Here is a 71,751-nt window from a genome sequence, read left to right as displayed (position 1 = left end):
TCAGCTAGACAGGCCTGGGGAGTTCACAAGGACCCATGGCAAGTCCCCTTTTGGAATCAATGTTGTCCGGACCAGCCTTTGTGGTTCTTTTTATGATTACAAGATGCCCCCAGCAATAACCATCAGGAAACTTTAAAAAAAAAAAAAAAGGTTTATTAGTTTAAGTCCTGGCATGCCTGGGGCCACACATTGAGGTCAGGGGAAGAGACAAAGAGACGCTGTATAAGCCTGGGGTTCTGCTTTTATTGGGGGTGAGGGTGGGGAGGTTTTAGGGTTTTGTGAGTTAATCTCTTTACTGATGAATTTAAAACTGTAGAGTGGTATTTGAAGTGTAGAAGGGGAAAAACAAGCAGCCAAATGGTCAGTTATCTAAGTCAACCAAAGGTCTCTAAAGCAAAGGAAACGTGGTGGTGGTTGGTGGGGGGGGGGGCTTGCAATATTGGAGGAGGTCATCAAGATGTGACCACTGATTGCCCTGGGAACTGGACCCAGGCAATTGGAAATCCTCAGTCCCTCTCCTGTCCTCGGAGTGTATGTTCTGCCTCTTATTCTGCATTTGGGGTCATTTTAAGGATGTAGTTCGGAGTGAGTAATGTGTTTTTGAGACCATCTGGACTGAATCCGTGATTGAACCCTGCTAAGGACTCTATACAAACTTTCAAAATCTGGGGGGCAGATGTGGTGATTTACTAGTAGCCAGCCTAGACAAGCCTCATTTGTAAGTTCTCTGGCTTCTTAAAACCACCCCCTACCAGTCTGGAGTGGTCTGCTTCTTTCTTCAGTCTCTCCTTGCCCTCTGTGTATGAGGGTCAATCTCAGATTTCATCCAGGGAACTCCTGAGATTGTGGCCAAAAGAAGGCCTGCTTCTTTAGTTACGTGGTTGGCAATGTGTTTGAGATAGCCATCTTGGAGGTGGATGGTTTTCAGTGAAAAGCTTAAGTCGGCCATTTGCATTACCATAAAAATAAAACCCAAACTGTCAGGTGCTTACACTATACCCTCTCGTCTATTATCAAATCCTATTTCTTAGAACTTTAAGATGATTATTAGTGACACCCCTCTACTCTCTGGGTTTTAGGGAAATTATGAAATAGGCAAAGGAATCAGGAAGGGATCTGAATACCAGCTTTATCTCTGGTAAAGCTGTACTGGAAAATGTGGATCGAATTTGCAGCTAAAAAGTGTTTCCTATTGGGGCGCCTGGGTGGCTCAGTCGGTTAAGCGTCCGACTTCGGCTCAGGTCACGATCTCACGGTCCGTGAGTTCGAGCCCCGCGTGGGCCTCTGGGCTGATGGCTCAGAGCCTGGAGCCTGCTTCCGATTCTGTGTCTCCCTCTCTCTCTGCCCCTCCCCCGTTCATGTTCTGTCTCTCTCTGTCTCAAAAATAAATAAAAACGTTAAAAAAAAAAATAAAAAAAAAGTGTTTCCTATTACAGTCTCAGCGTCAGGTCTGAAATGGAAATCTGTTTTGGGAGAGGGGTGTAGGCGGGATGCAGAAAAAGTCCTCTTTTTCACCTTCCTGTAGAGAGCCCAGAGAGAAAAGGGACACTTGAATCCTGGTTTTTAATTAATTCTTCACAACGGAAATAATGAAAGCATCAAACCCCATCTCAAGAGTCTGGGATACTGTGAGAAATGAGGAGACCCAGAAATGTATTGGAAGTATCGGTGGAAATTCTTCTTTAGGGATTGAGGACAAAAACAGAGAAGAGAGAATGGTTTTTACCATGCTGTCTTCCTTGTTTTGTTTTGTTGTTGTTGTTTTTTTTTAAATAATGTTTTAAAATGTTTATTTATATTTGAGAAAGAGACAGAGCATGAGTGGTGGAGGGGCAGAGAGAGAGGGAGACGCAGAATCTAAAGCAGGCTCCGGGCTCTGTGCTGACAGCTCAGAGCTTGATGAGGGGCTCAAACTCATGAACCATGAGATCATGACCTGAGCTGAAGTTGGCAACTTAACTAACTGAACCACCCAGGCACGTCTGCCTTCCTTGTTTTAATCAACTTTATTGAGGCATAACTTATATAATAAGATACACCTTAGTTCAGGCTGCTAAAACAAAGAACCAGGGACTGGTGGATTATAAACAACAGAACATATTTCCCCACAATTCTGAAAGCTGGAAGTCTGAGATCAGGGTCCCAATGGTGCAGGCTGACTGCGTCTGAGGACCCCAACAGGGTCCCACAGGATCAGTCAAGAGGGTCCTTGGCTTTGTGTGGAATAGAAATCAAATGTGAGCTGAGAGAAAGTGAGAGCAGAGTTTATTGAAGACATAGAGTATAGACACAGAACATCCAGGACCTTGGAAAAGAAAAAAGTGAGTCTTGCCTTAGTTTGGGGTCTGGGGTTTTTATGGAGGCTTGTGTTATGTGGCATGTGTCTTCTCAGGCATCCAGGAACAAAGACGAGTGTTTAGGTGTCCTTCAAAAGTCACTTATGCCCCAGACCCAGGGTGTTGGAGAACTTCATGGCGACCCACCCAGTAACTTTTTAGATGTTACTTGTGCCAGAAGACTCCAAAGAAATCATTAACTCCTTGATCTTTACAAGGAGGACATACATTATCTGTTTCATAAAGCTGTGGAAGATCAAAGTGTAGATTCTAGCAAGAATAGAAGCTGGAAAAGGAGCAGCAAAAACCATTTTTCATGGTGTCCCTTTAGTTGTCCTGTCTCGCCAACATGGTCTGGTTCTGGTGAGAGCCCTCTTTCAGATGGCAGACTGCTGTCTTCTCACTGTATCCACTCCTGGGGTCTCTTATGAGGCCACTAATCCCATTCAAGAGGGCTCCTCTCTTATGGCCTAATCAACTCCCAAAAGTTCTGCCTCCTAATACCATCACATTGGTGTTAAGATTTCAACATATGGATGGGGGGGGGAGGGGAGGGACACCAATTTTAAATGTACATTTCAATGACTTTTGACAAATTTTTACACCCTTATAAATTCTAACACAGTCATGATAAAACATTTGCATTACACCAAAATTCTCTTAAGCTGCTTCTTAGCCAATTCTACTCTCAACCCCAGCCTCAAGAGACCATTGATCTGTTGTGAGTATAAATTAGATTTTTCTTTCCTGGATTGTCATGTAAACAAAATTATACAGTGTGTATTCTTTTGTCTATGGCTTCTTTCACTTAGCATACTGTTTTTGAGATTCATCCATATTATTGTGCCTATCAGTGTTTAATTCCTTTTTATTTATTTTATTTTTTTTCAATTTTATTTTTTTAATTTACATCCAAATTAGTTAGCATATAGTGCAGTAATGATTTCAGGAGTAGATTCCTCAATGCCCCTTACCCATTTAGCCTATCCCCCCTCCCACAACCCCTCCCGTAACCCTCAGTTTGTTCTTCATATTTAAGAGTCTCTTATATTTTGTCCCCCTCCCTGTTTTTATATTATTTTTGCTTCTCTTCCCTTATGGTCATCTGTTCTGTGTCTTAAAGTCCTCATATGAGTGAAGTCATATGATTTTTGTCTTTCTCTGACTAATTTTGCTTAGCATAATACCCTCTAGTTCCATCCACATAGTTGCGAATGGCAAGATTTCATCCTTTTTGATTGCCGAGTAATACTCCATTGTGTGTGTATATATATATATATATATATATATATATATATATATATATACCACATCTTCTTTATCCATTCATCCATCGATGGACACTTGGATTCTTTCCATACTTTGGCTATTGTTGATAGTGCTGCTATAAACATTGGGGTGCCTGTGCCCCTTCGAAGCAGCACACCTGTATCCCTTGGATAAATGCCTAGTAGTGCAATTGCTGGGTCATAGGGTAGTTCTATTTTTAGTTTTTTGAGGAACCTCCATACTGTTTTCCAGAGTGGCTGCACTAGCTTGCATTCCCAACAGCAAGTTTAATTCCTTTTTATTGATGACTACTATTCCACCGTACAAATGTAACACAAATTGTTTATCCATTTTCCCGTTGATGAACATTTTGGTTGTTTCAAGAATTTAGCTATTATGAATATATTTGCTATGAATATTTATGTGCAAGTCTTTTTGTGAGCACATGTTTTCATTTATCTTGAGTAAATTCTTAGAAGTGAAATTGAAGATGTCTATGTAAATCTTTTGAAACCTGCCAAATTTCTGATGAGAAGTCTGTGGTCTTTCTTTACTTTGTTCCTTTGTACATAATGTATTTTCTTTCTTTCTCTGCTTTTAAGATTTTCTTACTATTGCTTTTTTTTTTTTTTTTAAGTAATTTGGTTACACTGTACCTTGAATTTGTGTGTGTGTGTGTGTGTGTGTGTGGTGTGTCCTGCTTGGGGTTCATTAAGCTTTTTGCATCTATGTGTTTATAGTTTTCAGCTACTTTGGAAAATTTTTAATTATATTTTCACTCAAATAGTTTTCTTGATCCCTTTTGTGGGACTCCAAATATATGTATCAAACTACTTGATATTATGCCACAGGTCTCTGACGTGTTCATTTTCTCAGTCTTTTTTTTCTCTGAAAAAAATTGGATAAGTTCTATTGCTGTGTCTTCAAATTCGCTTAACTATTCTTCTTCAGTGTCTAATTTGGTATTAATTCCATCCAATGAAAATTTTATTTCAGATATTTCATTTTTTTAATCTTTAGAATTTCCATGTTTTTAAAAAATGTCTTCCAATTCTCTCAGAATGATCATGTTTTCCTTAGGACACTTTTATCTGATATCTGTTAAATGTTTTCTACTTCATCCTTTCTCCTCTACTTAAGATTTATGTGTAGAAAATAAACACATTATTAGTCTGATAGAGTTTCCTTTGGATAACAACGGTATACCTTCCCTTTAATGAAAATGGGATTCCACCAGGTAGGTTTTTTTTCCCATGAGTCATGAGTCCTCCCTTCCTCTCAGGGCTGACACACCCAATGTTGTCTCTCCTGGTGCCCCATTAGCATAAATTATCCTTTTGTACATTTTTTTCCTTGGAGTTGTGGGTCTCAAACTTACCTTGCCCTTTGGAATCTCAGGAGATTTAAACAATTCTGAGGTCCAATACTCATTCCAGGCCAATTAAATCAGAATCTATGGGAGTGGCACCCAAACACTGATATTGTTTTAAAACTGCTCACTTATTTCCAATATGAAACCCATACTTATTCCCTCAGGACACGTGCAATGTCTCCATACCCTTGAAATATATATAGCCTTTGAAATTTCCCCTTGTAATTTTAGAAACATTCTATGCTTCTCTTTTCAACTTTGGTAGGGCATTTCCATATCTATCCATTCACATTTTTTATATGTATTTGCATTGATTTTAACATCTTTATTTGCCTAAGATTTTTTTTTCTATTTCATCTATTTAAAAAATATGTTAGCAAATAGTTACTCCAAAGAGATTTTGTTGTTTTGAAATCTCTATCTATAGTTATTTCTTCCTGTTTATTGTATTTTTAAAAAATGTTTGTTTATTGAGAGAGAGAAAGAGAGAGAGAGAACGTGTTAGCAGGGGAGGGCCAGAGAGAAGGAGAAAGAGAATCCCAAGCAGTCTTTGCACTGTTAGTGAAGAGCCTGACAGGGGGCTAAATCTCATGAACCATGAGATCATGACCTGAGCTGAAGTCAAGAGTCATTGTTTAACTGACTCAGCCACCCAGCTGCCCCATGTTTAACCTATTTTTTATTTATTTAAAAATTAGTTTTATTTTATTTATTTTAGAGAGAGAGAGAGGGCACAAGCAGGAGCGAGGGGCAGAGGGAGAAAGAGAGAGAATCTTAAGCAGGCTCCAGACTCAGCATAGAGCCTGACTCGGGGCTCAATCCCCCAACCCTGGGATTGTGACACGAGCCCAAATCAAGAGGCAGACGCTCAACCAACTGAGCCACCCAGGTGCTCCTATTCTATTTTTTAAATTTAATTTTTTATTTTCTTGATGAGTCTTGCTGAAATTTGGATATCTTTTTAGTCTTTTGGATAAGTAACCTTTTAGTTTTGTTAATTTCTCCATTTTTTATTTTCCATTTTATGGGCTTCTACCTTTATCTTTAGTATTTTTCTTTCCTCTTCCCTCCCTCCCCCTTATTTCCTTCCTTATTTCATTTTTTTCTCTCTTTCCCTCCTTCCTTCCTTTTTTCCAATTGATAAAGAGAATATTTTACTCCTTTGAGTTTCTTGATGAATATATTTAAAGCAAATTATCCAGTGTAAAGCTAATTAGAATCAATGCTGTCCAATTAGTGGCTGTTTAGTGCCAGATTTTTTCTTTACTTCATCTTAGCCAAAAGGCCGAGAAGTGATAGTGCCAGATTGCTTTCTTAATCATTATGTTTTTTTTAAGTTTATTTACCTATTTTGAGAGAGAGAGAGAGAGAGAGAGAGAGAATTCTAAGCAAGCTCCACACCATCAGCCTCAAAGCCTGATGTGGGACCCATACTCACAAACCACGAGATCATGACCTGAGCCAAAATTAAGAATTGGATGCTTACCCAACTGAGCCACCCAGACACCCAATCATTATGTTATGAATTTCTCTTAATGAGCACTTTAAGTACTTTAACAATTTTCCTGTACGTGCATTTTGGCTTTCTCTGATAAATTTTGAGATGTAATTTAGGTGTGGTTTTTTTTTCCAAAAAAAAAAAAAAAAAAAAACCCACCAAATTTTAATTGTGGCAAAATATATATATAGAATTTAGTCACCTTAACAATTTTCAAGTGTACCATTCAGTCGTATTTAGTACATTCATATTGTTTTGTTTTGTTTTACACTACCACTCTCAATCTTCAGAACTCCTTTTATCATCCAAAATTATAAGTTTATACTCATCAAACCACAACTCCCCATTCCTCCCATTTCTCAACCTTTGGCAACCACTATTCTACTTTTTGTCTCTATAAATTTCACTACTCTAGGTCCCTCACATAAGTTGAATCAGACAGTATTTGTCCCTTGGTGACTGGTTTATTTCGCTTAGGATAATGGTCTCAAACTTCATCCGTGTTGTAGCATGCGTCAGCATTTTCTTTTTTAAGGCTCAATAATATTCCATTGTATGCATATCCTACAATTTATCCATTCATCCACTGATGAACATTTGGGTTGTTTTTACTTTTTGATTATTATGAACAGGGGTTCATATGAATATGGGTATGCAAATGTCTCTTAGAGACCTAGTGTCAATTCTTTTGAGTATATGCTCACAAGGCATAATAGGTGCATAATATGGTAATTCAATTTTTGATTTTTTTGAGGAACTGCCATATTTTCCATAGCAGCTGCAACAATCTACATTCCCACCAATAGTGCCCAAAGTTTCCAATTTTTCTGCATCCTTGACAACACTTATTATTTTCCATTTTTTTTGGGTGTGTGTATGTATGTGTGTGTGTTTTGGTTCGTTTTGTTTGTAGTAGCTGTCCTAATGGGTGTAAAGTGTCTCATTGTGGTATTCTCCTAATGGTTAGTGATGCTGAGTATCTTTCCATGTGCTTGTTGGCCATTTGTATATCCTTTTTGGGAGAAATGTCTTCAAGTCCATTGCCATTAAAACAATTTTTTTTAATGTTTATTTTTTAGAGAGAGAGAGAGAGAGAGAGCGAGCAGGGGGAGGGGCAGAGAGAGAGGGAGACACAGAATCTGAATCAGGCTCCAGGCTCTGAGCTGTCAGCACAGAGCCTGACGCGGGGCTTAAACTCACAAACCGCGAGATCACGTCCTGAGCTGAAGCTGGATGCTTGACTGACTGAGCCACCCAGGCACCCCAGCCATTGCCCATTTTTAAATTGGGTTGCTTGTTTTTGTTATTCAGTTGTCGGAGTTATTTATATACGAATATATTAATCCATTTATCAGGTAAGTGATTTGCAAATATTTTCTCTCATTACATAGGTTGTCTTTTCACTGTGTTGATTATGTCCTTTGATGTACAATAGTCTTAAATGTATGTATTTTTACTTCTGTCGTTTGTGCTTTCAGTGTCATAAGCCCAAAATTGTTGTCAAATACAAGTCCTAAAGCTTTTCCCCTTTTATTCTGAGTTTGATGGTTTTAGCTCTAATGTTTAGGTCTTTCACTCATTTTGAGTAACTTTTGTGTATAGTGCAAGGGTCCAGCCTCATTCTTTTTTTAATTTTTAAATTTTTTATTGTTTAGTTATTTTAGAGAGAGAGAGAGCAGGAGAGGGGCAGAGAGAGAGAGGGAGACAGAGGATCCAAAGCAGGCTCCTTTCTGAGCCAAAATCAGACACTTAATTGACTGGGCCACCCAGTTGCCCCAACCTCATTCTTTTGCATGTGGATATCCAGTTTTCCAACATCAGTAGTTGAAAAAAAATTTTTTTTCCATTGGATGCTTTTGGCACCATTGTTGAAAATCATCTGACTATATATACAAGGACTTATTACTGGGTACTTTCAAAAATGGTTTGAAATTCTCTTACAAAGTTACACAGAATCCAGTAACTATATACTCCAAGCTATATGCTCAAATAAGTTGAAAACTTATGTGAAGAGAAACACCTGCACATAACTGTCCATAGTAGTTTTGTTCATACTCACCCAGAACTAAAAGCAGCCAAGACAACCCCTCAGTATGCAATTGGATAAATGAACTATGGTACAGCCAGACAATGGAATATTATTTAGAACTAAAAAGAAATGAGCTATCAAGTTATTAGAGGGTGTGGAGAAAGCTTAAAGTCATATTACTAAGTCAAAGAAGCCAATCATAAAAGACAGTGTACCTAAAAGACAATGCACTGACTTTGCATAGTGATTCCAACTATATTACATTCTGCAAAGAGCAAAACTTTGAAGGGAGTAAATAGATCAGTGGTTGTCATGGTTTCAGAGGGGCGGGAGGGATGAGTAAATGGAGCATTGAAGGGCAGTGAAACTATTATGTCTCTTCTTGGTTGATACACATCATTATGCCTTTGTCAAAACATTATAGTGTAACACAAAGCGTGAACCCTAATATCAACTATGGGCATTGATTGATAATAGTATGTCAATGTTGATTCATTGATTTTAATAAATGTACCACACTAGTGCGAAATGTTCATGGTGGGGAAGACTGTGTGTATGTTTCCAGAGGGAATATGTGGTAACTCTGTATTTTCACTCAATGTAGCTGTGAAACTAAGACTATTTAAAAAATAATGTCTATTGAGTTATAAAAAAAAAAAGATTAGAGAAGTAAAAAAAAGAAGAGAATTCTTTGCGTGTGTGAATAAGAATGGCTTAACTGATTAATTGGATTGTTGAGATATTTGATCTCTCTGCTTACTTTTAGTGTGCTTAATGTGCCAGTTCAGAAAAATGTGCTAATATCTCCAGCTATAAATTTTGATTTACCCATTTCCCCCTCTACATCGGTCAGTTGTTCTTTCATATATTTTTAATCTCTCTCCACTATTATGATTAAATCTTCTTTTATCGTTCCTTTTAACAATATGTAATATTCTTCTTCTTCACTTATATTATTTTGCATTGAATTCTATTTTATTAGAACTTCAAATTGATACTCAAGCTTTCTTTTAGCTCATATTGCTTGAATCTTTTTTTTCTTTTATCTTTTTTTCTTTGTTTCGTTTTTGATTTCATTTCATTGTTTCAAATTTTTTGATTTTTCTGCTTGTTTTCTGTATGTCTCTTGTAGACAACAGCTTTTGATCCAACTAGGTTTCTTTTTTTGTTTTGTTTTGTTTTGTTTTTTGGTCTCTCTCTTTTTTTTTTTTAAGTAGTAAGTTTAACCCATTCCTATTTATTGTGATTATTTTACACACATCATTGTCATCTTATTTCACATTTTCAGCGTACTCTGTTTCCATTTTATTTCTTTTTAATAATTGCTTCCTGCTTTTCATTAGATTAATCAAACTGTTTTCTTATTTTAAAAAGTTACGTTGTATTTTTGTCTTATGGTGGTGGGTACTCTTAATCTCAGATTCATACTTGTGATTATTGTGTTTACTAATTTGTTTTTATTTTTTATTTATTTATTTTTAACGTTTATTTTTGAGACAGAGAGAGACAGAGCATGAATGGGGGAGGGGCAGAGAGAGAGGGAGACACAGAATCGGAGGCAGGCTCCAGGCTCCGAGCCGTCAGCCCAGAGCCCCACGCGGGGCTCGAACTCACGGACCGCGAGATCGTGACCTGAGCGAAGTCGGAGGCTTAACCGACTGAGCCACCCAGGCGCCCCTGTGTTTACTAATTTCTTAGACATTGTATTGGGATAGACTGTATTATACTGAGAAAAACAGTGATACCAAAACAAAACAAACATGTTTCTTTCTCAAGCTGCATATCAATTTCTAGTTGGCTAGGCTCTACCTGACGCATGGAGCAGCCACAACGTGGAAAAATGGCAATGACCCTGGAGGAAAGAGCGCTCTGGAGGGTCTCTCATCAGTAGTACATACCTTGACCCAAAAGTGACACATGTCACGTAATCCTGGCCAAATGAGCCACAAAGCTCTACTTCTCTTCAGTGACTAAAAAGGAAAATCGTCCCGTATGATCAGAAGACAGTAAACCTAGAATATTTGACAAGCATAAGTAATAACTAACACGCTTCTCAGTGTCTATCTCTCCTTCTCCTAAAAGAGACAAGCAATGTTAGCACATTCTTTTTTTTCTTTTTTTATGTTTATTTTTAAGAGAGAGACGGAGTGTGAGCGGGGCAGGAGCAGAGAAAGAGGGACGCATAGAATCCAAAGCAGGCTCCAGGCTCCTACCTGTCAGCACAGAGCGGTAGGAAACAGGGCTCCAACCAAACCCAGAGATCCTGATGCTTAACTGTCCACTCAGGTGCCCTTTGGTTAGCATGTTCTTAGTTGCTTTTTTGTTTTTTTTTTTTTTTTTTTTTTTTGCTTTTTACCTCTCTGTGCTCCATGTTGCTATGGTCTGGAATTAACTTTTAGACTGTTACAGAAATTCTTTGAAGAATTTCTTTGGTCTTAGGTTTTTCAAGACAACAATGAACTTCACTAAAGGCCTTGGGTCATTTTGTAGAACAATAAATTTTATTAAAATGTTTGATTCTCCTCTCTCCGGCAGCACTTGGCTGTATTTGTTCATATGTTTAAGGACCTCTTTGTATTTTCAGTGATAGATTTCTTGGGGTAGAATATTCTTTTTTTTTTTTTTTTTAATTTTTTTTTTTCAACGTTTATTTATTTTTGGGACAGAGAGAGACAGAGCATGAACGGGGGAGGGGCAGAGAGAGAGGGAGACACAGAATCGGAAACAGGCTCCAGGCTCTGAGCCATCAGCCCAGAGCCTGACGCGGGGCTCGAACTCACGGACCGCGAGATTGTGACCTGGCTGAAGTCGGACGCTTAACCGACTGCGCCACCCAGGCGTCCCGGGGTAGAATATTCTTATAATGTTCTTATATGTAAAAGACCATTTGGCTGGATATAAATGTTAGATTCCAAACACTTTTTTAATAGGTAAAAAAAATATATTATTCCACTGTCTTCTTTCACCCAGTGTTACTATTGAGAAAGATAAGGTAAATCAGATTTTTCTTTCTTTGTAGGAGATTTGTTCTTTTTCTCTGGACTCTTTTTTTTTTTTAAATCTTTTTTTAATATTTATTTATTTTTGAGAGACAGAGTGAGACAAAGTAAGACTGGGGGAGGGGCAGAGAGAGAGGGAGACACAGGATTGGAAACAGGCTCCAGGCTCTGAGCTGTTAGCACAGAGCCTGACGCGGGGCTCGAACCCACAGACTGTGAGATCATGACCTGAGCTGAAGTCGGACGCTCAACCGACTGAGCCACCCAGGCACCCCTCTCTGGACTCTTTTAAGATACTCCTTCTACCTTTGGTATTCTTAAGTTATGGTAATTTGTCTTAATATGTAATTTCATCTCTAGCTTTTGTTATGCTCTGAATCCTTTCAACAGCCAAAATTCTGTTCAAAACGATTCATCTTGTGACTTATTTTTCTTTTCATTAGTAAGAACTTCATTACCCAGAAGCTACATAACTCCATTACAGTTTTTCTCTTTTTGTGATGCTGGTGGCCACTGGTGGGGTATTTGATGACTAGATTCATTAATTCACTGGGTCCCAAAATGCTGATATTGTGATTGTATAATTTCCTTGTCATTTACCTGCTGGGATACTTTTAATAAGAGATTCTTCCTCTCAACTATTGTACCAGTAACATTTCATCTAAGAAACACAGGTTATATACTTGATTCTTTCAATTTACTTACTGATTATCAAACATTAGTGCATTTGTTCTCTGTAACTCTGGTAAGGTCGTTCAATTAATTCTTTTTTTTTTTTTAATTTGTTTAAATGTTTATTTATTTCTGAGACAGAGAGAGACAGAGCATGAGAGGGGGAGGGGCAGAGAGAGAGAGAGGGAGACACAGAATCCGAAGCAGGCTCCAGGCTCTGAGCTGTCAGCACAGAGCCTGACGCGGGGCTCAAACTCGCAAACTGTGAGATCATGACCTGAGCCAAAGTTGGTCGCTTAACTGACTGAGCCACTCAGGCGCCCCTCTATTAATTCTTATAATGCCATTATAAACTCATGGATTTAAATATTGGATGGGTGGCAATACATTGGAATTCTTCTTTTTTATTATTTTTTGATTTATTAAAGATCAAACAATATTATTTTTGACCAGAGAAAGACTCTTCAAGTTGACTTCTGAGTATTTCAGACACAATCTTGGAAGTATTTGATAACTTCCTTGCTATTTGGAGTGATTTGAGGTTCATTCCAAATTCCTTCCCCCAGACATGAAGTCATCTGTTTTTATGAGAAACTTGGCTTTCTCTTAGTGGAAAATAGCATTTCAAGACTACAGTCACCATGTTAAGGATGGTCGTTGCTCAGCTGGAAGAAGCTGATTTAAAATTTTTTAATTTTTAAAAATTAATATGTTATGGCTATATACTTAAAAAAATTTAAATAGTAAGTATTTTTTATTACATGTCATTGCTAATAAATAATATGTGCTTACTAAATACAGACACAAGCCAAATCCCTACTGGATACAAGAAACACTTTCTTTCCCTTTGTTGAGAGACACCTTCACTGACGTCATGAAACCTCGATAATATTACTATTTTCTGTTGTCATCATTAGGCAGTTCTCTCCATTACCTGAAGGCTTCTAAAAGTAATTCTTGTAGTAATTCTAAAAGTAATTCTAGGAGAAAGAAAAGTAATTTGAAGAGAAAACAGAATCTGCTTAGGGAGTGATAAAAACAAACAGAAAACTTTCAGTGAGGATCAATACTTTATTTATTTATTACTTGTTTATTTATTTGGGGAGTGATAAAAACAGAAAACTGTCAGTGAGGATCAATGCTACATTTGACTTTCTTAAAAACAATCTTACCCTACAGCTAAGATATGAGGTCATACTGTTTGGCTTAATAAAATATTACAACTTAAAAATAATTATCCTAAGAAACTGAATCCTTAATCGCTGAAGAAGGTCAAGGAAGAAACCCTGTGTCGGTCTCAGAGCATGGCAGGAGGAAATGAGCAAATGTGGATACCCACCCCCAACGCAGCGCCGAGGACTTCGACTTCACTCTTGCCCTACTTCTCTCGCCTGGCTTTCTCGACTCTCTTACGCTTGTTCAAGTTCAACAACCAGTTGCCACTATTTGAGATACAGCCACGTGAGTCTCCCATCCTGGTTTGTTGGTGTTCTGGGCATCGCCATAATATGTGTGGTGCTTCAGTATGTCGGGTGGGCCAGCAGGTCGGCACTAATGGGGTCAGCGGAGGCTCCGACCAGGAAGTCATCTATTTCCAGCCACCTGCCACCAGACGGGAGCAGGCTGCGGTACACGCCCTGTTTTTCCCTAGGAGCGTCAGACTCTTTGGGATGCCTGGGTGGCTTAGTGGTTAAATGTGTGACTTTGACTCAGATCCATGATCTCAGTTCGTGGGTTCGAGCCCCACATCAGGCTCTGTGCTGACAGCTCAGAGCCTGGAGTCTGTGTCTCTCCCTCTCTCTGCCCCTCCCCCATTTGTGCTCTGTCTCTCTCTCTCTCTCTCTCTCTGCCAGACTCTTTCGGCACAAACCTAGCCCTCTTTTGCCAGTTGCTTTCCCTTTCCAGGAAGCTCAGGTAGCACTGCTCAAGGGCTGTAACTATCTCTTTTCTTGCACAATCTGAACCAGTTCCTCTTTCAGAAGCTTTTCTTCTTCTACTAGCTTGCCCCCCCCCCCACCCCATCCCAAGGATGCAGGCTTCTTATTAACTTGTTGTTCTCCTTCTGCTCCTCTTCAAGTTCCACAGACCAGTGAGTGACTGCATGCCTGCTTTCTGAGATCACGGCGTGGTACTTGGCTTCAAGATCCCGATGGAAAGCGGTCATTCACTGACGGTACCCTTCTCTCTCTTTTTCTCTTTCTGGGATTGCTTGGACCAAATCCAATGAAAAGCAACCAATCACAGCATTGGAACCAACAGGGCGTGATTTCATCTGCTTCCATTACCTCCATCAGCCCTGAAATTAGGCCAGATATTCCAGTCCGGGGGGTCATTTAAGTTATTCATCGAGATGAACCCTTGGGCTGGAGCGCCGGCCCTGGGTCCCTTTGCGCCACTGTCCACGGGGTCCTGGATACATACTTTTAACTCAAATTCAGGACTGACCCTGCACTTTAAAATTGTGATGCAAATGTATTTTATTAGCATAACCATATTAATCCTTTCTTCACGCCTTTGTCGCTTACACTAAACTTATCCAACAATAGTTGTGCTTAAGTTGTTTTCGGAAAGCGATTTGTTATTCATCCGTGTGACTGATTTTCTGGGACTCTGTGCAAAGAGGCTATCGGCAAATGTAGGACCAAATACTTTTTTTTCTGGAGCATTTAAAAATACTTTATTTTTATTTCCATAGTCTCTTTCCTCAAAAAATTAGTTTGTTAATTAATTAATTATTTAGAGAGAGCACAAGCAGGGGAGGGGCAGAGAGGGAGAGGAAGAGAGAGAATCCCAAGCAGACTCCGCACTATCAGTGCAGAACCCGATGTGGGGCTCGAAACCACCAACGGTGAGATCACGACCTGAGCTGAAATCAAGAGTCAGACGCCCAACTGACTGAGCCACCCAAACACCCCCCAAAATTACTTAATACTGTAAAATTAAGCTTATTAAGTAATTTAATTAAATTGGGATGTTCCTAGCGTTCTATATAGTCCTTTGTTCTTGTTGCCATATGCAGCCATTCAACTTGGGGCCAGTAAAAACCAAATCGGAGGCGTGGTCTCCAGGTGACCCATAGCTAGTGAAGTCTCCTTTATTCCCTGGGGAATGAATCGGTTCCGGTTCCGTTCCTATCTCCCATCTCTGTGCTGAAATTCACAGAGACTGTGTCAAGTTGAAGAGAGTTGATACAGTTGATACAGTAAACTGTGGCAAAGACGCTGGTGGTGCTTGGTGTTAAGTTTTTTGGGTCTTATTTCTGTGAAAAGCTGTGAAAATGGGATCTTTCTTGCCTCCGGAGTCAATATAATAGATATTAGATACCCGAGTGAGTGTGAAACTGAACCCTTAATGAGTGTTTTCTAAAATGCTAAGATCTTCACATGCATTATTCCATCTCAAAGTCACTTCTGTATGAAATACGTATCGTCGTAAGTACATTTTACTATTAAGAAAAAAATAATGCCAAAGTGTTGATGTCTTGCCCAACAGGTCCAGCAGATTCCTGTCCATCTTCAGGCCTTAGCTTGAACACCAGTCTCCATAATTTTATGATGACTGCTATCTTAGACAGGTGCTCATCTGCTATCCTCTTTTATAGGAGGTAATGGAAGAGAAATGGTGTGAACTATGGAGTTAGCATATAAAAGTCCTGGAAACACTCCCTGGGGATGCTGAACTATCACATCTAGAAAATTGTTTTCATAATTATTACAGTAAAAGAAAGGAGAGGTTTAGACTTCAATCTGTTATTTGGATGGGGGCTGAGGGTTTTAAATAAATCAAGATGATGAGAACTCATCAAGATGATTAGATGATTACGCGATTCTTTTAAGGCAGTGTGGTTTCTCTGAGTCATGCGTTTTCTTACTGCAAGTGACGTTCAGAGTTGTGGAGAGTCTCTTGTTAATATCATTTGTTTTCTGAGAATACAGAAGATGGCCAAAAGTAGAATACGGCTTCAGTTCCCCACATGGTCAATCTGGAATATAATGAACAGTGATACATTTCACTTCAAAGAAATCAGATCACGTGTGGGTGGGAGGAAGTGAACACATTTTCAAGATAGCTTTTTGCCTGCCTATCTGCAATACAAATTATCTAGTTGTCATGTTCCCCCTGCAATTTTAACTTAATTACTAAGATGATTGCTTGACTCTTCTTTGTGAATTTCCTGACCAATTCAGAAGGGGCTAGGTTGGTTCTTTTTTTTTTTTTTTTTTTTTTTAGGTTGGTTCTTGAAACACTGCAACCATCAGTGGAGTTCAGAGCTGAGCTCACCAGGGTATCAGTGAGTTCTCACTGCTTGGGAAACTGATGGCCTCACCTGGGCCTTATAACCAAAACTTTGGTCGTTTGTTGAAGGCAGCTCTAAAGGATGCAGTTATCACCAGGTGTACCAAGAAAAAAGTGTTCACCATTCAAATTAATTTCAGAATGGTGTCTTATTCAACTTTAAGAGGAATGTATGGAAGAATCTCAGGACTCTTCTTTATGGGACCACCTGCATCGTGAATCTTCAGAGTGGGGTAATTGTAGGATATGCAGGGTTTTTCCAGCTAATTTTTGGTGGTACTTCTTTTTATTCATTTATTTATTTTATTTTTTAACTTGCATCCAAGTTCCTTAGCATATAGTGCAATAATGATTTCAGGAATAGAATCCAATGATTCATCCCCTACGTATAACACCCAGTGTTCATCCCAACAAGTGTCTTCCTTAATGCCCTTGTCCATTTAGACCATCCCCCCCCCACAACCCCTCCAGCAACCCTCACTTTGTTCTCTATATTTAGGAGTCTCTTATGTCTTGCCCACCTCCCTGTTTTTCTTTTTGCTTCCTTTCCCTTATGTTCATCTGTTTTGTATCTTAAATTCCACATATGAGTGAAGTGATATGATATTTGTGTTTCTCTGACTAATTTCACTTAGCATAATACCCTCCAGTTCCATCCACGTAGTTGCAAATGGCAAGACTTCATTCTTTTTGATTACTGAGTAATACTCCGTTGTATATATATATATACCACACTTCCTTATCCACTCACCTGTCAATGGACTTTTGGGCTTTTTCCATACTTTGGCAATTGTCCGTAGTGCTGTTATAAACATTGGGGTGCATGTGCCCCTTCGAAACAGCACACCTGTTTATCCTTTGGATAAATTAATTTTTGGTGGTACTTCTAAGTAACTGCCACAATAGTATTTTGTGATCTGTTCAGCAAATACTCACATAGGCTGCAGCGCTTGGACGCTCAAGCTTGTATGGCAATACGGCATTTAATGTGTAATTCAGAAAACAAACAAGTGTTGTTGATACAAACTATGTCTAGCCCGTGCCTCATCTAATACTCATTCAGAAAACCTATGTTGCATGTTATGTGAACGTTTTCTCCTAGGGGGGTATAAAGTAGCCAAAAATCAGAGTTCCTGTTCTGGTACATATTATATTTGAATGGGATGAAACAGTAGTTAAACAAATAAATACATCATGTATCATATGATAAGTGCTTTGGAGAAACATAAAAACGGGATGAAGATATAGAGGGTAATGGAGGGATACTGATTTACATAGGTGTTTACTTAGGAAGCCTCTCTGTTAAAGTGACATTTGAGCGGCACCTTCGAGGAAGAAAAAAACTGAGCCAGGCAGATATCCGAGGGGAGGGTCCAGGCTAAGTCATGTTGAAAACAAAGACTCTAAATCTTGAGGATTGCTTCAAATAAAAGGCCACTGTGAGTGGATGTGTTTGCAGGGAGAAGGTCCCTGAGGTAGAGGGGCCAGATCATGTGATACTTTGTAGGCCATGATGAGGAGTTTTAAATGTTATTCTCGGTGAGATAGAAAGCCATTGAAGGCTTTTGAGTTGACGAATGACAAGATTTCAATTTACCGTTAATTTTTTTTTTTTTTTTAATTTTCCGGATATGAAGAAACCTGCAGCATAAGACTATTTCAGACAGGACACCAAGAGCTCATTTTTGGACATTGTAAGTACGAATTCCCTATGAAGCTTTCAAGTACAGGTATCAGGACTTAATTCTATAACATTAAGGCAATGCTCTGCCCTGCAAAAATAAGAACTCAATCTGTATTTCTGGAATGGATAAATAAATAGATGAGTATTATTTCTGTCTTTAAAATACTAAAACTTATTTAAAATCATCAGTGCGCATGGCACTCCACTCAGGAGGAGACAAGGTTTAGATATACAAATTTTAGAATAAAATGTATAATAGTTTTTTTTTAAATTTTTTTAACATTTATTTATTTTTGAGACAGAGCATGAACGGGGGAGGGTCAGCGAGAGAGCGAGATACAGAATCTGAAGCAGGCTCCAGGCTCTGAGCTGTTAGCACAGAGCCCGACGCGGGGCTTGAACTCATGGACCGCGAGATCATGACCTGAGCTGAAGTCAGATGCTCAACCGACTGAGCCACCCAGGCGCCCCTAATAGTTTTTAACAATGACTCTGCTCCTGGATAGAGATTATGAAATACAGTGATTCCAAGTGGAATAGTTTTTATGTTGAATTAGGTGACCCTTGATGGCAGTGACTATACAGTATAAATCTCTATACAGTGCCTGTCTTATAGCCAAAACCTAGAACTTTTTACTAAGTAAGTGAAATAAACATTTTCCCTAACTTGTGCTTTTGAATTTTTCAGAGAAACTTTTAGTATTCTCTAAAATAATCCCCATTTTATTGGCTTTCCATGCATGAATGAAGCAATTTAAAAAATTTTTTTCTTTAATTTTTTTTTTTTTTCAACGTTTATTTATTTTTGGGACAGAGAGAGACAGAGCATGAACGGGGGAGGGGCAGAGAGAGAGGGAGACACAGAATCAGAAACAGACTCCAGGCTCTGAGCCATCAGCCCAGAGCCCGACGCGGGGCTCGAACTCACGGACCGCGAGATCGTGACCTGGCTGAAGTCGGACGCTTAACCGACTGCGCCACCCAGGCGCCCCACAATTTTTAAAATTGTTAAAATTTATTTTATTTTTAAGAGTTTCTTTAGTTATTTTGAGAGCAAGAGAGGGCATAAGCAGGGGCAGAGAGAGAGGGAGAGAGAGAATTTCAAGCAGGGGGCTTGATCTCACCAGCTGTGAAATCATGACCTGATCCCAAGTCAAGAATCAGATGCTTAACTGACTGAGCCACCCGGCACCCTGAAGCAATTTTGTTTTTAGATGCGATTTTGGGGTTTTTTTGCCTTCTAAAATTGAGGTGTTTCTGTAATTTAGTTTGTACCTATGAGGTTTAAAAGGGGGAATATTCGGGATGCAAATCACTGATTTTATTCTTTGTTATCAAATACAAAACAGAATTTATAAGGAGAAAGGTGTAGCTTGATTAAACCAAGAATCCTTACTTATTTAAACATTTTAATTGTCTTTTGTGCAAAGTGATCCAATCGAAAGATTTTGAGGTATCTATAACATAATGCCAGGGTGGGTACATGTAGGAAACAATGTGTTTTATTAAGATTTTTCTTTGTTTTCATATAATTTGGTGTTTATAGTTATAATGTGCAGGGTTTTTTTTTTAAATTGAATTATAAAGATAAAATTAGACCACTCTCCAGTAAAATCCAATAAAATAAAATTGCCACACATTAAAGAGATGTATGATCCAATGTTTAATTACTCCCTAAAAGATTTTATGTTGGGGGCACCTGGGTGGCTCAGTTGGTTGAGTGTCTGACTCTTGATTTCAGCCCTGGTCATGATCCCAGGGTCGTGGGGTTGAGTCCCATGTCGGCTTCCACACTGGGCATCGAGCCTGCTTAAGATTCTCTCTGCCATTCCCTCTACTGATTGAACACTCATTCTCTCTCTCTCTTTAAAAGAAAAAAAAAAAAAGATTTTATGCTGTCTTTGTCCAACTGGCTAATAATACGGATGTGCAGGGGCTTAAGCTGAGCCTTTTCACTTATCTAATTAGGCTTGTCTTTTCTAGGACAGAATAGATTCAGAATACATAAATATGACATATGTGTTTACTGAATAATAAAAATAATTTTCTGCTTTATCATTTTTATGTAATTTTCTGCTTTATGAGTTTATATATTTTATAATCTCTATCTCCATGGCACTTGTGAAGTAGAAATGAAGTCAACCCGATTGTGGATAGGTATGGTAGCAGAGCCTTGGATGTGTTGAGGATGTTTTCCCAAAGCACTGTTTACTGTGACCGTTACATCTCTGGACACAAATAAAAATTTTATTATTACTATTATTACTATTTTAAATGTTTATTTATTGGGGCGCCTGGGTGGCTCAGTCGGTTAAGCGGCCGACTTCGGCTCAGGTCATGATCTCGCGGTCCATGAGTTCGAGCCCCGCGTCGGGCTCTGTGCTGACAGCTCAGAGTCTGGAGCTTGTTTCAGATTCTGTGTCTCCCTCTCTCTCTGACCATCCCCCGTTCATGCTCTGTCTCTCTCTGTCTCAAAAATAAATAAACGTTAAAAACAAAATAAATAAAAGTTTATTTATTTATTTTGGGGGTGGAGGGACGGAGAGAGGGAGAGAGAGAGAATCTCAAGCATGCTCTGCATTGTCAACATGGAGCCTGACGTGAGGCTTGAACCCACGAACCGTGAGATCACGACCCGGGCCCAAATCAAGAGTGTGACACTTACCTGACTGAGCCACCCAGGTGCCCCACAAATGCAAATTTTAATATTCCTTCATGCTCGGTTGCTTCTTGCTACTTTCGGCCCACCTAGCTGACCTTTTGGGATTTTGATACCTGACTCTGTCGTAGAAAGATTAACCTTTTCCAGTCCACTTTCTGGCATCTCAAAAATCTGACTAGTATACACTACAGCCAAGTAAATAAGCGAACCGTAAGCTGTGCATATTTTCTAAGACGATCTTTGGACAATGGGAAACATGGAGGTGAGATGGGATGTTCAGGGCTATCCTCCTTAGCTCTCTGCTGTCTCTTTTCTTTTCGCATTTGTCCACCGAGAGCTTGGTAATCACGTTTGTGATTACCCAACTCTCTCTTCCTTTGTCTCTACTTGGTCTAGGCTGTACAATCCAAGTCTGTCTCAAGGATTCAGAGTATGAACTGTGGGACACACGGCCTGGTTTTAGGAATCAAACCTTGTTGACCGCAGAGCCCTAGGTTTAAGATCCGAATACGCTTGTGTCTGTGATCCCCTAAGCTACCTTGGTTCACACTTAGGGAAACCTGGTTGTTCATCTCCTTCTTGGATTCTGTGAAATGCATGAACAGCCATCTTATACACTTATTTTTCTCTGGGAGTTTTTAGTAGGATTCTTTCTATCATTGGCAAATGAAAAACCTTAACCTAATATACAGGTTATACAGACAATACAAAGTAGGAAAAGACCAATCGAGGAAGGATTAGAATGGAATATAAAAATATACAGTGGTTTGGGGGAATAGTTACAACCTGAAAATGGACATTAAGTGTGTGCTACACTCTGAAAGAAATATAAGTGTAAGTGTCTAATGTCTGTTTCCAGTGGATTTCATCTTCCGGTCGTAGACCACAGCACTCATGGGAAGAAAAGTGGTTTTTACTGTTGGTCTAGGCGTATTCACTCATAACCACTTCTGGTTTACTCTGGCCTGTCTGACCTCCAAGAAGCACGCTGCCCCAGATTAGTGCTCTTTTTTTTTTTTTTTTTAATTATTTATTTCCTGCTTAAAAAAAAATTTTTTTTTAATGTTTATTTATTACTGAGAGACAGAGAGAGACAGAGCATGAGCAGGGGGAGAGCAGACACAGAATCTGAAGCAGGCTCCAGGCACAGAGCCTGACGCGGGGCTCGAACTCACAAACCGTGAGATCATGACCTGAGCGGAAGTCAGACGCTTAACCGACTGACCCACCCACGTGCCCCCAGATTAGTGCTCTTTACTTACTCTACCAAAGAGGAAGCTGTGGGTTCCCATTGAGTCATTGGATTGTTGCCGTTGTTTCCATCCTGTTTGCCCATGTTGGTTTCCTCATCATCATTGTTGGTGTACATCGTTCCTCTCTCTGCCTCTTGCGCACTCTTTTCTTCTCCTTCTTCTACTCCTCCTCCTCTTTCTTCTTCTCCTCCTCCTCCTCCTTCTTTTTTTATGATTCTCCTGTTTGATTTTCATATTAAACATGTCCTTATTTCTTGTTAGTCCTTTTAAAAAAATTTTAGTATTTATTTATTTTTGAGAGAGAGAGAGACAGAGTATGAGCAGGGGAGGGGCAGAGAGAGAGGGAGACACAGAATCTGAAGCAGGCTCCAGGCTCTGAGCTGTCAGCACACAGCCCGACGCGGGGCTCGAACTCATGGACTGCAAGATTGTGACCTGAGCTGAAGTCGGACGCTTAACCGACTGAGCCACCCAGGCGCCCCCTTTTATTTTTAAATTTTTTTTTAAAGTGTTGACATTCACTTTCTATGTATACTACAGCTATGATCAAGTGCCCATGTTTTGTACAGAGGTCAACCCTAGTCAACAAACTTTTACATGATCACCACTCTTTTCGGCCAAAAGATGGGCTAAGATTATGTTTCCTTCTCTATAGGTCCCATGTCTTGATTCTGATTTGTTTAGAGGGGATTGCTCCTTTCACTAAGGTCAAATGGATTCTATTTGCTTAGATCCCATTAGGGATTTTTTTTTTTTTAATGTTTATTTATTTTGAGAATGAGAGAGAACGAGTGGGTGCGCGGAAGCAAGGGAAGGACAGAGAGAGAGGAGAGAGAGAATCCCAAGCAGGATCCATGCTGTCAGCGCAGAGCCCGATGTGGGGTGCCACCTCTGGAACCGTGAGATCATGACCTGAGCCAAAATCAAGAGTCAGACCCTTAGCTAACTGAGCCACCCAGCTGTCCCACCGTAAGTTATTTTAACTCAAGCTGTGTGTTAATTTGCTTCCTAATTGAACTCTAGTTTCTCATATAGCTTCCACCACTCCCGGCATTGCCAATTGCTTTTTCTTGGATAACCTATTTCTTTTATGCCCTTATTTTTCAACCCTTCTTTTTTTTAAAAAAAAATTTTTTTTTTCAACGTTTATTTATTTTTGGGACAGAGAGAGACAGAGCATGAACGGGGGAGGGGCAGAGAGAGAGGGAGACACAGAATCGGAAACAGGCTCCAGGCTCTGAGCCATCAGCCCAGAGCCCGACGCGGGGCTCGAACTCACGGACCGCGAGATCGTGACCTGGCTGAAGTCGGACGCTTAACCGACTGTGCCACCCAGGCGCCCCAAAAAATCTGTTTTAAAAAGCAGAAAGCAGGGGTACCTGGATGGCTCAGTCGGTTAAGTGGCCAACACTTGATCTTGGCTCAGGCCATGAGCTCGTGGTTCCTGAGTTCAAGCCCCACATCAGCCTCTGTGCCGTGGTGTGGAACCTGCTTGGGATTCTCTCTCTGACCCTCCTCCACTCCGTGGTGTTCTCTCTCTCTCTCCCTCTCAAAATAAAGAAATAAACTTAAGGAAAAAAAGCAGAAAGCTTTTAAGTTTGATGTAGTCCCACTTCCTTATCTTTAATTTTGCTGCTTGTGCTCTTGCTCTGATAGCCAGAAAATCATTGCTGGCACCAATGTCAAGTTTTATCCCTATGTTTTTTTTTCTAGGAGTTTTATATTTTCAGGTCTTTTTAAAGTCTTTAACCCATTGGGGCACCTGGGTGGCTTAGTCAGTTAAGTGTCTGACTTCGGCTCAGGTCACGATCTCAGTTCTTGAGGTCGAGCCCCGCATCAGGCTCTGTGCTGACAGCTCGGAGCCGGGAGCCTGCCTCGGATTCTGTGTCTCCCTCTCTCTCTGCCCCTCCCCTGCTTGCTCTCTGTCTCTCTTTCTTGAAAGTAAATAAACGTTAAAAAAATTTTTTTAAGTCTCTAATCCATTTTGATTTCATTTTTATTAGTGGTGTAAGTTAAGGGTAAGAACCACATTCTCCCACATGTGGTTATATTTTCCCAACACCATTTTGAAAGGACTATTCCGTCTCTGTTGACTATTCTTGGCTCCCTTGTGAAACATTTGTTGACCGTATATGCAAGAGTTCTGGGCTTCCAATTCTGCTCCATTGATATGTGTATCTATTTTTATCCCAATACCACTATTTTCATTACTATAACTTTGTAGTATAATTTGAAATCAGGGAGCGTGTTGCTCTGGTTTTGTTCTTTTTTTCGCAGGATTGCTTTGGCTCTTTAGGGCCTTTTGTAGTGTCATACGAATTTTATTATTGTCTTTTCTATTTTTGTAGAAAATGTCATTGGAATTTTGATAGGGATTGCATTGAATCTATAGATGGCTTTCAGTAGACTAGACATTTTAACAATATCAATTATCCGGATCTGTGAATACAAAGTATCTTTCCATTTGCTTGTGTCCTTAATTTTTTTCATCAAAGTCTTGTAGTTTTCAGTGTATGGGCATTTTACTTCCTTGATTAGATTTATTCCTAAGTGTTTCAGTGGTTTTGATGCTATTGTGAATGGAATTGTTTTCTTTGTTCCTTTTTCAGATGTTTTATTGGTAGTGTATAGAAATAACATGATTTTCTGTATGATAATTGTGTATGCGGCAACTTTATTGAATTTGTTGGTTAGTTCTAGAAGTTTCTTGATGGAATTCTTAGGATATTTTGTATATAGGATCATATATACAAACAAAAGCAGTTTTACTTCTTTTATCCCTTACATCCCAGGGATAATTCCCATTTAATCAAGGTGAATGATCTTTTTAATGTTCTGCTGAATTTGGTTTGCCATATTTTGTTGAGCATTTTTGTATCTATATGCATCAGGGATAATGATCTGTAATTTTCTTTTCTTATAGTATCCTCATCTGGCTGTGATATCAGAATACTGCTATCATAATGTAAGTTTGGTAGTATTTCCTCCTTTTCAATTTTTTGGAAAAGTTTCAAGATTGCCATTAACTCTTTATTTTTTTATTAAAAAAAATTTTTTTTTTTTCAACGTTTATTTATTTTTGGGACAGAGAGAGACAGAGCATGAACGGGGGAGGGGCGGAGAGAGAGGGAGACACAGAATCGGAAACAGGCTCCAGGCTCTGAGCCATCAGCCCAGAGCCTGACGCGGGGCTCGAACTCACGGAGTGTGAGATCGTGACCTGGCTGAAGTCGGACACTTAACCGACTGCGCCACCCAGGCGCCCCTGCCATTAACTCTTTAAATATTTGGAAGAATTCACCAGTGAAGCCATTTGGTCCTTGGCTTTTCTTTGTTGACAGGTTTCTCATTACTGTTTCAATCTCTTTACTGACCTTGGTCTGTTCAGATTTTCGATTTCTTCATGTTTCTAGGAATGTATTTCTTCCAGGTTATCCACTTTGTTGGTGTATAATTGCTCATAGTAGTCTCTCATGATCCTTTGTATTTCTGTGGTATCAGCTATAATATCTCCTCTTTAATTTCTTGTTTCATTTATTTGAGTACTCTCTCTCCATGTCTGTGTTACTCTAAAAGTTTGTCAACCTTTTTAAAAAATTTTTTTAAATGTTTATTTATTTTTGAGAGACAGACTGTGAGTGGGGGAGGGGCAGAGAGAGAGGGAGACACAGAATCTGAAGCAGGCTCCAGGCTCCAAGCTCTCAGCACAGAACCGGATATGGGGCTTGAACTCACGAACTGTGAGATCATGACCTGTGCTGAAGTCGGATGTTTAACCGACTGAGCCACCCAGGCACCCTGTCAACTTTTTTAATCTTTTAAAAAATCAGCTCTTAGTTTCAATGATCTTTTGTATTTTTGGTCAGTCTTTATTTCATGTATTTATCTGGTCTTTGTTAATTCCTTTCTTCTGCTAATTTGGGTTCAGTTTGTTCTTTTTCTAGCTCCTTGAGGTATAAAGTGAGGTGTTTGAGCTATTTCTTGTTTCTTTTTTTTTTTTAATTTTTTTTTTTTTCAACGTTTATTTATTTTTGGGACAGAGAGAGACAGAGCATGAACGGGGGAGGGGCAGAGAGAGAGGGAGACACAGAATCGGAAACAGGCTCCAGGCTCTGAGCCATCAGCCCAGAGCCCGACGCGGGGCTCGAACTCACAGACCGCGAGATCGTGACCTGGCTGAAGTCGGACGCTTAACCGACTGCGCCACCCAGGCGCCCCATGAGCTATTTCTTGTTCCTTGAGGTAGAGGCTTGAATCACTATAAACTTCCTTCTTAGAACTACTTTTGCAGTCTTCCAAAAGTTTTGATGTGTTGTGCTTTCATTTTCATTTATTTAAAAATGTTTTTTGATTTCCCTTTTGATTTCTGTGTTAAACCATTCAGGACCATGCTGTTTAATCTCCACATGTTTATGGTTTTTTCCAGCTTTCCTCTTGTCACTGGTTTCTAGTTTCATTGTGATTGGAAAAGATACTTGGTGTGATTTCAAGCTTAAATTTGCTTAGCTTGTTTTGTGACTGTCATGTGATCTATCCTGGAAAATATTCCATTTGCACTTGAGAAGAATGTGTATTCTACTGTTATTGGATGGGATATTCTGGAGATGTCTGTTGGGTTCATTCGGTCTAAAGTTTGTTTCAGGTCCATTGTTTCCTTAATTGATTTTCTGTCTCAATGATCTATTTGCTGTTGGAAGTGAGGTACTGAGATCCCCTACTATTTTGTATTGTTTCCTCTTTCTCTCTTTAGGTTTGTTTAGATTTTCTTGAAACATGGATGCTCTAATGTTATGTGCATATATATTTATGTTTGTTTTATCTTCTTGATGTATTGACCCTTTATCGTCATCTAATAACTGTCTTTGTCTCTTGTTACCATTTTTGGCTTAAAGTTTATTTTGTCTTCTGTTAGGAAAGATTTTTGTTTTTGCTTGCATGGAGTGTCTTTGCCATCCTTCACTTTGAATCTCTGTATATCTTTTGAGCAGAGGGGAGTCTCTTGTAGTCAGCGTATAGTTGGGTCTTGGGTTTTGTTGTTGTTGTTTTTTAAACCATCCAGTCATCCTATGCCTTTGATTGGAGAATTCGATCCATTAATATTAAAGTCATTACTGATAGGCAAGAACTTGCTAATTATATCTTATTCATTGTTCTCTGGCTGTTTGGTCATTCCATTTTATTTTATTGTTTTCTTCCTTTCTTACTGTCTTCCTTCGCAAATCAATGATTTTCTGTAGTGGTATGCTTTGTTTCCTCTCTCTGTATCTTAGTGTATTTATTTTAGAGTTTTACTTTATGGTTCCCATGAGGTTTACATAAAACATCTTGTGGGGGTAACAGTCTATTTTATGCTGATAACAATTTAACTCTGCTTGCATGCCAACTCCATCTTTTACTCTCCCCCTTTTTATATTTTTGGTGTCCCATTTACATTTTTATTGTGTCACCATCCATTAACAAGTTAAGTTATGGCTATTTTTTTTAATGTTTGTTTATTTTTGAGATGGAGAGAGAGAGACAGAGCGTGAGCAGGGGAGGGGCAGAGAGAGAGGGAGACCCAGAATCCGAAGCAGGCTCCAGGCTCTGAGCTGTCAGCACAGAGCCCCCACGGGGCTTCAACTCACAAGCCTTGAGATCGTGACCTGAGCCGAAGTCGGACGCTTAACCGACTCAGCCACCTGGGTGCCCTTGGAATTTTGTCTTGTTCTTCATTTTCCTTGGCTCTGCATTGGTTTCTGGTGGTCTTTTCTACCAGTCTTGGAGGAGTGGTATCATGTAGGAGATGAACTTTATTGGTTAGCCTGACCCTGACTCTTGATTGTCCCTCAAGCCTTTGTGATTGTCCCAGTTGTCTTTTTTGTTCTTAGTGGGTCCCAGTCATTGAGAGTGTACCAAGACCTGTCAGTGTCTCAAAAGGGAGGATCTCACTCAGCGCCTAGATCCAAGCCAGTTGGAAGCTGGACCCTAAGCAGTAGCTTTGAAAGTATGCAAGTCGTTTTCTTTCATGGAAAGACTGGAAGCTAGTTGTTTCTCTTCACTGTCTCTGTGCTGAGCCCTGAGGGGATAGCCATGCAAGTCCTCAAGAGTCCCTTAAGAACTGTTTCTTTGCGGGGTCCCTGGGTGGCTCATTTCCTTGGGCATCTGACTTCAACTTAGGTCATGATCTCTTGGTTTGTGAGTTTGAGCCCTGCATTGGGCTCTCTACTGTCAGCACCAAGCCTGCTTTGGATCCTCTGTCTCTCGCTCTCTGCCCCTCCCCTCTTCTCTCTCTCTCTCTCTCACTCTCTCTCCGTCTCTTAAAAATACATAAATATAAAAAAATAAGAAATTAAAAAAAAAACCTGTTTCTTTGCTACAGTCTTGTGAGTCCCCTCGATACAAACCCCATTCACTTTCAGAGATAAGTATTTTGGGGGCTTATCCCTCATGTAACAGTCTTAAAAGCTGGGGTGGTAGATATTGGGTCCAAACTCTTTGCTCCTTAGAGAGGGACTGAGAATTGTCAGTTTCCTCCTGATTGTGTGTTGCTATGCCAGCGGTGGGGTTTATGGTGAGCGTGTGTCTCAGCTTTCCTACCCATTTTGGTTTTTTCTCACTTGCCTGATGTGCAGGGGTCACTCAGCTTCTTTCTGGATTTCTTTCAGAGGGATTTATTCCACAGGTAGCTATAGATTTGGTGTTTCCATAGAGGAAGTTTCAGGAACCACCCGTGCCACCATTTTGGATGGGAACCTGATAATGATGTTCATGCCATTTACTTGTGACATCAGTTTTAGTCTCTACTTTTCATATGTTTTTTGTTTTTTTTTTTGCAACCAGGTGTCTCCCCCAGAAATACTGTGCCTCTACTATCTTTCTGGCTAGCGTTATATAACTCACTGGCTTCATCTGTTAATGTTATTCCAAAACCATGTAGTTCTTATTTTTTCAATCAGTAAGCCCATGTTGGAGTTTTACCTTCTAGGATATAAGTGAGTCAATGCTGTGAGTTCTTTCGCTTAGTTTTATCTAATTCATAGTTTTGCAGCACACTATGAACCCTCTATCTACTCAGCTACTTTGTACTGATGGACTCTTGGTTTCCCTTTTTACCTGGCTATTAAATATAACAACAGGTGCACACTGGTCCGTCCTGTTGTTGGTAAAGAGTTGACTTTTTTTCCAGGATTACTTGTCTTACCATTTCTGGTATCTATTATTTAGTCTTACAAACAAAGCAAGGAGATACCTGTGCTTAGAAATGTATACATTCCTGGGGCGCCTGGGTGGCGCAGTCGGTTAAGCGTCCGACTTCAGCCAGGTCACGATCTCGCGGTCCGTGAGTTCGAGCCCCGCGTCGGGCTCTGGGCTGATGGCTCAGAGCCTGGAGCCTGTTTCCGATTCTGTGTCTCCCTCTCTCTCTGCCCCTCCCCCGTTCATGCTCTGTCTCTCTCTGTCCCAAAAATAAATAAACGTTGAAAAAAAAAATTAAAAAAAAAAAAAAAAAAGAAATGTATACATTCTTACAGGAAGAAACAAACATATATATCAATGTACACATCATAATAAAACCTTTGTCTACCAAAATCAATTAAAAATAAACAAAGCTGTGGAGAAAAACAATTAAAAATAAACAAGGCGATCATATTTATTCATATTTTGTATTACAAATGTAAATTATTTCCTTTTGGGTCATTGTGAATTCATAAACTTTTATACATTCAGGTAGTTCTAATTAACCATCATAATAAAAATATATTTATATAGAAATTGTTTAAACTTGTCCTTAGAGTCCTTGCAAGTAAACTGCTTTATCTTTTTTAAAAAATTATTTTAATTTAATTTTGTTTTAGAAAGTGTGAGAGAGCACAAGTGGGGGAGAGGGCTAACAGGAGAGAGAGAGAGAGAGAGAGAGAGAGAGAGAGAATCCCAAGCAGGCTCCATGCTGAGCATGGCTCCCAACATGGGGCTTGATCCCATGACCCTGGGATCATGACCTGAGCTGATACCAAGAGTTGGACGCCCAACTGACTGAGCCACCCAGGTGTCCCAAATTCTTTACCTTTTAATAGAGTTTTCTGTGATAGAGATTGTGTCTTTCCCACAGGAGCTCACACTTCCTCTTTCTTTGCCATAACAACCGTGCTTTGTCTTATGTAGGAAAATCTTGGAGATTAATCGAGCTCTATTATCTCTTTCCCAACTCCAAAGCAAAGGTTAATACAGCATTTGCTCATTTTCATGTTGTCTTTTCATGATCTTAACCATAATATGATCATATGGTGGACACAGCTTTTCATTTAGCTCAGGAAACTTTCTAAAACAGACTATCTCTCATGTGTTTGAAATCATGTTTGTTTTCTGGAAGCACAGAATATGCCAGGTGCACTTTATTTTTTCCTGCCCTAGGTGGGATTTATATATCTTCTAAGACTCCTAGGCCCTTTAAAATTTTTTTCAAATGTTTTTTTTTTATTTTTGAGAGAGAGAAACAGAATGTGAATGGGGCAGGGGCAGAGAGAGAGGGAGACACAGAATCTGAAGCAGGTTCCAGGCTCTGAGTTGTCAGCACAGAGCCCGACAGGGGGCTCTAACTCACAAACAGGGAGATCATGACCTGAGCCGAAATCGGACACTTAACCCACTGAGCTACCCAGGTGCCCCACTAGACTCCTAGATACTTTATGATAAAGAACACGTATTGGGACGCCTGGGTGGCTCAGTTGGTTAAGCGTCCAACTCCTGATCTCAGCTCAGGTCATGATCTCATGGTTCATGGGTTTGAGCCCCATGTTGGGCTCTGCACTGACAGCACAGAGCATGCTTGGGATTCTCTCTCTCCCTCTCTCTCTGCCCCTACCCTGATCACACACATGTGTGCTCTCTCTCTCTCTCAAACTAAATAAACAAACTTTTAAAAAAAGAACACATATTACTTTAGACAAAGATCTAGTTTCTAGGGTTGCTTGGGAGAATTTGTGGGTAGGTAATGCTGTTGCTCTGGGAATACTTTTGGTTATGACAGTGTTGAAAAATGTGTTGTCAAATTTATAATTTTACTTCCTTCACTCCCAACTTAACATAGCAAAGTAGTCTTTCATTCAAGATCACTAAATATATATGTATATGTGTATGTGTATGTGTATGTATATGTATATGTATATATATATGTATATATACTTAAAGTAATATTGTAGCTTAAGGAAGAATGCAGGTGGATGGCCATATTTTGGAAGCTAGAATTTAAGAAAGATCTCTAAGTTGCTAGATACTTGTTTTTGTGATCTCAGGCTGCTGTAACAAAATACCATAGGTTGGTGGCTTAAACGACAGACATTTATTTTGGACAGTTCTAGAGGCTGGAACATTTGAGATCGTGATGCTGCAGCATGGGTGGGAGGGGACCTAAACATTCAGTCCATGACAGTACTGTAAATGAAGCCAGGGACCCTGATAGTGTCTCTGTCACAGAATGTTACATTTCCTTTTCCTTTGCCTTAACAAGCTTATTTTCTGTCATCTAGGTAGATTCGGGGAATTAATCAACAGCTCCACCATTCCTTCCTTAACTTCAAAACAAAAGTTCCTGTGTCTTTACATACAGCACACATGCACTGTGTACATTAGAAGCTTTAACTCATTGCACACATTGTCTTTTGCCATCCTGTACACAACTAACTGAGCTCAGAGAACGTCTTAGGGGAGAATCTACCTCAAACATGTAACTGCCTTTGAAAAAGAAAAAAGATGAGGGAATGTTTATTAAATTTTTATAAGACATAATAATGATTCTTGTTGGGGCATTACTAAACATTTTGTGTGAATGAATAAAAACAAATTGAGTAATTTCACGTGACACGCTGATAGTGATCTCAACATACTTCTGGAAATTTCTACTGACTGTTTTTGGGTGTTGCTTTCCCAATTTCCTTTTGTCTTTGCTCTGTGTCCCAGAGTGAATCAAAGGAAGCCCGTCTTTGAAAAGACTTCTTTTGACTTATTTTTTATACAAGGAGCTTTCTGATCTTATTTGGAATAAGTAAGATTAATGTTCACTCTCAAGTACTTCTGAGGGCATACTCCCTTACTCACAGGACTACACCCTTGTGGAAAAATACAAGAGGTTTCTGGTTCTCCCAACCACTGGACAACAAGAGAGTTAATACACAATGAGCCAAGAACCTCAAAATAAACGTGAGTACATTCTCTCCTTTCAATTTGAAAGAGACAAATGTGATTATGACTGAGATTTTTTTTTAAGTTTATTTATTTTGAGAGAGAGATAGAGAGCAAGTGAGGGAGGGGCAGAGAGGGGGGAGAGAGAGAGAATCCCAAGCACAGAGAGAATCTGATAGCACAGAGCCCAATGAGGGACTCAAACTCATGAACCATGAGATTGTGACCTGAGCCAAGATCAGGAATCGGACATTTAACCCACTGAGCCACCCAGGCGCCCCATAATTAGGACTAGGATTTAAAAATACAAATTAACAAAATTATAGTTATGAAGATTGAAGATGAGGAGGAGGAGGACATTAAAGGAAATGACAATGACTTTGGTGAAGAGGAAGGTCATAGATAGATTCGATTATGTTGGGAAGGGAAGCTTCTTTATGAAATGCAAACTGGGCCAAAAGAGGAGGTAAAGTATACAAAAGAAAAATAAGATGGGAAGAAAGAGAGCAATTCGGGAAGATTCTTTTAAAGGCAAGAGGAAGAAGGAAGATCTACAAAACACGATGACCAAGGCTCACAGTTTACCTGGGGGCTCTGCCGTTATCCCCTTTTATGCTGCACATAAGTGTCACAATGTATTTGCTTTACAAGAATATTGAGTAATATTTTTGAGAAAGAGAACAAATGCAGAAATACATAATTTAAAAATTAATGTTTTGCTTCACCTCATCGACCCAAGCATGGCAAACTTCAATGGGAGCACGGAGTATACTGGTCTTGAAATTTTTTATGTAACAACACATCTTGAAGACTTTTTCCGTTGATACTTACTGATGTATATGATTATTTTAATCGCTGTGCAGAATTCCATCATAGGGACTCGCCATAATTTAGAATCTGCACTAATACACAAGCAAGTGTTGGTTTCTGGTTCTGGTACTGCAATGAATATCCTTTCCTATAAATAAGTTCAGTTATTTTCATACGACAGATCTCTAGGATTGAAATTGTCGCGGCAAATGTAATGCACTTAAAAACTGATAAAGGCTGCTAACTTGGTCTGTCTGAAGGCTTTCTAATTTATATTTCGTCAGTTGCATTTATTTCCTCACCAAGAGAGTTAATTTTCCCCCCAACCCTACCAACACTGCGTATTTTTTTGTTTTCCTCTAAAACTCTCATTTGTGAAAAAGTTTATCATTATATTTTAGTTTACATTTCTTTGAACATCCTTTTTTTGCTTAATGGCCATTTATAATTTCAGAAAGTTAAGTTTTCAGCAAATATCCGGATCCGGTTTTTGCTTAGTTTTTGAATCGACTTTTGAAATTCTCTACACAGCGTAGACAATAATGTTGTGACAAAATTTTCTTTCATATGGTGCTTGTGGCTTAACATTATTCGTGTTATATAGATGTTTAAACCTTTATGGGCCCACATTATCAATTTTTTATTATTTGGGGGTTTTGTGTCTTGCTTATAAAAAGCCCTTCCTATTCAAAAAAATGTTTATATTTTTATGCATGTATGTGTGTATCAGTAAGCTCTAAAACCGACTTATTCAGGAGGCAATCTATTTATCTTTCTTTTTGTCCCTGTAGAAGAAGGCCAGCCTTCCCACCTGATCCCTTGGGCCGTTGCTATTTTTTTCATCTCACTCCTCAGTGCTTGTTTTATTGCAAATTGTTTGGGTAAGTTATTACCAAAAGTGGAACTCTTTGTGAATTATTTTCTCAACTAAACTTCATAAAGTTGCTCTAAGCCTTTTGTTATCTTGATTTTCCTCCAACATTTCAATTCATAATGTTTTTCAAGGTCTTGAATTTAAAATCCAGAGCTCTGTACTTACCTTCTATTCTTGATGGTGCTGTCTTGTGTAAGGGAACAAAATATGGAAGTTAGAGTCCCTTTTCTATACATATGAAGGGTGGTGACTATAGTAAATCATACCCCATTTTTACTGAGATTACTAAGGGCTGCATGTTATCAGTAAAGAGTAACCAGCAAAAACCCAACTTTCTGATGGACTGTAGTCTGGCTTTTTTTTTTTTTTTTTTTAATTTTTTGATGATTATTTATTTACGAGAGAGAGAGGGCACGAACAAGGGAGAGGCAGAGAGTTGGAGACACAGAATCCAAAGCAGGCTCCAAGCTCCGGGCTGTCAGCACGGAGCCCAACGTGGGGCTCGAACTCATGAACCGTGAGATCATGACCTGAGCTGAAGTCTGGTGCTTAACCGACTGAGCCACCCAGGCGCCTCTTTGAAACGAAGAACAATGAAAGATTTGTTCTTTCTAATAGCAAGACCATGTGTAAAGTTATTATAATTACACTAATATAGCATAGGTGCAAGTATGGATGAATAGACCAGAGGAAAAATAAAGAGAGCTTAGTTACAGATCCTGCCTATATGAATCTCTATATAAAATTTTTTTTTCAACGTTTATTTATTTTTGGGACAGAGACAGAGCATGAACGGGGGAGGGGCAGAGAGAGAGGGAGACACAGAATCGGAAACAGGCTCCAGGCCCTGAGCCGTCAGCCCAGAGCCTGACGCGGGGCTCGAACTCACGGACCGCGAGATCGTGACCTGGCTGAAGTCGGACGCTTAACCGACTGCGCCACCCAGGCGCCCCTGTATGAGTCTCTATATAAAACAGAAGGGGATATTGCCGTTATAGGGAAAGGACAGATTTATTCAGTTAATGTGCTAAAGGACCATTGATCATCCTTATTCAAAAAACGAAATCAGTCTCCTGTTTTATACCATGTACAAAACCGACGCAAGGGAGATTGTTGGCCAAAATGTGAAAAGCAAATCGATAATCTTTTTTAGAAGATACATGGAGAATATGTTCATATCCTCAAGGCCGGGAATAATTTCTTTTCTTTTCTTTTTTTTTAATTTTTCTTAACGTTTATTTATTTTTGAGACAGAGAGAGACAGAGCATGAACGGGGGAGGGTCAGAGAGAGAGGGAGACACAGAATCTGAAGCAGGCCCCAGGCTCTGAGCGGTCAGCACAGAGCCCGACGCGGGGCTCGAACTCACAGACTGGGAGATCATGACCCGAGCTGAAGTCGGACGCTCAACCAACTGAGCCACCCAGGTGCCCCAAGGCCGGGAGTAATTTCTTAAACAAGTCACAAAGTGTGCTAGCCAGTGAAGAAACTGTTGACCAATTAGACTATATTAAAGTAAAAATTACTCTACAACAAAAACACCAAGAAATAAAACAGCCATTGGAGACGGTGTTTTTAATATATAAAAAAAATGGATAAAAAAATTTAGTGGGCAGGATATATAAACAATCCTTTCAACCCAATAGGAAAAAATACTGACAATACAGCAGAAAAATAGGCAAAATTTCGAATAGCCGTTATAGAAAAGAAAGCCTGAAATGTCTAATGAAGACATAAAAAAGGTCAAGTTTTGGGGGAAATGCAAATTCAACTCACAGTGAGGTACCTTTGCAAATATACCAGGATGGCAACAATGGAAAGGTCTGGCACTATTGACTATTGATGGTGTGGAGGGACTGGACCTCCAATGAATTGCTGCTAGTGGGAGCGTAGAACAGTACAACCACTTTGGAAAAGTTTGCCACTATCATAGTTGGCAATATGCATATCCTATTACCAGCAATTCCGCTCCTAGGCGTGTAGCATCCTACAGAAAGGCATGCTTATGTGCTCTAGGATGCATGGTCAAAAACTCTCCAAGTGGTACGTATAGTTCACAGGAGTCAACATGGGAAGCGATGCAAATATTTACCAGAAGACGAATATCTAAATACATTTTAGTGCATTAAGACAACAGATCACTTTATAGCAGTCAAAATTAATCGATTATAGTTGCGTGTAGCAATATGGACAAATTTCAGAAGTTAACACTGAGCGAATGGCCGAAGGAAAAGAATGCATATTTTAGGATTTGATTTATATAAAGCTCAAAAGGAGGCAAATCTAATCTGTATGGTTTAGGGATATGTCATCAAGGGGTATGATTGTGAGACAAAGCACAAGGCGATTACTTTAAAAGTGGCATAGTTACCTTTAAGAGACTGAAAGTGGGTTGTATGTGGGATGTGACTCATAAATCTTAGCAGGACGATCCCTGTGTTTACTAAAAATCTCCGCCCTAACACAGATTGTGAGAAAAAACAGAGGCTTGCAGGACTACTGCCATAAAGCACAGAATGGATAATATGCTAATAAAAAAATAATTTTTGGGGCGCCTGGGTGGCTCAGTCGGTTAAGCGTCCGACTTCGGCTCAGGTCATGATCTCACGGTCCGTGAGTTCGAGCCCCTCGTCGGGCTCTGTGCCGACAGCTCAGAGCCTGGAGCCTGCTTCAGATTCTGTGTCTCCCTCTCTCTCTGACCCTCCCCCGTTCATGCTCTGTCTCAAAAATAGATACATATTAAAAAAAAATTAAAAAAAATTTTTTTTGCAACTCCTTTCAACTAGTTCACCCAGAGCTGGAACAAAGGAGCTGCCTAGTAAGAAAAGGGATAGTTACCTTAACTCTTAGGGGAAAAGAAAGGTCAGAGTGACCAGCCCCATTTCCCTACTTCAGTGGTTTTACAGGAAAAGAAAACTAACTTGTTTTCCCCCTTGACAGTGACTCATTACAGCTTTCTACACTGCAGGAGACGCATGGGAATGTTCAAGTTACCAGAGTATTACAAGAAGATAACATGCACCAAAGAGGAATCAAAACTGAAAGGTACAGATAGCAAAGGGCATCGGAGAATTTCTGTCTTACTTCCATTTCTATTCAGGTTCATAATCTGATTTAAATTCTTTTAAATGTTTATTTCATAAATAAAGGGGAGGGGTGCCCGGGTGGCTCAGTCGGTTGAGCGGCCGACTTCGGCTCAGGTCACGATCTCGCGGTCCATGGGTTCGAGCCCCGTGTCGGGCTCTGTGCTGACAGCTCGGAGCCTGGAGCCTGCTTCAAATTCTGTGTCTCCCTCTCTCTCTGCCCCTCCCCCATTCTTGCTCTGTCTCTCTCTGTCTCAAAAATAAATAAACATTAAAAAAAATTTTTATAAATAAAAGGGAGAAGGGGGGAGGAGCAGACAGAGACAGAGACACAGAATCCGAAGCAGGCTCCAGGCTCTGAGCTGTCAGCACAGAGCCCGATGTGGGGCTTGAACTCACAAGCGGTGAGATCATGACCTGAGCTGAAGTCAGACGCTCATCCGACTGAGCCACCCCGGTGCCCCTCATAATCGGATTTAAAGGAATCAGTAGTAAGCCAGGAGAGATTAAAAGACATGAGCATCTGGTGCAAGAGTGAACATCAATAAATAGAAACAGATTTCTCACGACTGTAGTCAGTTGAATAACTGAAGAATATAACAATACATTTAGGGTCCATTTTTGGCATCCAAAACATAACATTAACTTAATTCCATTTTCTTTTGATTCAGACATATCTTAAGGACTGTTTCCTTCTAGAATATACAGCTTTGCTGAAGGGACTTTATCTCTTTTATCATTCTAGAATTTGTAAAATCTCATCTGGGAAAATGGGGAAATGCTTGACAGTTCTAGTAGGTTCTCTGCTCCCTTTACATATAATTTCCTACAAAAAGCTTTATTCTAAAAGATACATGTAGGGACATGGAAAAATGATGGTGTCTTCTAAGAGAATATCTTCTAATTTTCTCACAGTCACGATGTGATTCAGACAGTTTTGTTTAGAGAATATTTAGAATGTAGTTTTCAGGATTTTTTTTTTTAAAAGGGGAATAGGATGATTTTGGTAATCATGGTATTATTTCCCAAAATGTGAACTGCATAATTAGCAGAAAAGTTATGCAATCTGTTACAGATGATAGGCTCCTTGTAAGTAATTTTCATGTCAATTTCCTCATGAGGAAGCACCTGGAATTGCTGTCCTACTGGTTGGAGATCCTTCCAGGACAGTTGCTATTTACCTCTGAATGACAACAAGACATGGGCAGAGAGCGAGAGGAACTGCACGGACATGGGGGCTCATCTGGTCACCATCACCTCAGAAGCTGAGCAGGTATGTTGGGAGGCTCACATCAGTCTCTCTGCTGGTTTGAATCTCTTGGCATAGACAGGAATTTCTTTGCTCTGTCTCTGTGCCTTTGCTTTATCTGTTTCCTCTTTCTTCCTTATTTTTCTTCATCTGGCCAACTTCTGTTCTCTCCAGATTTGATTCATGTATTATTTCCTCCAGAAAGTGACCCTGACCATCTTCCCTACTCCATCCTCCCTGTTCCCGTTTGGAGATACTTCCGTGGTACTTTGTGTATTGCGTGATGATGGCTCTTGCTTCTCTAGTGTTAACTGGGAGGTTACCTGTTCACTGCCCCATCTCTTCCAATGACTCTGACTTTGTAGAGGGCTGGGGCCATGCTTTCCTCACCTCTGCATCTCCAAAGTCTTGTGCAGCGCTAGGCACACTGGATAGGACCTGATACGTGTTTGGTGAGTAAGTGAATACGTGAATGGTTAATCATGACTGAGATAGCTTCTCAGGATAAAGCATAGGAAAAATAATTCAGCTGTCTGGTTGTAATCCTAAATAAAAAACAATTCTTAAGTTTTATTCAGATTTTTTTTAAAAAACCAATTTATTTCGTCATATAATATACTTCCAGAGATGTACCGTAACTCCTAATCTACTCTTTTCTTTGTGAAGGGGGTTTCCTGGAGAATTCTGTTCCAATGGCTTTGCAGTCTACAGGTTCATTGACTCTTTGAATAAAATGGAACTTAATTTAATATGCGAGCCATTGAAGAGACCATTTTATTTATTTTTATTTTTATTTTTTCAATATATGAAATTTATTGTCCAATTGGTTTCCATACAACACCCAGTGCTCATCCCAAAAGGTGCCCTCCTCAATACCCATCACCCACTCTCCCCTCCCTCCCACCCTCCATCAACCCTCAGTTTGTTCTCAGTTTTTAAGAGGAAGAGACGATTTTAAAAACAAAAGTTAAAAAAAAAATCCGATCCTACCAAGCATTGTGCTAAGTGATTTGCAAGTATGATCTCACTTACTCTTCACAGTAATTCTTTGAAGTCATCCACTTTTGGAGATGAGAAATCTTGAGTTTGGAGGGGTATAAGCACTTACGACATTACACGATATATGGCAGAGGCAGGATTGAAAGGAGATCTGTCCGATGACAGTGCTTCTGTCATCTGACCTTTCCCCACGTTTCCTAACATAACAGCTACTAAATGACAAATGCAAATATACTTACAAAAGTTTACCTTTTTATGCAGAACTTTATTGTTCAATTTTTGGATAGACGGTTTTCATATTTCCTGGGACTTACAGATGAGGACCATGAAGGCCAGTGGTCCTGGGTGGACAAGACACCATTTGACCCACATATTGTGTAAGTATATTGACTGGGGTGAAAACTTTCTAGGCAAAGACAAGAAGATAGCAAGGAGAATTCATTTGCCCTGAGGCATACCGATATAGAAATGCCTGCTCAGAGAGGACCGTTATGTATTGAGCAACTTCTCTACTAATAAATGACTATATTTCTATTAGAGAGTGCAGCTCTAAATTTTTCACCGGAGGCGTTTTCTCTACATGTCTTCTGATCTACACACACACACACACACACACACACAAATACAAATATAAAGATATATATATATTTTTTTTCATTTTAGATTCTGGCATGAGGGTGAACCCAACAACTATAAACAGAATGAAAATTGTGTTATCCTTGTTAATGCCCAAGACAAATGGGCCTGGAATGACTTTCCTTGTAACTTTGAGAGAAGAAGAATTTGCAAGTTACCTGGAACAGCATTCAACTAGAAACCTCCAAAGGAGTCCTTATGATGGCAACAGAAAAGGGGAACCAATTAAACCAGGGCAGAATGTACCTGCACCATTGGAGCAGAGAAAACGTGCTGAGAAAATAGAACATTTTTCAGTTACGATGGCCTTACTTTTGTTTTATTCATTCAAGACAATGTGCTTTTGTGTGGTTTGGTGGCCAGAATCATCTTTTCTGTGAGAATCCATTTTCATGAACTTTGCTTTCTTGATAGTGTATCAAAGTATTTCCTTTTCGATTGGTGTGCATTGATTATATGTCAAACAGAATGGCTCAAATGAGGTGATCTCTTGGTCATTGTTCTCTGCTCAAATTCTTAGCTCTTAAAATTCAAAGGCAGGGTATTCCAACTGATAGAGGCATGCCACTTTTTTTTAAATATGACAAACCCTTTGAAGTTTTTAAACGACATTCTTATTGTTTAATGTCTCGTTCCCAGACTTTTTAATGGTATCAGTCATTAGATTGACATCCCATGGGCAAAATATTTTCTGAACAGGAGTGTAGGAGTTCTGAATTGTAGTATTGCCAAGATGGAAAAAAAAGAAAGTCTATCTACCTTTAAAAACATTTTCTTCTTACTCTACCTTAATGTCTTCCCAAAGCAGGGAGTCCCAAGCTGACTTAGTTTCTTTTCAAGCGGATAAATCCCTCATAGGCCACCTTAACCAAACTGCCTTCAACTCTGTAGCTGAAGAAAGTGAACCCACGGGAAGGCAAACAGCTCACCTGGAACATTGCTAGTTCATGAAGAGAAACAGGACTGTGGCCCAGAACTACTTTTCATGAGCGGCAAACTGTGTTGCCTTCGGTATTACAGGAAAGTTACTAGGGTGACTTGGCCTCTTGACTAATGGATGCAAGTTGTAGCATTGTATTCGTGTTTCTACATTTTTAATTTGAGTCAGGAAAAAAAAATCATATTTTCAGCCCATTTATGGTAGCATGTCTTTTTAGAGCTATAAAGTTAGAGTTCAAACTAGAAGGGAAGTCCTTGTCTTAACAACATGACATGACACTTTTATGATATCACTAGTGTTAACTGTGGAGCAGTGCTATCCAAAATATGGTGGTCTTTCTTAAAATTCTCAATTTGTTGATGTTTCCTGAATCGAAGCTAAACAATTCCAAGCAGTGGCTTTTTTTTGAAGTTGATTTTATTTTGAGAGAGAGAGAGAGAGAGAGAGAGAGAGAGAAAGAGTGAGCATGAGCAGGGGAGGGGCAGAGAGGGAGGGAGAGAGAGAGAGAATCCCAAGTGGGGTCTGTTCTCTCGGCACGGAGCCCCATATGGGGCTCCATCTCACAAACGCGAGATCATGACCTGAGCCAAAGTCAAGAGTCAGATGCTCAACCACTCAACTGACTCGGCCATCCAGGCCAAGCAACGGCTTTTTAACCTGACTGCCTTAAAGCTATTTTTGAAAACAGCATTTATTTTGTAAATTACTTAGTGATTTTCTGCATTAGGAAGATTAGTGTTTGATTGATTGTGTGTGTGTGTGTGTGTGTGTGTGTGTGTATGTGTGTGTCTGCATTTAAAGCTGATACTTTTAACTGAAGGAGGGCTAATGATTTTTTTTTTTTAATTTTTTTTTTCAACGTTTATTTATTTTTGGGACAGAGAGAGACAGAGCATGAACGGGGGAGGGGCAGAGAGAGAGGGAGACACAGAATCGGAAACAGGCTCCAGGCTCTGAGCCATCAGCCCAGAGCCCGACGCGGGGTTCGAACTCACAGACCGCGAGATCGTGACTTGGCTGAAGTCGGACGCTTAACCGACTGCGCCACCCAGGCGCCCCTGTGCTAATGATTTTAATTGTTCGCCATTCACTAGTTACATAGCACAAAATCTACAAAACTTGTGGAAATAATTTTATGTATATGCTAAAAGGCTTTGTGTAGTTAACATCATCCACTTTCTCTACCATATATAGGTAGAGATTCAGTTGTCAATAAAATGTGATCTCTGTGTGATTTTATACATCTGTGTCGGCATCTATATCCTTAATCTCTTTTCTCGCAGTCTGATCATTTCTCATTACCTCCGTGGTGACCACCACAGACCATCGTTCTTACCCAGATTATTGCAATGGCCTTCTGACTGGTCTCCCTATTTCCACCCTCAGGCCCTTTCAATCTATTTCTAACTCTCATGGCACTTGTATTCCTCATAATTTCTTTAAGACACCTGATAGTAATTTCATAAAAATAAATGCAAATTTTTTAGGGCATGGTGGTAGTCTTAGAAATTTGAAACACTTAAAAAATTTAAATATTGGTTTTGTGTTTGCTGTATATGTGTGTGTGTGTGTTTGCCACACACACACACACACACACACACATCTCAAACAGTAAAAATGTAAATAAAAGTATCAGTTAAATCTTCCACCCTGAACTTCAGTCCCTTAAATGCCTCTTCAGAGTAGATATGATTATGTTTCTTATATGTATTTCCATGTATGTTTATATGTGTTATATAAATATATATACGTACATAACCTACTGTTTTTATACTAATAGCAACATTATCTACATTGCCTTCAACATCTTACAGTTTTTCCCCCACAAATCTAAGGGGTTTTTGTTTGTCTGTTTCCATCATGACAAGTGTATTCTTTGATCCCCGTCACCTATTTCCTCCTTTTCCCCACCCACCACCCCTCTGGTAACCATCAGTTTGTTCTCTATAGTTAAGAGTCTGTGTCTTGGTTTGTCTCTCTCTCTTTTTTTCCTTTGTTCTTTTGTTTTGTTTCTTAAATTCCACCTATGAGTGAGATCATGTGGTATTCGTCTTTCTCTGTCTTATTTCGCTTGGCATTATACTCTGTAGCTCCATCCATGTTGCAAATGGCAAGGTTTCATTGTTTTTTTTATGATGGAATAATATTCTGTTGTGTATACATGGCTTCTTTAAGCTTCCGTAATTTGGCTATTGTAGATAATGCTGCTATATACATTGGGTACATTTATTCCTTTGAATTAGTATTTTTCCACCCTTGGAGTAAATATCTCATAGTCCAATTACCGGATCATAGGGTAGCTCTATTTTTAACTTTTTGAGGAACCTCCATATTTCTTCCACAGCGGCTGCACCAGTTTCCATTTCCCCTAATGAATACAGGAGGGTTCCTTTTTCTCCACATCCTCCCCAACACTTGTTTCTTGTGTTTTTTTATTTTAGCCATTCTGACAGGTATGAGGTGGTATCTCATTGTGGTTTTGATTTGCATTTCCCTCATGCTCAGTGATGTTGAGCATCTTTTCATGTGTCTGTTAGCCATCTGGATGCCTTTGGAGAAATGTTTGTTCACGTCTTCTGCCCATTTTTATTTTATTTTATTTTCAATGTTTATTTATTTTGAGAGAGAGAGAGAGCGCAACATGAATAGAGTAGGGGCAGAGATAGAGGGAGACACAGAATCTGAAGCAGGCTTCAGGCTCCGAGCTGTCAGCACAGAGCCTGATGCAGGGCTCAATCCCACAAACCATGAGATCATGACCTAAGCCGAAGTCAGACGCTTATCCGACTGAGCCACCCAGGCGCCAATGGGCGCCATTTTTAAATTGATTAGTTGGTTTTGGGGGGAAAATATCTTGCATTTTTTACTTAAAAATATAGTTTGGAAAATGATTTATACCTTGCCCCATATAAGTAAATAGTGTTTCATTATATTGGTATATCATAATCTGAGATAACTTTTGAGTGACAAAATATTTCCTTATATAATAAAAATCAACAAAACTACATATTGTCACATATATCTAAGAGGAATGAACACTTTAAGGAAAACTAATATACATAAACCTTGGTTTGCGAGCGTAATTCATTCCAGAAACATGCTTGTAATCCAAAGCACTTGTATATCAAAGTGAATTTCCCCATAAGAAATCATGGAAACTCAGATGATTCATCCCACAACCCCAAAATATTCATATAAAAATGATTACAATACTGTAACATAATACAAAGTAACAAAGAAAATATAAAATATAAAGAAAAATAAACAAATTAACCTGGCCTTACCTTTGAAAACCTTCGTGGCTGGTGTGAGGGAGACAAGAGAAGGAGGGTTATTGTGTAGGATGACTTTCACTATCATTAATGGAATCACTGCTATCTGTTGGCTCAATGAAATCTTTTGCATCGGGGCCATTGTATACACTCGCACGGATGTTGGCTTCGGTACAGTATTGATAAACTCTTGTCACATGCTGTATTTAATGTAATTGGCAATAAGGTAGCAGAGGAAAGGGTCTATATTGGCAGACAGCCTGACCTAGAATGAAGCAAAGCATTCCTAAGCTTACTTTTGTATAGAAAAGCAGACGACTGTCCATAGGTGCTTTGAAGTGACAAAAAATACACTAGTGCCAGCTGTGGGCCCCTCCCAACGTTCTGAAAAATCACTGATTTCTGCCAAACACCACAGTCTGAGACTGAGCATCTGAACATGGGAGATGATCACCCACAATCCCACACAGAGAGAGAGAGAGAGAGAGAGAGAGAGAGAGAGAGAGAAGAACCATTGGCTCAGTTGTGATCATATGACATTCGGTGTCACATACTACTTGTGTTGCAAGACATTGCTCTTTTATCAAGTTAATATTTATTAGAAATGTTTGCTCGTCTTGCGGAACACGTGCAGAACAAGTTACTCGCAATCCAAGGTTTTACTACATACTATATTCACTTACCCAGTTGAATTTTCCATCTAGTGATTACACATTAATTTCAGTGTATGAATTTTGAGGGTCTCTGTGTGGTGCCGTGTGCAAGAAGTGTGGTTATTCAAGGTACCATGATATTTAAATATTCTTGAATAACCTTATCAGCATTGATTAAAATATTATGCACGTAGTGGATAGGCTTGAGATAGGAAGCTGTCAAGCTGAATGTTCTCTTAGAACAATTTAGCTATTGGACCCTGGCCCTAGCTGAGCAATAGCCACAAATCCAAGCGAGATTCAGTTATCCAGTGGAGCCATTTGCAACAGCGTGGATGGAACTAGAGTGTATTATGCTAAGGGAAATAAGTCAGTCAAAGACAAATATATGATTTCACTCATATGTGACATTTAAGAAACAAAACAGATGACCATAGGGGAAGGGAAGCAAAAATAACAGAAAAACAGAGGAGTCAAACCATAAGAGACTCTTAAATACAAAGAACAAACTGAGGGTTGCTGGCGGGGTATTGGGGGTGGATGGGCTAAGTGGGTGATGGGCATTAAGGAGGACACTTGTTGGGATGAGCACTGGATATTATATGTAACTGATGAATCATTAAATTCTATTCTTGAAATCATTATTACACCGTATGGTAACTAACTTGGATTTAAACAAAACAAAAAAAAGAAATCTTCTATATCTATATTGAGTTTTATTCCTAGTAGAGCTATTTTTCTCAGGATGTTAATGAAATTATAAATCCTTTGGCATTCTGAAATGTTTTGCTATCCTACAGGAAAATATAAAGGCGTTTCTGCTTCATTGCAAATTTATGATCTATTTTATAAAAGTCGTTAGTATATTTCTTGGAGAGTTCATATATATCCACTTAATAATATAGCATTGGATAGCTTCTACAGAGGTGAGTCCAATGAAGTGGCTTTTAAAGTCAACAGTTTGTCTATATCTTAAAAATAAATTGGTTCATTGAGTTGATCTCTGTGACAACTACTTGGCTCTAAGCTTTGTCAGCGTTGGGCCAGCTCTTGGGTTAATGATAACTAGCTAATGTAATGGATTAGTTAATGGGATTCTTAGTCCCCCTTATCTGACTTATGGATATATGGCTTTGTTATTTGGAATTACAATTACGCCTCTGATATAATTAATTATTAATTATTAATTATTAATTAATTAATTATTCATATAAATATTCACAAACAAAGCAGGAGTATTCTTTACTTTTCCCAGCATTTGTTAGAGAATTGCTTGGTAAATTGGGAGAAGTCCTGAGACTAATATAGAGAAAAATGCATGTCAATCAGGATCACAAATTATATCGTTCAAAACTACTTATTTTATTTAAGATCTTTTGTAAAAAAATTTTCTTTCATGTTTATGTATTTTTGAGAGACAGAGACAGAGTGCAAGCAGGGGAGGGGCAGAGAGAGAGAGGGAGACACAGAATGCGAAGCAGGCTCCAGGCTCTGAGCTGTCAGCACAGAACCTGATGCGGGGCTCGAACTCACGAACCTCGAGATCATGACCTGAGCCGAAGTCAGACGCTTAACCGACTGAGCCACCCAGGCGCCCCGAAACTACTTAGTTTATTTATATCAAAAGCGACAAGTCCTTATGAAGTCCCTAGGTAGTCCTTATAAAGTGCAGTGCACAGTTTTCTCGTGCTGGTGTTGTGTTCATGGTCTTGTGCCTCTGTATTTATGCATTTCAGTTGTGCTCTCTGTTCTCAGAAGATTTTTTTGTTATTCAAAGCACTTATTTCAGGCATTTCACAAATCCGAAACACATTGAAGAAACAGGGCACGTCATTCCAATTTTTCCTCGGATTGGAAGAGTCTCGTATGGTAGCACAGTCCTCCACTGTAACTATGTTATTGGGCTCCCCTTCGTCCCAGAAGCTGGAAGAGAGCAGGTACAGATTTTAAATCCCAGCTACAGGAGGCCAAGTGACCTCATATGCTAGACCAGTTGCATTTGTGTTGTGCTCCCTCGCAACAATTTTGTTGCGCATTATAACCTCCATTAGGCATCATAGTTAGGCATTATAACCTCCATTTTATTGAAGAAAAGGAATCCCGGAAAAACCAAACCACTTGTCTTAAGTCTTAGAGTTTGCGAGGGGCGAAGCCCAGCTGGATATTCCTGACTTTCTGGTCTGTCAACCTTCCTCAGCTGGAGACCCATAATGAGAAGTTACGGGAAGCACTGATGCTCATGAATTTGTTTCCTTCACGCTTGTGTCTTATTTTATGGTTAGTTCCCTTTATTCTGCACCGAGTTTGTATTAACGTAGGTGCATACTTTAGTGGTGTTACGATGCTGTAGAGAAGCAACTTTCTAGAGTCTCAGCGCATGGCAGCTGTACTCTTAGAACTGAGCCTTTGGTTTCCTCAAATGCTAAATGAAGATTAATAATATCGACGTATCTCAGAAGGGTGCAGTTTAGGTAAAATGAAATAATTAATGAGATCAAAACCATGAAAACTCCAATGTGCTGTGCTCTAAGGGTGTAAGGTCACTATCAAAGGGAAAAGAGAACTTATCAAGGGAGTCCCCACTTTCACTCCATACATCTCCTTTCTCAAATCACTACCCTCAAATCATTTACTAGTTTGGGCACAAGACTCTGAATTTCATTCTTTGTCTCTGTTGCATTTCCGATGAATCAGTCTTCGATTCTGATTCCCTCCTCATGTTCATCTGTTATTTCCCCTTTATTCTTCAGATGGTCTCAGGAAGCGAGAGCACGAGATCCTCGTGCTTCCTTCGACTATCTTCTTGCACATAAAATCACCAAGGATTGACCTGAAAATATCTCATGGAATGGAAGGAGGTTCTGAGAACTCCCCTCAACAATGGTCTAACTTTGGGACTTGAGATAGTGTTAAAATTGTCCTGTAAGAAGGAAATTACCTCAGAGATTCTGTGAAAGGTGTGCCATCTACCCATTGCCACTGACCCTCAGTCACCTGGTCTGTCAGTCCAATATAAAACTCTCTCCTTTTCGGTTTCGCGTAGAAAAGAAATTCCTAGAGGAGCAACATGATAGAAACACAAAGTAGATCAGTCATTTCAATTTTGGACAAGTGTTGAAGGTAATTGTTATTAAAAGAGGTAAAGTGGATTATAGGTGACAGATAAATGGCTCTGAAATCATAAGATCATGGAGGAGTATCTCCTGATTTTTTTTTTTATTGTGGTAAAAATATACGGAACATAGAATTAAACCAACAAAAGAGAACCTTTAACAGAGAAGGAGTTTCTTAATATCTCATTCAAAGCTGATCTACTGTTATTTGTAGCAAAAGCTACTTATATATCCAGCATGAAAGATTACTAATCACAGCTTAAAGATAACGGACATATCTTGGGCATATCTGACATAATCATCTGATGTGTTCATCAACACAATAGTCACTCTAAAATGAACTGTCAGCTTCCCCACCCCCCCTCCCGTTTTTTTCCCTGTCTTAGTAAGAAAGGCATTGAACATGGAAATTCCCCTTTTTCCCCCCTTAGGCTCTTCTAGTGATGACAATAAATTAGAGTAGGTATCGACTTATAGAAATAGTAGGAACAGCATGCATTTTAATACATTCACTTAACAAATAGTAATTTTGGACCAAAGAGTGCATACACGTATGGAAAGAGGGATAGATCCTGGAAAGAATGTGACATTGACACTGGAGGTGACTGTGCTCCAACTACCTGCTCCTCCTGTGTGTTGATAACAACCAGATGTGCTCCCATGTTGGAGCAGTTTTTTACGCTTGATGCCCAGGACATGGTGTTAGTAGAAAATAAGTAGCAGCTAGATTGAAAATGGATCCAGCTCGACGGACAACAATTCTTGACTGAACCTAGGAGGAGAGAAGTTTCCATGAGTGTCATGTATCAACTAAGTAAGGAAGCAGAAAGCTTCATCTGGCCTCATGAAGTTCATCATGACCAGTCTTCTGACTGGTACCTTGGAGCCCCTTGTCCTTGCCCACTCCCCAACCTACTATCTAAGACTTTAGAGAATTCCTATGTCAGTGAACACAAATAGCAATTGTCTTGTCTTTTGAGACATAACCCTTGTTTTCTAAATTAAAAAAAAATTTTTTTAATGTTTATTTTTAAATTTTTTTAACGTTTATTTATTTTTGAGATAGAGAGAGACAGAGCATGAACGGGGGAGGGTCAGAGAGAGAGGGAGACACAGAATCGGAAACAGGCTCCAGGCTCTGAGCTGTCAGCCCAGAGCCCGATGCGGAGCTCGAACTCACGGACCGCGAGATCATGACCTGAGCCGAAGTCGGACGCTGAACCGACTGAGCCACCCAGGCGCCTCAAACATTTATTTATTTTTAAGAGACAGAACACGAGTGGGGAAGGGACAGGAAGAGAGGGAGACACAGGATCCGAAGCAGGCTCTAGGCTCTGAGCTGTCAGCACAGAGCCTGATGTAGGGCTCGAATCCATGAACCATAAGATCATGACCTGAGCCTAAGTCAGATGCTTAACTGACTGAGCCACCCAGGCACCCTGAGATATAATCCTTATTTTCTAAACTTGCCAGTAAATGCAGTCATACATACAATCTATCTCTGTTATGCTATTGATATAGAGCCTTATTAACTATTCTTAGAATGCCAAGGTGAGAGAAGGTTATGCATTTTATCTAAGCAACCATCTCTCATGTTGCCCAAGCAATATGCCCTCAACAAAGTCTCCAAACTGGTTGTGGAGATGGGCTAAACTTCTTAGAATTGTAGAATGTAAGTCTTTGAAGTTTATTAAAAAGAAATAGTCCAGTGTTTCTCAATTTAATGGTGAGGAAATTAAGTTCCAGAGGAGCGTCATGTAGCATTTTGCTAAGACTTAGAACAAAACTATATATATGTAAGAGTGTAGAGAGTATATTTCTGAGATATCTCCAAATTCCCTATTCTCCCTCTATTTTTTCTTCTTCACCTCATTGGGAAGCAAGTGAGGAATGAAAAGAAAGTGCACTCCTGGAGATAATACGTTCCACTTCTACATTTTCTGTTCAGACATACCTCAAATTTCTTCTAAAAGTTTGCTATGGTGTCCCCAGGATTTCCTGTCTAATGCTAATCACATTTTCAAAGTCCTAGACCTGTCTTATTAGTTCCTCATCATTCTCTGGTAGTACAGGCAAGATTTTATATTTTGTTTTTGAGAAACAGGACACCATCCAACTCCTTGTCCCCAAATCAATCTAGAAGCCAAAAAGTGTCAATATGTAAATGTTGATGTTCAAATCTGAGGACTATTATACCCGATCCATCTTTGTAGCAGGAGAAGTCCATTAAATCCTCATATGGCTGGAACTTTTTCTCGTCACAGAGTTGAAAGCTATGATACGTCACTGTAAGGAAAGGGGCAGAGTGTATGTTCATTATTCTTGATAAAAAATTAAGTTTATCATGTGTGTATTTGTAACAAAAGTACCAGCAATCATCATGATATCTTTTTTTTACTCTCTATTTGTCCTTCTACACGGAGAGGTGCCGAGATTTACTTACCCAAAGAAAAAAGGATTCACATTTCATGGTTTTTGCTGATTTATGAAGATGAATGTACTTTACTTCAGGTCCAAAGGCCCAGAGAAAACAAATAAGCTTTCACTTTCTCTTATGCCCACCCTCCCTACCCTTGTTCCAAAACACAGTTTGTCATGTGTCTGGCTAGGTTCCCGTGGAGAAGTTTACATTCATGACAGAAGTACAAAGGCGAGGACTCAAGGCCACCAAGGAGATGAAAAATGTCTATCATGAAAAATATGTCAGAGGTCGCTGCAATTTGGTAACCGTTCTGTACTAGTTGGGGTTCTAGTTGAGGAATAACCTGGAGATAAACAGGGAAGAAAGTGGAACAGAAATACCCTTTGGGGGAGAAGGGAACCCACAGGCAAGAAGAAAGATTTTACTCTTAATATTCACCAGGGAGATTAAACTTGACCTTTAGAACTCACCAACACATTTGGTGATAAAACAGACACTGAGCAGTAGAATGGAGACCCCAGCAACAGTCCATAAGAGCCTTTGGGAAGAGAAGTGTCCTTTCTCTGTAGAAAGCAATATGCAAACATGGTCAATCTTCCCAAGGCAAGATACAAAAGAGATTCTTATTCAACCTTACTTATCTCCTTCCACTTGCGCTGTCTACATGGAGTAACTCTTAGACTTCAGCATGCCTCAGAATCATTTGGAGAGTTTGTTTAAACACCGATGGTGGGGGCGCCTGAGTGGCTCAGTCGGTTAAGCGTCCGACTTCAGCCAGGTCACGATCTCGCGGTCCGTGGGTTCGAGCCCCGCGTCAGGCTCTGGGCTGATGGCTCAGAGCCTGGAGCCTGCTTCCAATTCTGTGTCTCCCTCTCTCTCTGCCCCTCCCCCGTTCATGCTCTGTCTCTCTCTGTCCCAAAAATAAAAATAAACGTTAAAAAAAAAAAATTTAAATAAACACCGATGATGGGGCCTCACTTCTAGTGTTAACAATTCATTAGAGCTCCTATGGAGCCAGCAAGTTCCTGGTCTGGGAACCAGCTTTTAGAACCACTAGAATAAGCCATTGCTGATCTTAAGACTCGTGAACTGAGACAGATGTGCTATTTTTCCTTCTTAAGTCTCTCAGGCTTTCCGTCTTCTTTTCCTATCTTTGTCTTTCCCTTTCTCTCTCTCACCCTCCCTGTTTTTTGTTTTGTTTTTTTTTTTTTTAATCTCTCTCCTGCCCTCCTCTTTCTGGTGTCTCATTTCCCAAGCCCTTTGTAAACCAATTCATATAAAACGTGAGCAATGTTCTTACAGTTCCTCTCCCCCTCCCACCCGATAAACATTTTACAAACAGGGAAAGTGAGTTCCAGAGAAGGGAGGTGGCTTGCCCAATGCAACACAGTGAAAGGGTGGGAACAGCAGTCTGATTCAGTTCTCCCCCAAACCCAGCCCAGCAACCCTCAGTACAACATAGCGTCTCCTAACCACTGCCTGTTTTCCCCCTTACATTCTGTCTCTGTCTCCCTTCTTTTACTTCAGTGGAGACATTTCTAGAGTCCTATCCCCTCAGCGTATTTATCACCGCTTCCCCCCAAAAAAAGATCTATGAAAGAAAGGCAGAGTTGCAAATTTTACCTGTGTCTTGTGATGTAGATGGTTGGGATGAATTCATTCTCTCTCTCTCTCTCTCTCTCCTTCTCTCATCAGTTTCTGAGTCCAGTACTATTTTGTTGCTAAGATCTAAGGAAAATGAATCCATTTCTGTTTTGTTTTTTTTTTTTAAGGAAGTTCAGCCTGAAGGCATAATAATATTAATTTGTTCTGCGGCTTTGTGTTTCAGTCAGGGTTTCCTTTCTTGCATAAGGAGGACAAGGGAGTTTACCGGGCAACGAGTCTCCTCACTTAAGGAAACAACAAAGTGGGGAAATGATGATAGTGGTAAGTACCAACAGAAATGGGCTGACCGAGGGGAAACATCAGGGGCTTAAAAATACTGTTTTCTTTGGGTGGATAAAATCTCTCTGTTTGGGGCGCCCCGGGCGGGGGGGGGGGGGCTCCGTTGGTTAAGCATCCGACTCTTGATCTCAGCTCAGGGCTCGATCTCAGGGAGGTGAGTTCAAGCCCCGCACTGGGCTCCGTGCTGGATGTGATGCCTATTTAGAAAAAAAAAAAAAAATTCGCTACTTTCTTCCAGGCCTCCCCACTCAGGCCTCAATTTGTCTCTGACATTTGCGGGGCCCGCCTCCGCACTCCCAGTTTTACTTCTGAGCCTTACTGGCACACATTTGTCGGCGGGAAAGAGGACAAAACCAAATCTTTGCACTCGGCACACAGCTGGGCACACAGCGGAGGCATTTATAACTCCATGTGAGTTTCTTTTCATAGTTCAGGTGGGTTTCTTCCTCATTTGCTTGCAACGCTGGGACATTCTGGCTTCGTGTTGGGCTGAATATGTCGCATTGTGGGTTTATAGCCCTTCTGTTAAAGCAATCTCCTACCTCTGCCCCAGTTGAACCCCCCCCACGCCTTGCATGATATGACGACTTTGCAATTCAGCTCCGTTCCTTGTTCCTTCTGTTACAACACAGCTTCTGCCACCTTCGAGACTCAGTGGGTAATCTCATTCTATTCTTCCTAATTCTTTGGGAGTTTTTGTTTTATAATGTGACCTATCTAAGAGGAATGAATTTGAATGTCAGAAGAAGCAACGTCAATTAGACATTAAAATATAATGCAGCTTTCTCTGGAAGGTTAGTTACCTATAGTAATTTTCCACTCTATTCCTTAAAAATCCTTTAGAACAAGATCCAGCTGGCCTCTATTGATTAAAATTCACAGGTGTCAGGAGGCGTTAGTAACATATATATGACTTGGTAATTCCCACAATGACTCACACGCTTTTCACATGTTAGAAAATATCCTTGTTCTCAAAGGGACTTTTTGTTGTTTCAATGTATTGCTCAACTTCCTCTGCATCTTCCATTTTACAGTTATATAGATTTATTAAAGAATGTTTAAAAATTATACATGTCCATATTATAAAATATATGCATGTTTAACATGTGTCTATCAGCAAATGGCTTTTGACCTACAAAAAGAAATACAATGGCTGAGTTAAATGAATTATTAAATGATGAATCATAATGACTACAGTCAATTATTTATTAATCATGATCAATCAGCAATAACTAATGTCCATAGACAATTATGTGTTAATAATTTTATGAACATGCAATTAATGAATATTAATAGTTAACGATTAGCATCTTACCAGCCAAAATATGTATGTGTTTTGATCCTTTGTTTTATCACTTTTTCCAAATTATAAAAGTAATATTTTTATGGTTAATAGTATGAGAAGAATATGGCAAGTAAAAGACCTCCCATCTGTTCTTGGTGTGTCCTTCTAAAGTCGACCATGCTTGATGATTTGTTCCTTTTTTTTTTTTAATTTAATTTATTTTTGAAAGACAGGGTGAGAATGAACGCGAGCTGGGGAGAGGGCCAGAGAGAGAGGGAGACACAGAATCTGAAACAGGCTCCACGCTCTGAGCTGTCAGCACAGAGCCCGACGCGGGGTTCAAACCCACAAACCTTGAGACCGTGAGCCGAAGTCGGACGCTTAACCGGCTGAGCCACCCAGGCGTTCCTTGATGATTTCTTATATATACTTTGAGACATTTTCCAAGCTTATAGAGGTGGAGTTTATATAATAGATTGTTTATTCATTTTTTGTCAAATAAGATCATACCTGCTTTCATGTTTTAAAAAACTTTCATGTTTTAAAAATTACTGTTATATTCATCATTGTATTTGGGTATCTATCTTCCTAACTCTACTGTTTAAACTTTTCCATAATTTATAAACCAGGCACAAATAACTTCTAGTTTTTCCTTCCTCTAACGCGTGAGGTACTGACTCCCTTTATACATATTTGCAGGTACACATTTCTGGCTCAATGATACATGCCAAACGTTTAAAACAAAATCAATATTTGGCTTGAGTTTTCATCACAGAATAACCTTCTGGGATATAAACATAATAATAAAAATTGTGCCTGAGGGGAATTTTCATGGCAATGTTTTGGAAAAGATTTCATTTTTTAAAGTAACACCTACCCCCGACGCGGGGCTCAAACTCACAAGCCTGAGATCAAGAGCTGCATGCTTCACAGGCTGAGCCAGCCAGGGACTCCTCATAGCAATTTAATATTAAAACCGTATTAGGTAAATGTAACACAGGGACATTACAGTATAGGAGCACTGATTACTTAACAGAGCAGTTGGCACATTACTGCTGTGGTCACTATGCTGCTATTTTTTCATAGGATACAAACTTCCCTTTCACTGTGGGAGAATAGAGAACGAGATATTTTTGAACACTTTACTTTTCTCTAATCCCTTCGTATCCATGCTCTTTAACGACAATAAAAGTTTCTTTCTGTTTCAAATATGATTTTCCATGAATTTTGTTAAATAAGATTTTGGAATTTTGCTCCCTTAGGAAATTTTGAGGTGGCAAAATCAATATTCTTTTTAAAAAAGTTTTTTTTAACGTTTATTCATTCTTTGATAGAGAGAGAGAGACAGAGCGTGAGTGGGGGAGGGGCAGAGAGAGAGGGAGACACAGAATCGGAGGCTCGGAACTGACAGCACAGAGCCCGACGCGGGGCTCGAACTCGCGGACCCGGAGATCATGACCTGAGCCGAAATCAGACCCCCAACCGACGGAGCCACCCGGGCACCCTGGCAAAACCAATATTCTGCTGTTAATTCTGCCATGTAAGATGTGGAAAATGCCCAAGCAGAATTTATCTTAAAAGATTTGTAACCTAAATGGAAGTTAAGTAACAGAACAAGTGATTTATTTCATTTTTAATTTTATTTTTTATTTATTTCATTTTTCAAGATATTACATCCAACAGAGATATTCTACAAAGCTTAAAATTATGACATAATTGATTTCTGTTACATTATTTCAAATTTTATAAATGTATGTTAACCATATTACTTAAATTTTTGTGAATAATTTTATTAAAGCTATCTAGACATTGCACTCTTTTTTTTTTCCATCTTAACAACATATTTTATTTATCTGTCAATCTACACAAAATATTACCCTTTCGACAATATATAATTAGTATAAAAATATTGAGGTATTTTATATTCTGGTTTTATCTTACATTTTCTAAATCCACTACATATTTCACACATTTAGTGTATCCCAGTCTGGATGAGTCACATTTTTTTTTTTTTTTATTAAAAAAATTTGTTTTCTCAATGTTTATTTATTTTTGGGACAGAGAGAGACAGAGCATGAACGGGGGAGGGGCAGAGAGAGAGGGAGACACAGAATCGGAAACAGGCTCCAGGCTCTGAGCCATCAGCCCAGAGCCCGATGCGGGGCTCGAACTCACGGACCGCGAGATCGTGACCTGGCTGAAGTCGGACGCTTAACCGACTGCGCCACCCAGGCGCCCCTGGATGAGTCACATTTCAAGTGCACAAAGCCACATGTTGCCCAGGGGCTACTGCACTGGGCAGCCTACCTCTATGATCCTTGCCTTTTATTTATCTTCCAAAGTCTGTCCATATTCTTTGGTTCGTGACAGCATCACTCCAACCTCTATTTCCATGGTCACGTCTCCTTCTCTGATTTTTTCATGCCTCCCTCTTATAAAGACCTTTGTGATTACATTGGACCCACCTCCATAACCCAGGATGATCTCATGTCAAAATACTTAATCACATCTGCAAATTCTCTTTTGCCCTATCAAGGACCATACTCACAGGTTTTGAAGATGGACATATTTAGGGAAGGCATTCTACCTACCTCAATACCTCATCTGTTCACAGCAAGGTTAAGTGTAGAAAATTCTCCAGGAACTATATATTAGTCCTAGCTCAAAGACTTAGTGATTGAATTTAAATAGTGACACTGATATGAATGTAGTCCTTTGCCATAGATGTGCATAAAATAGTAGTAAGATGATCTTTCACTTTGCAAAATGCAGTAACCCATTAAAAAGCTTTTAGTAATTAGCAATGGCCAAATGTGTTGATTCACAAATTTTGTTCATTCTGCACAACTCTGCTTATTGGTAGCTGTTTGTATGTCTGGTCTCACTCTTTGTCCACATCTAATTCCTCTGAGTCTAATCTCTCTCTTTTTCTCTCACCTGCCTCTTCACCAGACCTCATTTGATTCTCCAAATATGCCAAGCTTCCTCCTACCATAGAGCCTTTGCATATGGCTTCTTTCTGCCTAGGATGCTCTATACCTCCCTCTTTGACTGATACAAGTTTTTTTTTGTTTGTTTTTTCAATATATGAAATTTGTTGTCAAAATGGTTTCCATACAACACCCAGTGCTCATCCCAAAAGGTGCCCTCCTCAATACCCATTACCCACCCTCCCCTCCCTCCCACCCTGCACTCTTTCTTTTTTTTTTTTTAAAAAAAGAAAAACAATGTATATTTATTGGGGCACCTGGGTGGCTCAGTCGGGTAAGCGTCTGACTTCGACTCAGGTCATGATCTCACGGTTCGTGGGTTCGAGCCCTCATCAGGCTCTGTGCTGACAGGTCAGAGCCTGGAGTCTGTCTCAGATTCTGTGTCTCCCTCTCTCTGCCCCTCCCCTGTTTGTGCAGAGGGGGAGGGGCAGAGAGGGAAGGAGTGAGAGAATCCCAAGCAGGTTCCTCGCCTATAGTGCAAGTCCCATGCAGCACTCACTCTCATGAACCATGAGATCATGACCTGAGCCAAAATCAAGGGTCAGATGCTTAACCCCCTGAGCCACCCAGGCACCCCTGCACTCTTTTTTTTTTAAATATTTGTATTCATCATCAATTTTCCTATTTACTTTATAATTTGAAAATAAAGAACTTTAAAACAGAGATGACGAGGATAACTATCTGAAATAGGGGCTGTGATGATGACTAGAATAGAATACACATTCCTTAGTAAATTGCTTGGCGTGCATGTCCTAGGCCCTCAGTTAAGATTGGCTTTAACCTTTCCCCCTCAAGTTCATTCAGATCTGCTTGGAGCAGATTGGGAAAAGGCTGGTCCAGGTCTATTGAGGACACAGAAATGAGCTAAGTCATAGAAATAGCGTATAAAGCACAAGAGGGAAGCAAGCATCTTTCACTGAAGTCCTAACGAAATCTATTTGTTGGACAAGAACAAGTTACTCATCTGCTTTTTATCCAGGCACGTCCCAACTTAATGCTACTGCCTTTGGTTCCAAAGATTCTGCTTTGGGCTTTGGTCAGCTCCCACTGTATTTTGGCAGCTGAAAAATCATTAAATCTCTTTCCCCTGGCAATAGAACGTCCCCATTGATTTACCTTTGATACGTTGATAACGTTGCCCTTGTTCCTATCATGAATTCAATGATCATCTTTTCCTTCAGTTTATAATCAGCAGTGGTCTTTCATGTTCGAGAAGATTTGCTCTGTGAGCTCTGTGATTATTTGTAAAGCGAAGGACAAATGCACAGAGAATGGGGAGGAGGAGAATGTTAGAGTTCAATGCAGTGATCTAATTTGATACATTCATTCACAAATAAGATATGTGTCCCAAATCAGATATATTGTTTGCTGGGGATCTATAGATACTGAGTGGCAAAACAAGGTCTAAAACCCAGATCTCTCATTTCAGTGGTTAGTGCCTTTTTTCCCAATTTCATACTTGCCTCCTTACTAGTGAGTGATTTTTTTCCCAAAGGCAGTTGAGAAAATAAAGTTGCCTTTACACGGTCTGCCATCAAAAGACCACAAACCCTGGATTTAAAGGGCAGTCATTGAATTCTGACAGTCTATTCTCTGAATTTACAAAGTAGAGCAGAGGCAAATACACCTGCTCTACACATTTGTAATTTCCCAAATGAATTAAACAATTCATAAATTTTTACGGAGACACAATTTACATATAACGTATAACACATCACATAATTATTTTTTTTTTTTTTTTGCAATGAGTATAAGTAAGACCTAGTCTCTTAGCAACTTCGAAGTTGTTGACTATAATCCATGTTGTTGACTATAATCTCTATGCTGTGCATTAAGTCTTCAGGAATTATTTCTCTACTGGTTGGCAAGTTTGTGCCCTTACATAATGTCTCCCCAAATATTTAACAGAGCATCAGCAGTGTGGATGGGATAGATATTATCATAGTAATTCAAGTAGGAAAGAGAAACAGTAGTATAACAAATCCTCCCCAGCGACCATCGACTTGTACTAGTCATTCATTATTTACTCTATGTCATTTCCTGTGTTAGGCTGTTTACACAAATCTCATCCAGCGATTACAGAGATCAGTAATGAGGTCCTATTATTAATCACGTTTTAATGGTGAGTACATTGATGGAGAGGTTAAAGAACACGCTCCATTTCATTAGGATGTAAGAAATAAAGTCAAAATTTGGACCCATAAAAATTTTTTTAAAAAACCAACTTTTTAAAAACATTGTATCAAAGTTTATTTATTTATTCTGAGAGAGGCAGAGAAAGTGTGAGTGGGGGAAGGGCAGAGAGAGAGAGAGAGAGAGAGGGAGGGAGAGAATCCCAAGCAGGCTCTGAGCCACCAGCAGGGAGCCCGACATGGGGCTCAAACCCACAAAACTGTCAGATCATGACCTGAGCCGAAACCAAGAGCCAGATGCTCAACCAACTGGGCTGCCCAGACACCCCCAAATAAAGAAGTTTTTAATAGCTATTTAATACTATTTAAATAATTTTTATTAGTTAAATAATTTTAAATGAAATTCTTGATATTTGACTTTATATACAAATTTAATAGCTTTTTCAAAACTATTATTGTAGCATTTTATTCTTTTTTATTTATTTATTTATTTATTTTTTCAACGTTTATTTATTTTTGGGACAGAGAGAGACAGAGCATGAACGGGGGAGGGGCAGAGAGAGAGGGAGACACAGAATCAGAAACAGGCTCCAGGCTCTGAGCCATCAGCCCAGAGCCCGACGCGGGGCTCGAACTCACGGACCGCGAGATCGTGACCTGGCTGAAGTCGGACGCTTAACTGACTGCGCCACCCAGGCGCCCCTGTAGCATTTTATTCTTAATAATACACGTAGATTTGAGTCTCATCACACTGAAAGGAGTTTCAATAGACAGATCATGTAGAGATTTTTAAAATTCAATTTTGGGGGCACTTGGGTGGCTCAGTCGGTTAAGCATCTGACTTCAGCTCAGGTCACCATGTCATGTTTTGTGAGTTCAAGCCCCACATCTGGACCTGTGCTGACAGCTCGGAGCCTGGAGCCTGCTTCGGATTCTGTGTCTCCCTCTCTCTCTCTGCTCCTCCCCCACTCTCACTCTGTCTCACTCTCTCAAAAATAAATAAACATTAAAAAAAATTTAAATAATAAAATTCCCCTGCGTGAGTGAGGTCACACCTTAATGGATGAAACATGACACTTCCTTGTGCTTGTTTTGAAGTTTCTTCAAGGCATTTACCTCTAAAGTTTCTTCCTTTCATTGTTATTGTTTACTATAAGCACTAATGATAAAAAAGCACCCTTGAAAACTGCTGTCACAAACAAATTATAAGTTTAAAGAAAGCACTTACCATAAAGATACTCAATAAACATCAGGACTACATATTTCCTGGGTGCAGGATATCTGTAGAATGTATTCCCTCTTCCTTTCATACTTTACCCAAATCCATTTTTTATATAGTCTGTTTTGCCCTCAACATCATTTCACTTTCTAAATTCTTGCTCTCTCATTGTTCAATTCAACTCATTCTTTCTGGCTCGATATTTTGGATTCAAATGTATAATAGATGGTTTCTCTCCCGTTAAAGACGGTCTTTATCTTTCAGTGTTATGATCTAAGGAATGTAATTAGGTATATTTACCTCAGAATTCAAATATAGTTCTGTTCGAGACATATTCGCTTTATGCATGTATTTGGGGAATGACTGATGGGCTATAATCAATCAAGCTGTATCCCTTCCAGATAGGTAGGAACATCAAGGGTCCTGAAGACCCATATCCAAGTAAACAGAGAAATCAGTTCCTTCCGCAAATTAGGACTTCTTCGTCCCATGAAGACCCTCTAGGATCTGTTATGGCCTTCTGGGCATTGGTTTTCTGTCCTCACTACTCTGATTTTAGGACTATTTATCTAATAGGGAGACACATCTGTCGTCAGAGCAAATAATTGAAATCTCAGTTATATCCTCCTTGCTTCCTTAATGCTTTGCTTCTTCTGTTCTTTGACTTTTACCTGGTCTCTTTTTGCCTGGTCACCTTCATCTTGAGGTAAACGTTCTTTGGAGTTATATTTTCTGTAGTCATTTCTGCTATTTTATCAAAGACCTTCCTTATGGTTGTGGCCTTCAATGCCATAAAACCAGGAAACTCTACAAAGGCCGATGGTGACCCAATTCGCCAAGGTGATAGTTTATAGTGCCTCCTTCATGTATATATCTGCACAGTCTGGCCGGGACCTTCTCCCTCTTTTGCTAACTTTGGCACACAATCGGTTTGGCAAAATCATCCTTCAATGAAATAAAAGGTCCGCTACTCCCTTCTGCTGTGCTCTGGATTACTTGGGCTTTCTAGAACTTTTGACCTTGACTATTACTTTTCTGACTCTATGCCTACCAGGCAGGTCCAATAAGCCCAAAGCAATCACATTCAGCATGCTGATTTTCTGCAGTATGTGGGTTTCTTTCATACCCACCTATCTGAGCACCAAAGGCAAAGCCGTGGTGGTTTTGGAAACCTTTTCCATCTTGGTTTCCAGGGCTGGTTTATTGGGTTGGCTATTTCTTCCAGAGTGTTAAGTGATCCTACTGAGATCAGATAGGAATTCAAGGAAGAAATTATTTGAATATTTTCCTCCCAGAAGGTAAAAGGAATTAGTGTTTAAGTGACATCATTGATATGAAATGAACAATAATATGAAAATAAAGATTCCAAAGTGTGGCATGAAATCAATGCATTTTGTCAAAAGAATGACAATTGCTTTTTAATCAAGTGACACTGTCATTATTGTGGCAGCAAATCACGGTGAAAGCAGCTCTGGGGCAGATAGAAGAGTGTTCAAACTCAACACCCCTACTGGCTGACTTTGACTTTCAGTGTATCCAGATGACATTTCTCTGATTCAGTTTTGTCATCTTTAAATAGCACGTAGCAGGTTAACAAGGGTTAGAGTGAAAATTAAATAAAATCATATATGTGAAAATATAATGGGTGCTCAAGAATATGCTTCCTTTCGGTTAGAGATCTTTTTCTTCTTATTTCAATAAAAATTAAATTTTAAGGCATTTTAAGTTCTGGTAGTAGAAAGCCAGTGATATCTAGTTGTCCCTCATTAAACTGTTCATAAACACAAAACAATATGAAATTTGAACTTTAGACAGTCTAAATAGCATTCTGTATGCTTCCATATGCCTGCTTGAAATATGGATCAAAGCTTATGTAAAACACTGAGGGAACCAGGGGCGCCTGGGTGACTCAGTCGGTTGAGTAACCACCTCCTAATTTTGGCTCAGGTCATGATAACAGGGTCGTGGGATCAAGCCCGGAGTTGGGCTCCGTGCTGAGCATACAGCCTGCTTAAGATTCTCTCTCGCTCCTTCTGCCCTTCTTCCCTGCTCGCATGCCCTCTCTGTCTAAAAAATAAAAATTAAAAAAAAAAAAAAAAGAACTGGGGTGCCTGGGTGGCTCAGTCAGTTAAGTGTTTGACTTTGGCTCAGGTCATGATCTCAGGGAACCTGAAGAAGGCACTGAGGGAAAAAGACAGTGCTATATTGCTGATTCCTCTAACATGTAAGTGGAGAAAACTTGACCTACTGAGAGAGAGAGAAGAACATCCTTTAAGGGAGAGGGTTGCTTTTGAATACTCTCTGAACTTTCAAACATTTTCTCTTCCCTCTCTTCCCCACTGACATCTGATATCATTTACAATTTCTTAAGCTATATTTCCAGTAGCGAGATGTGAAGGGGTTAGATATGAATCAAGAAATGAGGTTTGGGGACACCTGGGTGGCTCAGTCAGTTAAGCATCTGACTCTCGATTTTGGCTCAGGTCGTGATCTCAAGGTTTGTGACGTTTGAGCTCCACGTTCTCTCTCTTCTCTCTGTCCCTCCCCTGCTCGCGTGATGCGCGCGCGCTCTCTCTCTCTCAAAATAAATAAACGTTTTTTAAAAAAGAAATGAGGTTTATTTATTTATTTATTTTTAAGTTTTTATTTATCTATTTTTAGAGAGAGCACAAGCAAGGGAGGGGCAGAGAGAGAAGGAGAGAGAACCCCAAGCAGGCTCTACGCTGTCAGCATGGAGCCCCATGTGGGGCTCCAACTCCCAAACCGTAAGATCGTGACCTGAACTGAAATCAGGAGTTGAACACTCAACCGACCGAGCCACCCAGGTGCCCCAAGAAGTGAGGTTTAAATCCAGAAATGTGAGATACAACAACTGTAATTAAAAGCATCTGGATGAACTATAGAGTGATTCTCTCTGGGAGATGTAGTCTTTCAGTTATTTATTGTTTTCTGGCAAAGGAATTCTTTTGTAGAGACCACTGCTGATTATCCAATAACAGATCAATCCTGCACATGAGTCTTAAAAGGTAAAAGGCCAAGTGCACCAGGAAGGGAGAATACTCTCCTCAATTGCCAAGTCATCATTTGTGTTTATGCATGATAAGTGCCACATACTTGATTTCTGGAACTTAAGCTGGAGTTTGCCATGGTGGTAACTGTCCCTGCTGAGGCATGGCGGCCATGCCCCAAATAATAGAAGCATTGGCAATAACTGATGCTCAGAAATTTTCACATCAAGTAAATTTTTGTTGTTTGTCTGTTTGTTTGTTTAAGAGCAGGAGTTATGTCATTCAAAGTTCTAGAGCTTGAGAGGAATTGTGTTTGTACATAATGTTGAACACAGTACAACTGTAAGATTAAGGAACACTAAATTAAAGACATTCTTAGTTAGCCCAACTCCATTCTCGCTTATCACCTATCTTGTTTCTTCCTGTAACACAATAGATTTCTAAGTAAAATTAAGATATACTTTACCACTTTGGTTATATAGAACTTTCTCCTGGCCATAAAATTTGTAGAAAAGGGAATGAATATTCCATTGGAATCTGCTCTGATGTGAAGAGGCCAAATTATACTCACAGTTTATTACCTGATGACAATGGAAAAGACTGTGTTGTAGAAATTGTTTTGGAAAGTTTCTTTGTTGTTGTTGTTTTTTTTTTTTTTTTCAACGTTTATTTATTTTGGGGACAGAGAGAGACAGAGCATGAACGGGGGAGGGGCAGAGAGAGAGGGAGACACAGAATCGGAAACAGGCTCCAGGCTCTGAGCCATCAGCCCAGAGCCCGACGCGGGGCTCGAACTCACGGACCGCGAGATCGTGACCTGGCTGAAGTCGGACGCTTAACCGACTGCGCCACCCAGGCACCCCATGTTTTGGAAAGTTTCTACAGCTTGCATTCATTCACTAGAACTTACTGTGGAAAAAGGGATAAGCTTATTTTTTAAAAGCTGGAAGGAAGATCAGCGCCATTATGACAATGTAAGGCCACATTTTCTAGAGTAAATCTTTCTCTGTTGAGGTTGTATCTCAAGCACTGAAATGCAAGGAATTGAGAGAGGGAATGAATGTCTTCAGAAACATTTCCATATAAATGGTAGAAATTTGACCTTCTTGCAGGAGCCTAACCAAGTGTTTGAGTGAAGATTAACCAAATATGTATTTCATTTTTAAAATTTTATTATTATTTATTTATGTTTAATTTACATCCAAGTTAGTTAACATATAGTGTAATAATGATTTCAGGAACAGAATTTAGTGATTCATCACTTATATATAATACCCAGTGCTTATCCCAGCAATTGTCTTCCTCAATGCCCCTTGTCCCTTTAGCCCATCCCCCCACCCACTACCCCTCCAACAACCCTGTTTGTTCTCTATATTTATGTCTCTTATGGTTTGTCTCCCTCTCTGTTTTTATATTATGTTTGCTTCCCATCCCTTATGTTCATCTGTCTTGTATCATAAATTCCACATATGAGTGAAGTCAAATGATATTTGTCTTTCTCTGACTTATTTTGCTTAGCATAATACCCTCTAGTTCCATCCATGTTGTTGCAAATGGCAAGATTTCATTCTTTTTGATCACTAAGTAGTATTCCATTGTAGATGTATATACCTCATCTTCTTTATCCATTCATCCATCGATGGACATTTGGGCTCCTTCCATACTTTGGCTATTGTTGATGGTGCTACTATAAACATTGGGATATATGTGCCCCTTGGAAACAGCACTCTTGTATCCTTTGGATAAATACCTAGTAGTGCAATTGGAGGGTCGTAGGGTAGTTCTATTTTTAATTTTTTGAGGAACCTCCATACTGTTTTCCAGAGTGGCTGCACCAGTTTGCATTCCCACCAGCCGTGCAAAAGTGTTCCTCTTTCTCCGCATCCTCGCCAACATCTGTTGTTGCCTGAGTTGTTAATGTTAGCCATTCTGACAGGTGTGAGGTGGTATCTCATTGAGGTTTTGATTTGTATTTCCCTGATGATGAGCAAAGTTGAGCATCTTTTCATGTGTCTGTTAGCCATTTGGAGGTCTTCCTTGGAAAAATGTCTATTCATGTCTTCTGCCCATTTCTTCACTGGATTATTTGTTTTTTGAGTGTTGAGTTTGGTAAGTTCTTTATAGATTTTGGATACTAACCCTTTATCTGATATGTCACTTGCAAAATATCTTCTCCCATTCTGTTGGTTGCCTCTTAGTTTTGCTGATTGTTTCCTTCACTGTGCAGAAGATTTTAATCATGATGAGGTCCCAATAGTTCATGTTTGCTTTGTTTCCCTTGCCTCTGGAGATGTGTCAAGTAAGAAGTTGCTGCAGCCGAGGTCAAAGAGGTTGTTGTCTGTTTTCTCCTCTAGTATTTTGATGGCTTCCTGTCTTATATTTAGGTCTTTCATCCATTTTGAGTTTATTTTTGTATATGGTGTAAGAAAGTGGTCCAGATTCATTCTTCTGCAGCACCATTTACTGAAGAGGCTGTCTTTTTTTCCATTGGATATTCTTTCCTGCTTTGTTAAAGATTAGTTGGCCATATGTTTGTGGGTCCATTTCTGGGTTCCCTATTCTGTTGCATAGATCCGGGTGTCTGTTTTTGTGCCAGTACCGTACTGTCTCGATGATTAAAGCTTTGTAATATAGCTTGAAGTCCAGAATTGTGATACCTCCAGCTTTGGTTTTCTTTTTCAAGATTGCTTTGGCTATTCGGGTCTTTTCTGGTTCCATACAAATTTAGGATTGCTTGTTCTAGCTCTGCGAAGAATGCTGGTGTTATTTTGATAGGGATTGCATTGAATATGTAGATGGCTTTGCATAGTATCAACATTTTAACAGTATGTGTTCTTCCGATCCGTGAATATGGAGAGTTTTTCCATTTGGGGAGGAGTCTTCTTCAGTTTCTTTCATAAGTTTTCTATAGTTTTCAGTGTATAGATTTTTCACTCCTTTGGTTGGGTTTATTCCTAGGTATTACGGCTTTTGGTGCTCAAATATGCATTTCAAACCAGATGTTCACAAGTTGAAATGGACTGTAAAGACCTTGTCATCCAACAATCCTTTACAAAGTAGTACACCTAAAATAATAGATAATGTCCATGTACTGTTTAAAGAATTTTCATTATATAAACCCCTTTTCATGACCACCTTGCTTAAGAAGTATGTGCACCTATGAAGTTCCCTGGATGTCCTTGCCTGAGCACATTCTTCCCCCTACAGTTCTCTAGAGCAAAGCCCTACTTTAAATTTTGTGTTCATCAAGGGGCACCTGGGTGGCTCAGTCGGTTAAGTGTCCAACTTCTGCCCAGGACATGGTCTCACAGTTGATGGGTTCGAGCCTTGCATTGGGCTCTGTGCTGACAGTTCAGAGCCTGGAGCCTGCTTTGGATTCTGTGTCTCCCTCTGGCTCTGCCCCTCCCCCACTCACACTCTGTCTCTGTCTCTCAAAAATGGATAAACACAAAAATTTTACTTTTGTGTTCATCATTTCTTTGCTTTGCTTTAAAATAGCTTTCCGTCCCCAAATAATATATTGTTGGATTTTGGCAGTTTTTCAACTTTATATAAATGTATTATATTGTATATATTATTCTGTGATTTGCTACATTTTAAAAGCCTGTTTTAAGGATTTATACACATAATCATATGTAATACAGTTTTATTTCCTTCTTTGTCATGGCTGCATATTGTATCTAGCTATTTAAGAATATAATATAAACTAGAAAATTTTCCTCAAAAAAGATATTTGAACTATTTCCTTTTTTTTTTTCCTATTGCAAGTGATGTTGTTTTCTATTCTTGTATAAATCTGTTCACATGTGTACCTTTTCTCGGGAAGTGGAATTTCTGTGTCATAGGGTATTTCTTTGCTGGGAAATATCACTTTTAAATTCTATTTCTAAGTTCTAAATTTGAACTTTCAACAGCTGTTTTATAAGTTCCTACTGCTCCACATCTTTACCAACACTTGGTCATTGTCAGGCTTTTGATTTTGTCACTTTGAGATTGTGAAATGGTATTTCATTTTGTTTTATCTTATTCATATTGCAATTGTCATTTTACTTCCCCTTTGCTTTGGAATTCAACAATGTCACAATGACATGACTGAGTGTTAGATTTCTTTTTTAAATCATGTCTAGGATATTCTGGACTTTCTAAATATGTCAAGTAACTTTTACTATTTTAGGAAAATTCTCAGACATTTATAAAAGTATTTTTTCTCCCCTAGTCTCTATCTCCTCTCCTTAGGGACATGTAGTCTTGTTCTATGCATCTTAAACTCCATTTTATACTTTTAAATGTCCCTGAAACTCTATTTTATATTTTTCATCAAAGAGAAAAATTATTTATCTCTATAAATTGACTTCAGCGTTCAAGGATCTTGACAAAATGTAATATCCATTCCTAACAAAAACACTTGGGAAGGTATAAACTGGTTATCCCTTAAGTCAGCTTCTAACTTAGTGGGGAAATGCTATGAAGTTGTCACTAAGGTCAAGAACAAGGTGAGAAGTCTCACTTATTTCCGTTCCTATTCAGTACTATGCTGGAAGTATGGGCTAATGCAATTTTTTTTTTTTTAAGGAAAATAACTAGAAACATAGCAACTGGAAAAGAAGATACAAAACTATCTCTACTAGCAGATGACATGGTAATATATCTGAAACATCTAAGAGAATCAAGGATGCAAACAATAAAGCAAGTTCAGTAAAAGAGTAGAATAGAAAATGAGTACACAAAATCCATGTGGATACAGACGTAACCAGTTGGAAGAGAAAACCCCGCTTAACGATAGCAACAGATAAGATACACATCCTGGGAATAAACATAACAAGATATACAAAAAACAATGTGAGGAGGACTTTAGCATACTTCTGAAAGTGGAGGTGATTAAATGTAAAACCATACCTTGTCTGTGGATGTCAATCCTTTTTTTTTTAAATATGAAATTTATTGTCAAATTTGTTTCCATACAACACCCAGTGCTCATCCCAAAAGGTGCCCTCCTCAATACCCATCACCCCCCCCCCCGTCTCTCCCACCCCCCATCAACCCTCAGTTTGTTCTCAGTTTTTAAGAGTGTCTTATGTTTTGGCTCTCTCCCTCTCTAACCTCTTTTTTTTTTTTTTTTGGTCAATCCTTCTTAAGTTAACATAGAAATTTAGCATAATCCCAACACAAATAACAAAGTTTTTTCTTCAAGCAACAACAAACAAACAAAAAAACCCAAAAACCAAAAACTTAGAAATTCATATTGCAAAAAGCATATTAGAATACACATGGTATTCAAAAAACATACAGAATACTGGGTAGAGAGGGAAAAACCATGAATGGGAAATAGTCCTTTCAGATATTAAAGCAAATTATGAAGGCTATATATGTATGTATATGTATATGTATTTATAAAAACTTATTTATTTATTTTGAGAGGGGTGGGGAGGGGCAGAGAATGAGAGAGAGAGGGGGAATCCCAAGCTGGCTCCAAGCTGTCAGCACTGAGCCCCACATGGGGCTGAATCTCACAAAGCATGAGATCATGACCTGAGCTGAATTCAAGAGTCTGATGCTCAACCAACTGAGCCACCCAGGTGCCCCATAAAGCTTCTGTATTTACAACACTGCCGCTTGGACACGAAGGTAGACACAAAAATGGAATAAACAAAAATTCAGAAATAACACAACTACTTAAAAATATAAAAATGCCATCTCAAAAGGGACTTTTCAATAAATAAAATTGGAACAACTAACTACGCATTCAGAGAATAAGGAAATTGGGTCCATATGTCAAATACCAGCATAGGTTCCAAAGAGAGAAGAAATCTACGTATAAAAAAAAAAAAATTAAAGCCACACAGACACAAGAAGAATGCACAGATAGAGTTTTATACAACCCAAGTCTGAGAACTTAACTATGACTAATTACAAGTCAAAATCCAGATAACTACATAACATATTAAAACACTATAAGCAGTGGCAAAAGACAAAGGAGGAAATAAGAGAAATATTTGCAAAATATTCCATAGATAAAGAATTAATATAAAGATCTTTTAAGAATACATAAAAAATCCAGGGGCGCCTGGGTGGCTGAGTCGGGTAAGCGTCCAACTTCAACTCAGGTCATGATCTCGCGCCTTGTGAGTTTGAGCCCCGCTGCAGGTTCTGTGTTGACAGCTCAGAACCTGGAGCCTGCTTTGGGTTCTGTGTCTCCCCTTCTTTCTGCCCTTCCCCTGCTCACATTCTGTGTCTCTCTGTCTCTCAATAATAAATAAACGTTAAAACAAAATTTTATAAAAAAAAAAAAAAAAAGAAAAAGAAAAACCCAGCGATACCCGGATGTCTAGAACACTTACTCCTTAGATCGTGGCTCTGAGGCACCATTTCTCGCTAAAGGGAACTAGAGATTCTTGGAGAAAAGGCTGATTGTAGGTCTGACACAGGGAAGGCACGTGGCAAGCGTAGTCCCTCTTTTTTTGTACAGAAAGCAAAGCAGTGTTCAAACACTGACAGAGAGTTAACAAAAGGACAAGAATCAACTCAAAGAGAGTCATACTGGCCACCTTTGGGGGAAACTTCAGCGCAACAAAAGCCAATAATGAATTAGAAAACACTGCATGAAAAACGGAATCTAGAGCCCATAATGTTACTCAAAATATGGGGAGGGGAGGGCAGGGGGGCTCTTCTTTATAGAAGATGCCAGCTGACACATATGCAAGAAATGACAGAATTAGAAAATCATGGCTTTGCATCAATCTCAAATTTTCACAACTGTTTTAGTCCGGAATCATCAATGGATTTTGAAATCGGTGGTAGAACGCTGTTGTGGAATTAGCCTAGCAAACCTACTGGGAACAGCATTACAGGCAGAGGGACTAACAATGGTTACATTAAGCAGGAGTAAGTAGGATATGAATCATACTGAAGGGGCCATAGAGGAGTAGAGCGAGGGAAAGAGGGAGGAGGAGAGGAGGAAGTCAGGTGGCTAGATCACGTGGAGACTTGAAGGCAATTGTAAGGACTGGCTTTTATCACATTGAAATGGGGAACAATGACAGGGTTTTGAGCAAGAGAGTGGTATAATCTGACTTAAATTTCAAAAAACAAAGTCGCTCTCCGAATAGTCTGGAGGGGACAAGGAGAAAAGAAGAGACACCTGCCAGGATGGTATTGCTGTCATAAGCACGGGGAGTCTAAACAGGAGTGTTGCTTAAATGTGAGTGCAAACACACATCACACAAATATGAGTGTGATGGCTAATTGTATGTATCACCTTGATTGCATCACGGAGTATCCAGATATTTAGCTAAATGTGATTTCTGGGCGTGTCTTTGAGAGTTTTTCCCAGCGACATTAGAAGTTGAATCAGTGGTCTCAGCAAAGCAGATTGCCTTCTCCAAGGTGGGTGGACAGTATCCAATCCGTTGAGGAAGCGAGGAGAACAAAAGGTAGAGGAAGGGAGACCGCGTCCCTTTTCAGCCTGATTGAGCTGAGACATTGTTCTTTGCCTGTCCTTACCTGAGAAGTACACCATCAGCTCCCCTGTCTCAGAACTTTGGACTTGGACACCACCTGCTTTCCCGGGTGTCCAGCTTGCCGATAGAAGATGGTGAGACCTCTCAGCCTCCCTAAGTGCGTGAACCCATGTTCCCCAGAGGGCCCTGTCTAATACACAAAGATAGAATTAATGGCAAAGAACACATCGTCTTTATACAATTTGTGAATACTGCACACATCGGGAATAAAAAGCAAAGTAAAAATTTTGGAAAATTGTACAATATGTTAATCATTTCAAGAATGAGCAGAAATTACATCTTAGGTATGAATAGAATTTAAAAAATAAATGAACTTGCTTTATACCAATGGCAATCTTAATAATATTCATTGTGTTTCAAATGTATCACTACATTTATTTCAGGAGAGGATGAAGTTTTTTTCTTTTTTAATTTATTTTTGAGAGAGAGAAAAAGAGAGAGAGAGAAAGAGATAGAGAAAGAGCATGAGTGGGTCAGGGGCCAAGAGAGAGGGAGAAAGAGAATCCCGATAATCTTATGCTATTAGCACAGAACCCGACACAGGGCTTGAACTCAGACCAGTGAGATCATGACTTGAGCCGATGTTGAGAGTTGGACGCTTGACTGAGCCACCTAGGTGCCCTGAGAATGTACTTTTGTAGGAATTAAGGTAGACAACGTAAAATGACATTTCATAGAAGACTACCGTGAGAAAAAAATCAATGTACTATAGCACTTTCCTGAGATGTTCCAAGCAATCAGGACGTGCAAAATGAAATTTTAGGGAGAGGCCACTGACATTGACATTGCCGATGACTTTGTGAACATTAAAAAAAAATGTTTTCTTCTTTTTTTTTTTTTTTTTCTTTTTCGGACAGTGAGGATACACTTTATGTATTTTTAGCTTTGGCATTTCATTAGTAGGAGAATACAACCTTAGTAATAAACTTATGTTTCCGGCACATCCAATAGCTCCCTTGGCTATTGGAATGGGCTTTGAAGACTTGATGGGTACAGATTGTAAAAGGATGCACAGAGGGTCGGGGAGAAATAAAAGCATGTGTTAGCACAGTAAGGTGAATTGTTGAGAAATAGGAATCATTATCTTGGTTCCAAAACTGAACATGTCTGCTTTCTCTCTTTAACGCTAAGACCTGAACGCTTCAGTCCTGTCTCAACAAACTTCCACCCAGCAATTCAATGTTTTACGTGAAACAATTTTCCAATCCACCGTGTTGTGATTTGTGTGTGCGTGTTGGTTTGTTTTGCCATTGTATTACCCAATGACAAGTTTACATAAAACATCTAGAAAATTCACAATCCGTTAAGAAAAATAATCTCGAAGGTGAACGTTACCAAACGCACAATGCTGCAATTTCTCCCAGATGCACACATTTTACTT

At 39.5% G+C, this 71,751-nt stretch overlaps 2 protein-coding genes and 1 pseudogene across 4 annotated transcripts; 1 reads left to right on the top strand and 2 right to left on the bottom strand.

Annotated features, from left to right (window-relative positions):
• Positions 1–13,553: 13,553 nt before the first annotated feature.
• LOC123590888 lies at positions 13,554–14,521 on the bottom strand (annotated as a pseudogene).
• CLEC4D (C-type lectin domain family 4 member D) lies at positions 14,264–40,175 on the top strand. 2 transcript variants are annotated; one of them, XM_045464517.1, is made up of 8 exons: positions 14,264–14,348; positions 18,109–18,165; positions 32,144–32,243; positions 33,827–33,916; positions 36,849–36,953; positions 38,113–38,264; positions 39,501–39,616; positions 39,903–40,175. In XM_045464517.1, the coding sequence occupies exons 3-8, from the start codon at positions 32,219–32,221 to the stop codon at positions 40,051–40,053; spliced, it is 639 nt and encodes a 212-aa protein (XP_045320473.1). In that variant the 5' UTR covers positions 14,264–14,348; positions 18,109–18,165; positions 32,144–32,218; the 3' UTR covers positions 40,054–40,175. The 2 variants fall into 2 exon arrangements, with proteins under 2 accessions (XP_045320473.1, XP_045320472.1); XM_045464516.1 differs by lacking the exons at positions 14,264–14,348; positions 18,109–18,165 and having other exon boundaries at positions 31,985–32,243.
• A 6,069-nt stretch (positions 40,176–46,244) lies between these two features.
• Positions 46,245–52,080, bottom strand: CLEC4E (C-type lectin domain family 4 member E). Of its 2 annotated transcripts, XM_045464326.1 has the most exons (6): positions 51,899–52,067; positions 50,746–50,838; positions 50,050–50,139; positions 48,474–48,625; positions 47,679–47,794; positions 46,245–46,663 (listed from the first exon to the last, which is right to left on the bottom strand). In XM_045464326.1, the coding sequence occupies exons 1-6, from the start codon at positions 52,020–52,022 to the stop codon at positions 46,492–46,494; spliced, it is 747 nt and encodes a 248-aa protein (XP_045320282.1). In that variant the 5' UTR covers positions 52,023–52,067; the 3' UTR covers positions 46,245–46,491. The 2 variants fall into 2 exon arrangements, with proteins under 2 accessions (XP_045320282.1, XP_045320283.1); XM_045464327.1 differs by lacking the exon at positions 50,050–50,139 and having other exon boundaries at positions 51,899–52,080.
• Between the last annotated feature and the right edge of the window lie 19,671 nt (positions 52,081–71,751).

Source organism: Leopardus geoffroyi, chromosome B4, assembly GCF_018350155.1.
Source record: "Leopardus geoffroyi isolate Oge1 chromosome B4, O.geoffroyi_Oge1_pat1.0, whole genome shotgun sequence".
NCBI lineage: Eukaryota > Metazoa > Chordata > Mammalia > Carnivora > Felidae > Leopardus > Leopardus geoffroyi.
The sequence above is the reverse complement of the archived record's forward strand: the minus strand, read 5'-3'. Positions and strand labels throughout refer to the sequence as shown.

Bases quoted from the DNA above. Each gene is read 5' to 3' on its own strand.
- CLEC4D (XM_045464517.1), top strand. From the start codon at position 32,219: ATGAGCCAAGAACCTCAAAATAAAC. The intron at 32,244-33,826 runs GTGAGTACATTC...TTGTCCCTGTAG, and splicing joins CCAAGAACCTCAAAATAAAC to AAGAAGGCCAGCCTTCCCAC. The intron at 38,265-39,500 runs GTATGTTGGGAG...CTTTTTATGCAG, and splicing joins TCACCTCAGAAGCTGAGCAG to AACTTTATTGTTCAATTTTT.
- CLEC4E (XM_045464326.1), bottom strand. From the start codon at position 52,022: ATGGATTCATTTTCCTTAGATCTTAGCAACAAAATAGTACTGGACTCA. The intron at 50,140-50,745 runs GTGAGTTCTAAA...CTTTCCTTACAG, and splicing joins TTTTATCACCAAATGTGTTG to TGACGTATCATAGCTTTCAA. The intron at 48,626-50,049 runs GTATAATAGTCC...CTCTCCTCCTAG, and splicing joins CTGCTACAAAGATGGATCGG to GTTCAGTCAAGAATTGTTGT.